The sequence below is a fragment of the Alosa pseudoharengus genome, unplaced genomic scaffold (genome assembly GCF_046254945.1).
Source record: "Alosa pseudoharengus isolate Yale_2024_CS ecotype anadromous, Long Island Sound unplaced genomic scaffold, YU_APseudo_1.1 YU_APseudo_1.1_scf_4, whole genome shotgun sequence".
Taxonomy (NCBI): Eukaryota; Metazoa; Chordata; class Actinopteri; order Clupeiformes; family Clupeidae; genus Alosa; species Alosa pseudoharengus.
The window spans coordinates 41,888,601-41,960,355 of NW_027468774.1; the positions used below are offsets into that span (position 1 = coordinate 41,888,601).

A 71,755-nucleotide genomic window follows, 5' to 3' on the forward strand; every position below is an offset into this window, starting at 1 on the left:
TTGCATCTTACTTGCCACAAGTTTATGAGAAAGAGAAAATAAAGAGCATGACCCCTGCTGTGTAAAAATGTGTCTTGTCTTGTATTAACAAGCCACTTCATTTTACAGCTGTGTGTGTATCAACATGCCTGGCATATTAACTTCATTAGCCTGGAAGAACATGATATGACAGAGTCCTGATATCCAACACGCCGTGGCTAATCTGAGTTGGTCTACACCTGGGGCCGAATGTGCAATGGTTAGACCCACAAATTCTCACCTAAAAGCTACTGCGTAGACACACAACTGAGTCAGCATTTCATCCAGACAACAAAGTTCAATGTGTGACTCACAAAAAGGTGGAACAATCCAGTCGAAGGCATATCCAAATTAGTAATAGGCCTACATTCAAAACAGAGCATGTAGCCACAGATTAAGGCTTGGGCATGATGTAACATGTTGACAGCCCATTAATCTAAGGCATTCTACTCAAATGTAGCCTATTGCAGGCTGGGCCATTTTGTAAATATAGGTTAAATGGTAGCTTAGGTATAGGGCTGTATTAACAATTTATGGATATCTGATAAATAGGCCATTTCTACCATTGCCTATAAGATAAAAAAAAAAAAAAAGAATTCATGAAGGCACCCATGTAGCCTATCTTAGAGATGCTCCAAGTGTGTCAATTCGTTAAACAGCTGTGCCCCTACGTTGAAGAAACCCCCAAAGGGACCAGTTCGCTGCTTAGTCGGACAGCCCTGGGGGAGCTGAGTTGAGAGGCATGAGAAGTACAAGCCTCTGCACAGAGTGAGGGAGGAAGTGAGGAGGTGGAACAAAAAAAAAAATGAAGAAAAACATCTGGAGTTCATTTGTACCCTGGAGGGAGAGAGATCCTAGCTACAATAAAAGAGTGATTTTAAACCCTATCGCTGACCTAAGTTTACAGAAAATATAGAATGAATTTCGCGAGGCGCTTTTGCCCCATCACATCCATTGTAAAAAAGTAACTTTCATGAGTCAATAGTGGTGTGTGCGAAGTGTGTGGGACTTGTGTAGTCCTGCAGTCGCCCCATACTGCTCGCACCGCCCTGACGTCTCAGATAGCATGTGGAGCTCTGTTGTGGAGGACAATCAGACGGCCAGAGTAGAATTATCTCAACAAAAGAGAAAGTGCTCTGTGCCGCACATTATCTTAATGCCGGTGGAGGAAGACGCGTTCAGCCTTTTCCTCTGAATTGTGCTTGGATTTACAATAGGAAACTTGGTCCAGCTATAGATTCAACAATGGACATATCCCTCGCAGCTCGGAAAAAGTTTTGATTAACGTTACCTTGTGCGGACTGTTCACAGAACTTTACATTTTGGGTAACGCAACGTTAGCTCGCCCTTTACCTGGAAATAGCCTAACGTTACTGAGCCTGATGTGAGGATTTCAGTCAAGTTTTACAAGGCTAGCACGTTTCGTTTGACTATCTTGTATCGCACATGGGGTAAGTAAGCATCTCATAAAATTCGACTTAACGTTTGTCATTCTAATGAACTTTGTAGCACACATTGGCCTAACATTATATTAAAGTAAGTCTCCTTCACAAAAGTAACAAACTAATTTGACAAAGCTCAACATTAACGTTTGTTTCTAATCAGTGCTCATTAACGTTACACGTTGAAAGGTCAATATTAGCGCGTCGACTTGACTATCGGTAGCTAACATTAAAGGAAACCTGTTTGTGAATCGAATGTCTTATCACATTTTATTGTTTGTAAGTTATTGTATAGACGTGTTAAAGGCAATTCATGACATTCCCCGTGTACGTTAACTCACTAACGTTATTTGCACGCCTTCAATGAACGTTGCCTCAGAACGAGCCACAGAAGTCAGTAACTTAGCCTAGATAACCTTATCTCTGATGTGTATCGGTCAGCAGTGAATGCTTATTCCAGTGCCCTTATCATGATTTAACTAACACAGTTAGTTTAACAGTTACAATTCCCGTCGGTAACATGGACGAATTATTAGAATAAAAGTAAAGCGACAGATGGTTCGTAATCTGTAGGTACCTTAATGTGAACCATGTTCTAATCATTAACCTCCAAGCAGTCATCGCTGCCGGGGCTGAAAACATAACGTAGCTAGGCTAGTCACTAGTTTGTCATTTACCAACCGCACTGTGCAGCTTTGGTTTGTGCTTCGCGGGGTGCTGCGCTATGGTTTTTTGACCGTTGCAAGACCCCCCCCCCCCCCCGGTGTTGTAGAGACTCGCTCATCCGTCTCTGTAAAGGTCGCATTGTTCTTTAAGGATGTATTAATCAGACAAAAGACTATTATACTATCAGTGCTGTTGCCAGTATCTGTTCAGTGGTCAGGAAAACTGGCAATTCCATTGCGCGTGGATAAACTCTATGCACTAAACAGCGGTTTCTTGTTTTAATATAGAACTACCTGTCCTAATATAGGCTACATTGTTAAATTAATCATTAAATTAATATAATATCTTAATCTCCCAGTGCGACCTAAATAAACTGTGGTGGATTTATGTTGCTTTATGGTTTTAACTGTGGCTTTGCATTTTATGTAGTTGTGGACAGACTGATTAATGCAAAATGCTGAAATTTAGGTCACTCCTTTATGTGCAGTTCTTTCACCTCTGCTGCTACTTTTAATCTTGCTTGGCAGCAACATGTGCTACATTGTAAAGAAACAGATTTTGGGTCACTATGGTCTCCGCTCTCTCTTGACATACTTATCATCCTTCGAAACAATGAAAAGGATATTTAAGTCTGGGGAGGACAGCAATGACACAGCGGGCAGAATTAGTATGTCTGTGAGTGTGGAGTGGAGGTGGGTATTTAGGGGGGAGGTAGAGAGGTGTGTCTAGCAAATTGCACATGTTGTGGTTACGGGACTCAGATGCCCTAGAACAAGCAATATAGTAATAAAAGCTGTGTGCCCCGATTCCATCTCACCCATATATGTAGAAAATCATGGAGCCACTCCCTTTAGCTTAAAATAGTTATCCCTGCAGAAAGCACCTCGATAAAGAAAAAGCCAAGCAGGCCCTTCAGACAAAACAAAGAAAGCGCACAGTGGGGGGATGGCCGATTGCCACATAAAGACTACAAATGATGCAGCATGATAACATCAGTTTTCATGGGCGTGGAGAAGAAGAGAGGGCAAACACAAGCAGGACAGCAGGAATATCAGGTGTTGAATGAGACTGTTGGCAGGTTCACTGATGGCTGTGATGATGGCGAGAGGAGGAGAGAGAGGTGTCGCCTAGGCTTATTTGTTGTGTGTGTGTGTGTGTGTGTGTGTGTGTGTGTGTGTGTGTGTGTGTGTGTGTGTGTGTGAGAGTGAGTTAGTGTTTGGGGTGGGGGTTAAACAATGAGGTAGTGCTGATCGGTGGGGTGGTGTTGTGTTCTCTGGTAAACACAGTACTTTCCCATTCCACTGGGGAGCTGGGCTCTGCAGATAGGAACCTGATACGGGCGGCCTACTGTCTGGGGTCATGTGACCCGACGCTTCATTTAACCAGAACAAAACTCGCCACACCGCCACTGCCCACCGCTGCCAACTCTCTTCATGATTTTACACACTTCAGTCCCCAACCAGCTAGCCCAAACCCCAGCTGTGCAGGCAGGCGGAGACTACACTACCCAGAATGCACCGCTGGCCAATTAACCTTGAATTACCCTGTATTGATCATGACCTCATTATGAGGTGAGAATGGTTGAGTGAGTTATCATAACATTTATTGAATTGGCCTCTGGAGACCTGGCTGATTTAGATGGCAAAGCCTTTGATATGCAGGCAGTCACAGAACACACTACCCATGATGTAGTGTTAGCCAATTAACCATGTTGACCATGACCTCAGTGACAGTGGCTTTCACACACAACACAGAATGCAAGCCACCACATTTACATGCAGCAGCCTATTCTGTTGGTGTGGTGAGAATTTGACTGATGAACACAGCTCAATAGCCATCCTTAAGGCCTCCGTAGCGACTAAACCTACTGAGAAGTTGCCTTCCTCCCCCCGTTTAAAACCGGATGATTCCTCGAGGGGTCACATATGTAACTGGACACGTTTGAGAGGTGAGCTGTGAAGGGTGCATGGGAAGCCTCCCTAAGTAAACAAGCGAATAAATAAACAGATGTATAAGTAACGGAAGGATAAATAAATGTGTGATGTAGCCAGCGGTGGGAACTGGAAGTGTGGGATTTTTGGGGGCTGGGTCACGTGATTGGTGTGTGTGTGTGTGTGTGTGTATGTGTGTAGGGGGACTCGGGGTGGGACCATGTCAAGCAAGCTGGGCGGGGCAGATGCTTCGCAGAGTTGATGTGTGTTGTGTGTATGCCGCTGGGTTTCGGCTGCAGAGGAAGGCCTCCTGAGGCCAGCTTGTGAAACAGAGCTGATCCTATGGGAAGGCCGGATCTGGAGTGTTTGTTGCGTCCACCCCCCCTCCATTTTAGGCCACATAAAAGATTCACATGGAACAAAGAGGCCTGAGCATGGGGACTAACTGACTGCGCCGAATCGGATGCTGATGGGATTTGCAGAGTTAACTGGATGTAATGGGAGGCTAGTGATTCCCCCCCACCCCACCCGACGCACCCCATGTTCCCCACTCTCTCTCCTGCTCCACAAATCAATATGTGCCATTTCTGAGAGCGTATGGGCACTGGTTAACCACCCCCCCCCCCTTTTTGGCCTTCACAGAGATATTAATGGTGCCATGTGGTACCAGAGGCAACAGGACTGCAGGCTGTGATCCCTCTCCCTCCCCCTTTCTCTCTTTTTCCTCTCTCTCTCTTCCCCCCCTCTCTCTTCCTCTCTGTCTCTTGGCCTTACCACCACCCACCTCTCCTCCATGCCTGAAAAACACTTTCTCAGGGTGTGGCAGCTGGAGCTAAATAAACGCCTTCTGTTTGAGGAGCTGCTTGGAGAGCAAGTTCCAACTCAGAGCCTCCGACTTGCAGCTTGGCTGTCTCCAAGCCAAGAACGGGGAGTGTTCCAAAGCTGAGGGGTACAGTGCCAGTGTGCCACAGTGACTCGATTACGCGGGCGCGCGTGCGTGCGTGCGTGCGTGCGTGCGTGCGTGCGTGCGTGCGTGCGTGCGTGCGTGTGTGTGTGTGTGAGAGAGAGAGAGAGGGAGAGAAAGAGAGGGAGGGAGGGAGTGTGTGTGCGGGTGTGTACAGTTTATGAGAGGTTTCTATGCTCAGTATGTGCACACAAACAAACCTTGTCTGTTGAACACATGTATGGGGCAAATGTGCATGCTTTGGTAACAGATGCTAACTTCCATATAGCCTCAATATGCAGTCAGCAGAATACAGTCACACACACACACACACACACAGAACACACTACTCTATCTCAGGACAATTTCTCTCTTTCTCTCTCTCTGTATCTCTCTCTCTCTCTCAGGCTCTCTCTCTTTTTTTCTCTCTTTCTCTCTCTGTATCTCTTTCTCTCTCTCTTAGGCCCCCTCTCTCTGTCTCTCTCCCTCGCTCTCTCTGTCTCTTTCTCTCTCTCGCTCTCTCTCTCTCGCTCTCTCTCTGTATCTCTCTCTGTCTCTCTCAGGCTCTTTCTCTCTATCTACTGTATCTCTCTCACACTCTCTGACACACTGCTGGTGCTCCCCAGGCAAACTTTATAAATATTTAGCGAACTGACAGTTAGTGGTGGGGGGGGGGGGGGGGGGAGGAATGAGAGGATTAAAGTTGGCCATTTTAGGACACATGATTTAAGGCCTCCGTAGCCAGGCCAACTCAGATTGCTTTAAAAGGTACTGTTCCTGTGGTCCCTCGTCTCATCTGCTCCTCTGCGCTGCTCCCAGGTACAAATTTGAGTCAGTCTAGTAAGTGAGTGACCGAGAGAAGAGCCCTCATTTCTGGTGGCAGGACCTCGGCTCAGGTTCTCTGCCCCTGGCCACATGTAAAGAGGCACGGCAGCTCGACAGCAGGGATGTGGTCAGATGTAATGTTTTATGGTGATGTTCAAGAAAGAGAGAAAAAAACATATCTGTGAGTCATGTGAACTTGAGGCTAAGCTTGATTTTTTTCTCTGTGTTTTGCTCTCTTTCTCTCTCTCTTTTTCTCAGTTTCTGTCTTGAGGAATTGAAAATTCTTTCACGTAGCCAGATAAGACGTGTGGGTGTTTGATGACAAGTTTTTGTTGTAAGCCCGCCACGGATGTTTGGCCAGCGGAAATCTCGTCTTTGCATCTGAAATGAAATAGGAGGGTTTGAGAGTATTTCTGGGGGATTTGCGGTGCGGTGTGGCGCAGCACTGTGCGGCGTAGGGTGGGTTGGGGATGAAGGGGGGCCTTGGGAGGACGCCTGATGGGATCGGGATGTGTGCCGTGCTGTGTGCTGCGCCGTTAATCAAAGCAGTCGTGTTGTGGTCGGACTCCCCTGCTGTCTGCTCCGGTCAGCAGCCCGGAGCTGCACTCTCCGTGTCCCAGAGCAGGTAGAGACCGACATGTGGACATGTCCACCACAGCCACATTCCAACACTGCCCTCCATCACCACCCCTTCTTCTTCTTCTTCTTCTTATTCCTCCTCTCCTCTTCAACTCTGGATTGATATCCTGCCCTGGCTTTGTTTGTGCAGCTGGATGGGCCTTCCAAGTCACTTTGGACCCCTCCACCCCGCAGCCCCCAGTCCAATTCAGCGAGAGCCAGAGAAGCAGTAGTGATACTTGGTGGGGTTCAGGGAGTTGTATGTGTGTTGGAGGGTGGGGGGGTCTTGCAGTCCTGAGGAAGTGGAAGCTCAAGAGGGCTCTCTGAGCTGTGTCAAGCCTGATTAGCCACCACGGGCTCTCTCCTCTGATAAGTCCAGGGCCCTCATCCTCATGCTAATGCACATTCATGAATGTCTAAAGAGCCCAGTGCTAAGATGGAGATCCTGCTCAGGCTACTGCCGCTTAGCATGAAAATAGCCAGATGTCTGGGTGCTCCACCATCTCGGAGAAACTCAGTAGGGGATCAGCAAAGAAAAAGACAAAAGCCTCTTGCTTTGCTGATTGGAAGTGAATGTGATGGAGGTGGTGGTGGTGGGGAGGAGGAGGAGGGGGGGGGGGGGTTGTCTGGACATGTAGACTACTCTCGCACTCATTCACTGGCCAGAGATGAGAGGACTTTACTGGAAAGAAAAAATGCTTTTTGTCCTCCATGAAGGCAGGTCAACTGATTTCACAACGAATGCAATTAAAATTACCCCTTTTTGAAGCAGTTTATTGAGCGGGCCAAACAAGAAGGTCTCTGGCCATGCTGGTGTTTTAAAGTTTTATTTCTTTATTGTCTATTTAAAAGACATTACTCAATGTATCACTTCTAGAATAGAATCTAGTTTGATGGATATTTTTAACCTTTTTAAAAAATCATTCATTCCACTAAATGTAGTTATGCAATGAATGAATATATCATGGCTGGGATGTGAGGGTTGTTTGTTTGTTGTTTATGGCAAGCCCTGTAAATTTTAATGAGTTTAATACTTGTGAGAGACTTGTGACTGCTCAGCTCTCTAATGTATTAGCACTTAAACAGTAAACAGACCACTGAGGTGTCCCATGACAACTGATAAGCTACATGGAATAGACCCACTCACTCACACAAGCATGTGGCTGACTGCATAAGACAGGACACGCAGCCCATCCAGTGCCGCAACATACACACGATACACACACACACACACACACACACACACACACACACACACACACACACAGGCCCAACACAAAAACCCAACTACTAGTGTAAACAGTTCGACTAGTAATGTGATTTTGGGTAAATGTGATTATCTCTTTGCTTCCTTCCATTTCGTGGCAGACTGACTGTAAGTGCATCCTGTCTCTCGCTGAATCAAATCTCCTCTTCTGTACATCAGCTTGCCCCAAACACGGAGCACTCTGCACCACCTCACCCGCCCAAATGAAAAGAACCTCCCCAATGGAGTATTGATATTCCACTGACTCCTGTGTCTGGATTTACACAGGAGCTATAGTGTACCAAAGCAGAACGCAATGGATCTGTTTGGGTTTCCATGAGTAAATTGACAGGTCTCTCCATTTAAGCTCCTATCTGGTGGAAGCTACTGGGAAAGTGACTCCTATAGATCGGACTCTCTCCCTCTGTGTCTGTGTCTGTGTGTGTGTGTGTGTGGTACAGAGTACGACCGTCCTCTGTCTCAGGAGGATTTGATGTTCTCATGTGTCCAGGGAGGTCTGGGGAGAACGTTGGGAAGAGCTCCGTCGTCCCCACGAGGGAATGGGGAGCTGGAATTTATATATTTACGTATAGGGATGATCCCTCATATACTGTTCCTTCTCACTCAGTGCTGCTTCGCCTCAATCGACCGGATCAGGGGTCGTTACGTGCTGAGGCAGACCCATTAAGCGGCCTTAAAACACCAGTTCAGACATTTTAATCTAATTTTGTATAGGGCCCCATATTTCTCTGTTGCGTTTGACCGGCTGCCAAGGGGAACTCAATGGAGGAGTGTAAATAGTGTGCATATCCTGCATTTTTATGTGAGGAGATGGAAAAAGCAGCGGCGGCGGCAGACTTAAGAAGCACAGAGGCTTTATTGTCTAGATGCCTCTTTGCCTCCATTCTCTTCACGACAGAGCTATATGAAATAACACCAATTTCAGAGAGAATAAAAGCACTTCACACTTTCAGCTGGACGTCTTTGGGTCCAGACGGGCTTGCATATGGGTGATTTTGTGTGTGTGTGTCTGATTCTCTGTGTGTGTGTGTGTGTGTGTGTGTGTTTGTGTGTGTGTGTCTCTCTGTGTGTGTGTGTGATTGATTCTGTGCATGTGTATGTGTAAATGAGTAAGTGTGTGTGTGTGCGTGTGCGAGAATGAGATGGGGCTGCATGAGATTAGGTGTCTCTCTTTAAGCCTCTGAGGGATGAACGTGGGGATGGAGGCCATTATCCGCCCATCTCCACGGCTCCCCACTGCCTCCATAGCTTATTTCCTATTTCTCTCCGTCTTTTCTTGGGTGTCTGTTGGAGACTGAGCCTGAGGAGATCTGCTTATCAGGGGCACCATGCAATCAGCATGGCTTTGTGTACCTATATGGGCACCCTTATAGATAGTATACTTCTCCCTTGTCTTCTACCATTTTATTGTTCTTCTTTCTTTTTCTCTTCACCTTTTTTCTTGTTTTCCTTGTCTTTTTGTTCTTTGAGTTTTATCTTCCATTCCCATCTCCTATGGCTGTCCCATGTGGTTCATGTACACTCTGCACGGACATCACTGGGGATTTATGATCTTGACTATATGCTACTTTTCATACAGCCTCTTTTACACACACACACACACACACTGAGTGCACTTACAGTACAGTCACACATTCTATCTCTTTCACGCACACAGAAGCTCGCACACGCACACACACACACCGACACACACACACACAATCAAAAACTGAGTGCACACACACATATTCTATCTCTCTTTCTCACACTCACACTCACACACACACAGAAGCTCACACACACACACACACACACACACACACAAACAAAAACTAAGTGCACACACAGTCACATATTCTATCTCTCTTTCACACACACATAAACACACACACACACACACGTGGACACATAACCCCAAAGCAGGGGATCCTGTGATAAAGCAGCAGAGAGCGGGCGAGGGCAGGGGTGGGGTGCAGCTCAACTTGGCTCAGCTCCTGGTGAAACGGCGTGTTATTGGAGCTCAGCAGTCGGACAAAAGGGGATCACAACGTGCATTCAGAGATGGCGCACAGAGGATATCCCCCTCCTGTGTCGACGAGAGGCCAGCCTGGCGAGAGAGAGAGAGAGGGAGGAACAGAAAGAGAGTAGGAGAGAGGGAGCGGCACAGTGAGGACAAGAGAGAGAAGGAGCTCAAGGACGGCTGAAATCTGAGGTGGCCTCTAAACTCCTTATCCAGATCTAGATCTCTGTTAGCCTGGTTTGGTAGACAAGAGAGGCCGGATCTCCCTCAGTTCCTCCCTCACGCCTGCCTGCGTGTCAACACTAGCATTAGGCAGGCCGGCAGGCAAATCAGAGCTCCCTCACAAGCTCCTGTGAATCCAATACGACCTGCCAGTGAGATTTTTTTTACATCCAATTTTTTTCTTCTTATCTGAAACACCTTTTTAATTAATCTTTCTGTCTGTCTGTGTGAAGTTGCCAGGTTTCTTAAAAATCCCCCTTTTCCTCCTTCAGACTTCTGCATATGTCTGTGGTAACTTGAGGCGATGGATTGCCCCCTGGATTGGGCCCTTTATTACTGATCTTAATGGGCACTGTAAACTAATAGAGCAGAGCCTGTCAGGGCCTAATAAGGAGTAAGTTTAACCCTTAAAGGACCAGTATGTAGAAAATAATGAAAAATATACTGTAACCATTCCAAAAATGATCACCATATGTTGTCAGAGAGTAAGGAAACACAATGAATTGAAGTAATGGCTTATTTGACAACATTACTCTAACCTGTAAAACCCCGTAAAACCCATGAAAAAAAAGAATCTCTTGGAATGTTTTGAACGATTAATTCTAGAATAGCGTATTAATAATGGGCTAGCGCGTCCTCCTATTTGGGTTGCCAAATTAGCAAAGGCCAACTGTCAACAGCTGTCAGTTGTAGTCATGAACGCCTACGAGAGGCAGGCAAATCTCCAAAATTAAAACAAGAAACAAATTAATTGGACATCGGAGGAGCTTCCTGAGATGGTGAAGTCTTCGTCAAACGAAGAATATCAAGTCCGACGCAGAGCTGGCCATATTTCTCCACAACAGGTAGCCTAGGCTAGACTTCATCTGCATCGCTAACTTCAGTTAAATATGTTATGTTGGTTAGAGAGGTATTTTTTGTTTTCACTGTTTCACTGTGTAGCTGGGTCATGGTCATGGTTGGAGAAACGTTAAAGCAGCTGCAGGTCAACTAACGTTAGCTAAGTCTTCATTAGCCTACATCTGGCAACCCAGAAGAGGCTCGCGTCTGGTAGTCTTGAGAACGTTCACCAGTGTTTTGATTTTGGCCTACAGAACGTTCGGTAACAATCCTACAAATCGCACCTTAAAAGGTGTAGGTTTTTGAACATTCTAACATAAGATTCCATTCCGCAACAATTGAAGGTTCTACAATTCTAGGTGTGACGGTACTCCTTTAAGGGTTTAGGGACGGGTCCGAGAGCCTAAGGATGAGTCCTCCTTGAGTCCCTCAGCAGGCAGCAGAGGAAAGAATGTGTCAGAAGAACTTACAGTAGTATAAAGAGCAGTGCAGAACGTGTCATCTCAGAGTGCTCCAAAATTAATCCTGCCCGATGAGTTTTTAATCACCTCTTTGTGGCGTTTTGGCTTTGATCTGTGCGGTGAGTTTTACATGTCTGTGGGGAGGGGGTTTGGGGTTCGGGGTGGGGACAGTGAGAGGGGGCGAGTAGAGAGGGGAGATGTGGTCGCGTAAATACAAACGCAGGATGAAAGAGAATGAGGAAGAGGCCACACAAAATTAGAGAGAGAGAAGAGAAGAGAGAGAGGAGAGAGAGAAGAGAGAGAGAATAGAGAGAGAGAGAGAGAAAGAGAAAGAATAGAGAGAGAAGAGAGAGAGAATAGTTCAGGCTAATTAGAAACTGCATGCCTGGGGGTGGGGGCTGACAGGAACGCCGGGAGGGTGAATGTATTACAGTAGCTGCCAGAAACCAGACCCAGGAGCCCCCACCCACCTACCTGTCACCTTTCCGTTAGCTTTTGCCCCCACCCCCCATGGGGCAGATTGGGTGAGCCGTCGATCACTGGGGTAGGTGCTCCTCGAGGCTCTGCGTTGCCCCTGTTTTCATCATTATTAGCATTTTCTGGGACCTCTTTCTGTGAGAGCCCATCCCCCAGCCCCTCCCTCCCCCTCTCCTCCTCCCCCTCTCCTCCTCCTCCTCCACGTCCCCAGCTCTCCGAGCCACACCAGCTAACAAGCACAGCCGTGAAAAAGCCACGGAGGCGGCTGCTACCGAGACAGCCAGACGGTCACGCGGAGGGGACAGACGGCGTAGAGCACCACCGCTGAGACGGTCGGTCGGCCGGTTGGTCAACTTCACCACGGCGCACCGTGCAGCCACCACCACCACCACTGCCACCACACAACCAGCCTGCTCCTCACCAGTCTCCCCACTGCAACACCATCAGGGACTGGTTTGGGAAGTCAGGAGTGGAGCGGCTTACATTCTCTTAATTACAAGGAAGCAGAAATAAACACAAGCCCCCTCTGCCTTCTCTCCTCCCTCAAATGGGCCCGTGCCGAAATTATAATGAATTTCCAAATACCGTAAATTAGCGTAACGGAGGGCTGTACTTGGCTCCCTCCTCCAGTCCTGCAGAGCAGTGATTAAAGTCCCCGCTGAAATAACATTTCAGACGCTCAACGCCCCGCATATCACAGTCATGTTTCCATGTTTTTGTAAGATACAAATCTCATTTTTAAGTCTAAAATGCAGAATTTTTTTTTTTTTTTTGAAAGACGGAATTTCTAAAGTGCCTCATGACTGAGCTTTAGTCATAGCTCTTGCAGTTACAATTTCATCATCGCTTTTCTATGTACAAACATTTGGTATGAATTGGTGGAGTTTTTGTCATTTGTTCTGAAGGTGGTTGCGGCTTTTAATCACTTTACATCTTGTCCCTCTAATCGCTGCCACCTTACTCGTGGTGGTAAGGTTACTGCTGCGTTGGTGATGATGGAGGCACATTTACGCCACCTTTGAAGTTGACACCAGCAGCACGACTAAAGACAGAAGCACTCACCACAAAAACCATGCAACCAAGTTACTTTCAATTCACTATCGTCTGAACCTTTCAGCTTGACATAGGCACAAATTTCCACTTTTGTGAGCAGAATTTTCCCCATTTCTGCTTTCTCTCCCACTCTTGTGATTTTGCTTTAGTGTGATAGCCTATGCCAAATCTCTTTCTTAAATGGTGCAATATGCCGTTTACTTTGAGACAAAACAAAAATGATGTCATTCGGAAGGCATGATAAAAAAAACACAATGTTGCATAATTTTAAGTCTCCTGTTTCTCTTGCACTGGCATTTTAGATGGAAGTTTATACACTGGTAAAAATGACCTTTTCATTCTTCCCTTTGAGTAGGAAGATCAGACAAGAGAAGCTCAAGCTACAGTGTTTTTTTTGCTCAGAAGATGTTTCATTGGATGTCCCCAGTTCTGTTTCCATTCAGTCAGACAATAGAGAAATAGTGTGTGTGTGTGTGTGTGTGTAGGCAGGCAGTGCGAGGCAAAGATGGGCTTAATGTTTTACCCAATACACAGATGCTCAGCCACCAGCCACAGCAAAGATTGAGCTGTCAGATAAAACTGATAATGCATAAGCCAAGCCTGCGAGTCTTGCATGCATGCAGAAGGAGATGGTGTTACAGCTGTGTGTGTCAGCTGTGTGTGTGTTTGTGTGTGTGTGTGTGTGTGTTTGTATTTGTATTTGTATGTGTTTGTGCGTGGGGTTTGTGCATGTGTATGTTTTAATTGTGTGGTATGTGTGTTTCTGACTTTGCAGGTGGCTCCATGTGTACTTGTATGTGGGAGGTGGGGGTTTGTTGGAAGGTTGTCAGTAAGTGTGTTTTTGTACCATCTCGAACATCACTATCAGCTGTCCCCTGTCAGACCTGAGATAACCCCAGCGAGGGGGCAGGAGAGGGAGGGAGGGAGGGAGGGGGCCATCTGGTCGTCATGACACCCCTCATGGAGACAGTCTCCAGCAGACAGCCAGGACACCAGCATGATCTGTTGCAGGCCTAACCTCTGCATTTATTACCAGCAAGGCTCAGTGCTGCCACTCCTCAGCATTATAGCAGAAGGTGTATTTTAAAAAAAGAAAAAGAAGTAGGTTGTAGGAGTAGAAGTAGGTTGTTTCCAGAGCTGCATATAGCCATCACCATCAACAGCAACCCCCCTTGACTGTGAACCCAGGCACTACCAAACTAACCTTTGTTACCATGGCCACGTAAACATGAGCAGCATCACTTTAACACCTCTAACCACAAGTCAAACCATGGAAACCTATATCTCACGGCAAGCACGAGCAGCAGCCGGGGTAGCAGCAGGCCTCTCTCCAGCCTTCTGCTTCTCTGTGTGGCTGCTGGTGAGGCGACGCCTGGCACAGCGCTGCTGCCACACTCCCTCCAGTCGCCTCACTCAGGCCCTCTGGGATCCTGGCTGGGAGTGCCGCCGTCCCTCCACACTGAAGGTCGGAAACTAAGCTGGAAAAGCCAGCCGCCATCAGCTCTGAGAACGTCAATGATCCAGCGAGGGAGTTTCCTAGAATGGTTACGTAGTGTGCTGGCGCCGATCGAACACGCCGTGCATGTGTATGTGTGTGGGGAGCGGGTTGACCTGAGGGCGCTTCAGGGGCAAAGATGTGCGTGTGTGTGTTGTGTGTGTGTGTGTGTGTGCGTGTGCATGTGTGTGGGGAGCGGGTTGGCCTGAGGGCGCGCGCGCGCGTGTGTGCGTGTGTGTGTGTGTGTGTGTGTGTGTGTGTGTGTGTGTGTGAAAGAGGTGATTGACAAAAGTGACAGAAAAAAAGTGTTAAAGAGTCATGTGAGAAAGAGAATGCAGACAGGAGTGAAAGGCAAGGAGGAGGGACGGAGGGAGGGACCACGAAAGTGTGGTAGGAGGAAGAGTGACAGAGAGACAGGGCTGTGAACAGAGTGGAGTAATCGGTCATGCCCCATGTGATTAAGAGTGACGAGAGTGAGTGGGAGAGACACTTTGAGTCAGTGGGAGTGAGTGAAAACGAGAAATTGAAAGAGAACAAGAGATTGACTCAGTCTGATAGACTAAAAAGTAGAGTGGTAGAGACCGACTGAAGGAGAGAGTGATAGAGAGGGGGGGGGGTGAAGAGAGGAGAGCAGTTGGGAGGTGTTGTCCCCCTGAGCCCCAGTGGCAGGTCCAGCATTAGCAGCTCAGTGTGAAGCAGCTGGGGCAAACAGGACGAGCTGCAACCTGCCCGCTCTCCCCCTCCCTCCCTCCCTCCCTCTTTCTCTCTACCTCCTTCTGTTTCTCTCGCTCTCCCTCACCCTTCTATTCTTTCTTTCCCTACCTCCCTCTTTCTTTCGATCTCCCTCTCCCTTTTGTTTCCTTTCCCTTCTGCTCTATCTCCTTTTCTTCCCCTCCTCTCTTCTTCGTTCTCTCTCTCTTTCTCTCTCGGCCTCACCTTCCTTGTCCCCCTCCTTATCACTCTCCTGCCTAATGACTTGTCAGATTGAGGGTGAGTCGGTGTGAACATCTGCTGCTGACGATGCTGCTCCCGGCGTCGGGCCTAATGTTACACACACACACACACACACACACACACACACACACACACACGTTGCATACATATGCACACACACACACACACGCAGACATACATGTGCACACACACGCAGACAAGGACGCTACATGTTCCCATGAGACTCACAGCCACAGGAGCCTGGCGGTCTAGACTCTAGACAGTCATCTAGTGAGTGGATGTGCGAAACAGAGGATGTGAAAGCAAACTGTTGTTTGTGTGATCTGTGGCTTTCTCTCCTCTGCAAAACGAGTGTTAGAAGATCGTTCAGAGTAGAAAGAGATAGAGTTCACGATTGCCTTGTAGAGAAACCTTTATGGGTGAATGCCGCAAACAGAGAGGGTTGAAGCAGAGCTTCAAGGATCTTTCCTGTTAGGCCACAGCCCCACTCGAGTCAGGCCTGGCAGCCTGGTCGAATCCTTCTCGACTCCAGCTCCAACTTTAACTTCTTCCACAGCCCCAGACTCACTTCCTCTAAATGCTGTGAATTATAAATAATAAAGACTGAATTATGAAGACTAGACCTATACCAGGGCTGTACAGTGCTACATGTAACAAAAAAATCAGTTTGTGCTATGAATTTACCAGCGGTGACACTTTATTTACGCCTGGTGACGCCTTATTTACCAGCGGTGACGCCTTATTTACCAGCGGTGACCCCTTGTTTTCCAGAGTGTAGCCTAAAGATGAGGTGTTTGTAACAACATGCCAATGCTATACTAGATAAATAGATAGGTAGATACTTCATTCATCATTCATCCAGAGGGACATTTAACAGACATAACAGACGGAGATGCTGAAAAGCACATCGGCACCTGCACAATATTACGTGAAGAGGAGCACCAGAGCAGTCCACTAAGAAGTGGTGCTGTTGACGAATAAATGTTACAGCGCTGTCGTATTCTCACGTCTGGTCTCGAAAGTGAGAGAAGTCGAAGCTGCTCTCTGAGACACGGTTTCTGTGGCGCCCACGCAGAAGTATGCTTCTCCTTCCTATTTGGTGCCTTTCTTACAGTCGCTTTTCTAATCTCTGCTGTGGTTGAGGTTTTAGCTAACCTCCTGCAGAGAGCGAGATGGACAGAGAGAAAGAGAGAGAGAGAAAGAGACTAGTAAGAGGGGCACATTCCCACTATGGAGAGGGGTGTTTGGGGGGTTGCTGGGGCTTAGGGGCATGAGAGGGAGCACTTACTGGCCCGTGCTAACACCCATTAAGCCAGAAATGGCTCAGAGGGCACCCAATCAGAGATAAAAGCAGCCGCAGAGGGCATCTCCTAGTACCCCACACCCCCTCTCACGCCCATCACACAGATCTAAAAGCCGGAAAGTGGAAGGGTATCCATCCATGGGAGTGGGGGGAGGAAGGTCACATTGGAAGGAGCGCTGGAGTGTGTGTGTGTGTGTGTGTGTGTGTGTGTGTGTGTGTGTGTGTGTGTGTGTGTGTGTGTGGAGTGGTTATCACGTCAATACTGCAGATGGAGTTAATGTAAATGTAGACAGCCTGAAAATAGATGGCCTGTAGAACATTACATGACGCATGTGTGGATCATGACAGAAACAGACAGGCAAAAGAGACCATTGAGAGAGAGAGAAAAGCAGTTCTCTCACCAACACTAGGCTAATAACTGGTGGTTAAACAAGATTGTAATTCGTAATTGAAGTGTCACAAATTAACATTTTATATAGCAAGACAGGATGTACATTTTGTTTTGTGTGTGGATGTGTTTATGGTTTGTTATGTGTGTTTTAAGAGTTTTTTTTTTTTTTTTGTGTGGATGTGTGTGTGTTGTGTATCGTGTGTGGGCATGTGGGTTTCAGTGTGAGGGTTTTGTGTGTACTGTTGGTGTGTGTTGTGGTTGAGTGGGTGTTGAGGAAATGCAAATAGCTTGTATGTTAGGAGTTGAAAGTGTAGGTTTGTGTGTGTGTGTGAGAAATCTGTTTGTGTGTATGAAATCTGTAGGTGTATGTGTGTGTGTGACATGTAGGTGTGTGTGAAATCTGTAGGTGTGTGTGGAACCCAGAGGATGTGGAACCCAGGGGAAAGTAGATATGGCCTGCAGACTTGTGTCCTGCGCCAGGTAACAGGTGTTGAGTGGAGCCCTGGTTGTCAGGCTGGCCCTGAGGAGCGCTAATTGGGGCTTATCAGGTGTTGTCGGGAAATACAAACAACACCTGGGGTCTTTGTGCTGCTGTCAGTCACGGAAAAGGTGGAAATGGACGGTGTCTGATGTAGGGGAGTGGGGGTTACAGTGTAGGGGAGTGGGGGTTACAGTGTCACTTGTTTAACCCGGGCCCAGATGAAGATATGTTTTAAAAATTAAATAAAATTTTTTTTAAGAATTATTAAGGCTTAATTTTTTTATCTGAAGATCCAGTACCATCCACAGTAACACCACCTCATACACACCAACACCAGCCAGGCCACCTTCTTCACATTACCACCATCAACGATTTCATCTCCTCCACACTACAAGACCAATACTTCATCCATAACAACGTTCTTTCCTCCTACACATCCAAAACGCCCTCCTACACATCCATACTGCACCACCTCATACACAACCACAGCAACAGCATACACACAATTTTTGGAAAGAGTGAAAAGGACGAAACTCAGAGCAGAGAAGAAAAAACAAGAACTGAGTGTTTCAGCACCCAAACTGAATGCATTGCATCATATAGAGTGGCACCAATAATAGCAGTTGACTGATACAAAACAACATGTGCATCTCAGGCGACTTCCTTCCAGTTGCACAAATAACAAGCCGTTCAGACCAGATCCCTAGATTTACTTTGTCATCAGGAATAATCATCTTATCTGCAAGATAAGATGCAGAGCATCAAGATGTAAAGCAAGTCATATATCTATCTCAAGCAGCTTGGCTTTGTGAAATGTGCTTGCATGAGCAAAAAAAAAAAAAAAAAAGCATTGCACAGAGTTGTTGTAGTTCTATATTGCAAAACACCCGAGCTTGTCTGATGTGATTTCCTGCTGTAGCAATGACACCTGTTGAATCCCCTTGCTGTGCTGTCTTTAGTTTTTATTCACCACTTCAGTCTGCTTGCTCTACCTCTCTTTCTTGTTTCATGCTTCCTCCCCATCTGTCTAGCTTCCTCTCGTCTCTCTCTCTCTCTCTCTCTCTCTCTCTCTCTCTCTCTCTCTCAATCTGATCTTGTCTCACTCTCTCTCTGATCTCGTCTCTCTTTCTCTCTCTCTCTCTCTCTCACCTCTCTTTAGCTCTTTGGTCTCTTTGGTGGGCTTTGAGGTCTGAACAGGATGTTGGTTCTGTCAGCACGGTCACTTCCTTTGGCCTTAAAATAGGCTGGCAGCACGCTCTGCATGTGGAACAATACAGCCCGACGTGTTTTCCCTTCCCGGCCGACCCGCAACCACCAGCTCCTCGTTCACACTTCTTAATCTCACTCTGTTATCTCAACACACATCCAGTGCTGCGGCGTGTGAGTGTGTGTGTACGTTTGTGAGCGTGTGTGTGAATGTGAGTGTGAGTGTGTGTGTATGTGTATTGAGTCTACAAGCAGACAAAAGCAGTTCCTTAACCACAGATACAAGCTATAGCAACTGCAAGGATGATAAGACAGGAAGCTTTTCTTTCTTTAGCGTTTTCTTGCTTTTTGCTTTCTCATGTTAGACACGTCAGAACTCATCCGGGCAATTGGCTACATGGTTGATGTTAGCTTGGGGGGGAAAAAAACTGTCTCCTGAACAGAAGTACACATTCAACGTCACTGTCTAGCTATGCTCGTGTTTGGATGCTGTGTGTGTGTGTGTGTGTGTGTGTGTGTGTGTGTCCAGAGGAGCAGGAATGCGTCGAGATGGCTTTCCATGCAAAACCAGCCCGTCAAGTTTCACGCGCTGTCAAATCCCCCGATGAAAGACGGCGAGGTCTCCGTGGTGACGGCGGGCCTCCGAGTGGCCTTACACAAACAAATTAGGAGCGCCTGACTCTAATGAATGTGGTGCGAAGTGGAACTGTGAGAACCTGAAAGAATGAGTTAGCGCACACGCATGCGGATCTGAAACAGGAGTCACATCACCATGGGAATGGTCGCTCTCGACTTAATCCTGGAGCCTCCGCAACCACAACAACGTGACAGACGTGTGCATAGCATCGACCATGCCACTCGATAAGAATACCTTATCGCAGTGTTTCTCAAGCTTTTTCAGACAATAAAAAAGAAACGCACGGACCACCTAGCTAAAAAAAAAAAAAGACTTACTTCAATAGTATATTAGCCTACACTATAGGCCTACTCACTGAACCACCTTGCTTATTGTCTTTGCACTTTGCTTATTGTGTCAGAGAATTCATATGATTTAAACTGGCATATCTTATAGTATTGTAGAACTGTTTGGATTTACATACAAGTTGGTTTAATATTGCAAACAACTCATCTATATTATATTTTACCACGTCTGTTCCCGGATCACTTGGAATAGCTTGCGGACCACACTTTGAGAAACACTTCCTTATCGTAATGACGGATTGTATCCAAACTCTACACATACTCATAACCTCTGCCGTCCATACTGACTCATTTCAGTCACACTGACTCTTCTTGATTCAGTCGCTAGACGTGTCACCTTGCTCTTTGGCGCCTTGGTCGTTTCTTATGTTTCCCTTCAAAGGCCTACACATCAGACAGGGAAAAAAACCGTGAGGTTTCTTTAGCAATTTCCTGCATCTGTTGAAATCTATACTCTTTCTGTCTTTGTCAATCACAAATTGGCAGAAGTTGGTTTCTCTGTACAAACAAAGCCAAAATCTGTGATTGTTTGTGCATTGCCTGCAGCAGAAGCCGTGTATAAAGCTCTCTGTGTGGTTCTCTTTTGCATCAGCTTTGCAAGGCAATGAACGCCTGTTGCACCCTACTCTACCTGCATACAATATGGCACGGGTAGTCTTACAGTGGTGGTTAAACGCTGCCTTTGTCTCAGTTAATGATGCGGTTTCGACAGATTAACGTGTGATCAGGTAGCCCCTCACACTCTCTCTATCTATCTATCTCTCTCTCTCTCTATCTATCTATCTATCTCTCTCTCTCTTTTTCTCACTGTACTGTGTGTGACAGGACTGAGGTTGATGCAGGTTGAAGGGCAGCGCTTGGTTGTGAAGAGGCCATTGTTCTTTGTCCCCATGTGAGGAAACAGTCTGCAGCTTGTTATTGGCACAAGAGAAGCAGCTGTGTCTAGGACCTGTCAGTGTGTGCAACTGCATGTCTTTGTAAAGTGTGTGTGTGTGTGTGTGTTTGTGTGAGTGTGTGTGGTACAGGGTGTTTGAAGAGGTGTATTTTTAGTGATTTGTTGATTTGTGTGTAGTTTGTGAAGAGGTGTGTGTGTGTGTGTGTGTGTGTGTGTATGCGACAGAGAGAGAGAGAGAGACAGAGAGTGTGTGTGTGTGCGTCATGCAGATGTCTGAGATTCCTGCCTTTGTCTCCAGATGCCATTCCACATGGGTGCGCTCTCTCGGCTGTCTCTCGGACGGCGCGGGATTTGTCCAATGTTGTCAGGAGCTTTTCACAGCTTTGCGGGCCGAGACCTGGCGTGTTTGGATGACAGAGCAGAACGGGCAGGGGGTGATGAATAGGCGAGTGGGAGGAGAGGAGAGAGTGGAGATGGATGGGCGTGATCAGTGAAGCTCAGCTACCCTTGAGTTTCACTACCATAGACATTTAGGCCAACGGCTATGTGCTATCCAATTCTGCCAGTGCATGAGGACCTTTGTGAATAGTGGGAGTCCTATGTGCTGAAATACTGTCGTGTCTTAAAACTCGCCACTGCGGAGTCTGGTCTGAAAAGTGGACATGATTGACAACATTGTTTTAGGCCACAGGTTCTCAAACTTTTTTATGTTCTTTTATACTTTTTTAAATCCGAAATAATAAGGAATGTGAGGAGGTTGCTATTAACTTTAAAGACTACATCTACAATTAAAACTATTTACAGCCTATGACGCAAATTGAATAGCCATGTCCGGTATATGGATGTCTGCTTTAGTAACTAGATTTTAATCGCAATTGCAAAAAAGCTGATTCATGCCCCTTGCATTTTGCAACTGTGAGGTCCATGGCAGGCGCCCCACAGAAATGTTTCATGATGTCCACGCTGTCCACTCTGCGAGGTGTTCGCCTCCCAGTTTCAGAGCTATTCTAAATGCAAAATTGTACAGAGGGCCGTGACTGTGGTAGTTAACAAACTAAATCCTAATAGAAAACTGTTAACTTTACTGGCTAAATGGTATAAGTTAGGCCTATTACACAACATAAATTGTGCTGGCGACCCAAATAAAATCTCCTCTGCGTCGTGACCCAGTCTTTGGGAACCAATCTGGCCTAGCCTATGCACTGGATTCTGTCAGATTTGAACAAACTTAAACAGCTACTGAACTTTGAACAAACTTGGCTTATTATGGGACTTCCTACTGAATCTATGACTGATTTCAGTGCTGAATTCACTTGGCATATGGAGTGTGTTTACTTGGCAAGTGTATCTGCAAAATGACCATTAGTGCGCTAAGTCTGGCCACAGTATCAGTGTCTTTCTCAGCAGAAATTTTCTCAGTTCATATAGTCTGATGAGACAACAGCAGCTTTTGATTTCCTGTGTTTCTTTTTTGTCTGGCTGTAATGAAGAGGTCAGGAAATGAGTAACCGGTTCATTATCGAGAGACCTTGAGTTAAGAGTGGGAGCTAAGAGTCCGGGAAAAAAAGACAATGCCTAACCCACCCCCACCACCACCACCACCACCACCGCGCACACACACACACACCAAAGTGGAGTTCCTTCAGCTGATGGAGAAAAGGGAAGATACCGGGAAACCTCAGAGAAACATGTTGACATACAGTTAAGGACTTAGTGTAACCACATGCAGAGAGAGTGGTTAGTGATTCCTTAAAGGTACAGTCCTCAAACCTGGAGAAAGATTGTTTATATTTGATGAAATGTACCCTTTTCTTTAGAGCTCTGGAAGCAACATGGTAGATGGACTAGAGTAGTAGTGGTGGTGGTGGTGGTGGTAGTAGTGGTGATGGTGGTAGTAATAGTAGTAGTAGTAGTGGTGGTAGTAGTGGTGGTGGTGGTAGTAATAGTAGTAGTGGTGGTAGTGGTAGTAGTGGTGATGGTGGTAGTAGTAGTAGTGGTAATAGTAGTGGTGGTAGTAATAGTAGTGGTGATGGTGGTGGTAGTAGAAGTAGTGTAGTAATTGAGGACCTATAATTTTGAAGGCCATTTTACTCGTGGTATTTAGTAGAATTTTTGTGTAATTCAGCATAGTTTGATAAGAACCGTTACGTTTGAAAGATCACTAGTCTTTATAGTTGTTTTTGTAGAAGAGGGTTTTGTTTGTCACTGTGTGAAAACTGGCACTGACAAGGCTTAACTTTACAACTAGGCCATGAAAAGCTAATTTTGGTTACATTCTAAAGATGATGATGATGGGACATGGCTGGAAATTGTCAGTGGGCTGGGGTCGTGTTCGTCGCATCCTAGAGTTTTGTATTTTCTATTGTTTTCAATTACAGTCTAGTTTTCTCATCTGCTGTCTCTAAAAAAGCCACTGAATGTGTGAGTGTGGGGATGTGAAATAGGAACCAGTCACACACTCACACTCACACACAATACTGGATGTCCAGCCTTGCACAAATCTCAATAGATTATCACGGACGTGTGTGAATAAAGTCTGGGATTGCTCGGTGAATTCCAGACAGCTCTCTGGTAAAACACTCTTACTCAACACTGGCCCTGACGAGGCCTATGAGAACAGAGCAGCCTCCTACTCCCCTGTCAGTCCAGCAGGGAGTTAAATGTGGCCTTGACTCATCAGAGACAAGAGTCTGCAGGGAGAAACATGCAAGTCCTCATGCTGAGTGAGTGGGAAATGATGCATTTCCTGCAAACGGATGTTTAAAGGTTATGTGTTAGGTGCTCTTGTCTTTTTTTGAACTGTGTCACTCCAGTTTCTCACCTGCACGTACACACTGCATGAACATTTGCGTTGAGCAGACATGCATTCTGTACAGTTCAAACAATGACAAACGTTTGTGGTGAACATGTTTTCTCTGAACAGTTGAGTTTAAACGATTTGGTGTTAAGATTCCATTGTAACGGTAATTGCATTGTTGCCTTTGCAAAGCTCACGTCCAGCTCCGCTGAATGTTCGCGGAGAACTACCTCCTCAGACTGTTTGCGAGTGTTTGCAAACGTTCGCCAAAAACTCAAGGCAAACAGTAACTTGTTTGTAAACGTTCGCCTATGTCTGCGAATTTGAATGCACATCAGATGTTTGCATTTATTGTGACTAACTACAGTGGAGCGCAGGGAATACGTTTTCATTGTAGTCCTCACCCGTGTCCTCTTTTGTCTTTTACCTACAGGTGACCCGCTAGAGCTTTCTGGGCCTTTGAAGACGTGCCGCTGGGAGAGACCTCCTCCCGTGTCCTTTCGTCCATTGTGCCCCCACCCCCACCAACACCACCCTCGCGCTTCACCCAAGCCGGGGTGAAAGCATGACCACTGGCTCCGAGGCGTCCTTCCAGAACCAGGCCGCGTGTAAATGACTAGTGCAGGACACGCCAACGTGGTCTGCCACGCCGTCGCCATGAGGGGCAAGTATTCGCAGTACTACAACAAGACCCTGATCCAGGTGCACTACCTGGTGGCCAAGCACATGAACCAGAGCGAGCTGGATGAGCGCATGCGGAAGAAGGACAGCCTCAACTCGCTCAGCATCTTCTTCGTGGTCATCTGCAGCATCATCATCCTGGAGAACCTGCTGGTGCTCGTGGCCGTCTTCCGCAACAAGAAGTTCCACTCAGCCATGTTCTTCTTCATCGGCAACCTGGCCTTCTCCGACCTGCTGGCCGGCTCGGCGTACATCGCCAACATCTGCCTGTCGGGCCCGCGGACATTCGAACTGGTGCCCGTGCAGTGGTTCATCCGCGAGGGCACGGCTTTCATCGCGCTGGCCGCCTCGGTCTTCAGCCTGTTGGCCATCGCCATCGAGCGATACATTGCCATCACCAAGGTCAAGGTGTACGGCTCCAACAAGACGTGCCGCATGTTCCTGCTCATCTCCGCCTGCTGGGTCACGTCCATCCTGCTGGGCGGCCTGCCCATCATCGGCTGGAACTGCATCAACGACCTGGAAGAGTGCTCGGCCGTGCTGCCGCTCAACTCCAAGCGTTACATCCTCTTTGTGGTGGCCATCTTCAGCATCATCCTGCTCTCCATCGTCATCCTCTACGTGCGCATCTACCTGATAGTGCGCCACAGCCACCAGGAGACGGCCGCCAACTCGCAGGCGTACTCGCTGCTCAAGACGGTCACCATCGTGCTGGGCGTCTTCATCGTCTGCTGGCTGCCTGCCTTCACCGTCCTCCTGCTGGACACGTCCTGCCCCATGAAATCGTGCCCCATCCTGCAGAAGGCCGACATCTTTTTCGGCTTCGCCACGCTCAACTCGGCGCTTAACCCAGTCATCTACACGCTGCGGAGCAAGGACATGCGTAAGGAGTTCCTGCGCGTGCTGTGCTGCTGGGGCCTGCTGCGGTCCACTGACCACTGTGTGCCGCTCAAGAGCTCCAGCTCGCTGGACCACTGCACCAACAAACATGAACACCAGAGCATGCCCATCATGCAGGAGTGCACCACCTGCGTCTGACTCTGCCCTTTCGTGCCCCCAATGAGGCCTGACTTGGGTGTGTGTGTGTTAGTATGTGTGTGTTAGAGTGTGTGCGTGTGTGAGTGAGTGAGAGTCATTTTGTGTGTGTGTGTGAATGTGTGTAAGCATGAGTCAGTATAAGAGTTCTGATCAAGACTGAGGGTTCATGGAGGAAGGGGAGGGGGGCTCAATGAGATGAGGGGACTCCAGGGATTGGGTGGGTAAGCGGGTGGTAGTGGGGGGGTGTGGGGGGGGGGGGGGGTTAATATGAAAGGCCGTCCAGAACCTGGACCATGATATAATGAGCCTCCCCACAAAGCTGGGCATGAAGACTTCGCCTTCACAACAGTTACACCTGTGGTGTGAGTTCACCACCAGTCTATGGGTTCGCTGTTTGTACATGATGTGTGGTAGGATCATAACATTAGTCATCCCTGGAGCAAAGTCCAAGTTCCATTATGGACTTGCTGAAGGCTATACCTGCTTGTGTTTTCTCACCCAACTTTACAGATCATTCATTGTCTCCTGAAGTGACATTCTTTGCCTGAGGAGTTGTGAACAAATGTAAGCCAACTCTTACATTAATGCTTTATTATTATTATTATTATTATTATTATTATTATTATTATTTGTTTTTCATAGCCAAAAAATTAAAAATGTGGTGAGACACCAAGCATCGCAAAGCCAAATGTCTCCACATTGCAAGGCAATGATAAACACAAAGCTTCAAAAGTATTGCACTTTGTAGACTTGCAAGTGTGGTAATTTTCCCCTGGTGACTGTCAACAAGTCATCCTCCTTAGAACTGTAGTTGCAGAAGTGTGTGTGTGTAAGCAGATGAGTGAAAGATTCTGAGAAAGCAGATGGGCTCAGCTCAACACATGTGAGACCAGACCTTCACGAATACCCTCAGACAACATGGCTATATATTCACTTATATACAAGTGCATAGTTCTAATTTACTACCCAATACAAAAGTACTCTGCTTCCATGTATTGCATGAATTTCTAACCTTTGTAATAAAAAAAAAACTAACTTGTATGACATTACAATTACAATTTCAGCCTTAACGCTTGTCTCTCTCCTCTGCCCTCTTGCGCTCTGTCCTTCTGTATGTCTCTCTCTCTCTCTCTCTCTCGCTCTCTTTTACTGTGTTCCTTCTCATCCAAACGTTTCCTGAGAGGAAGTAAGTACATTTCCTCGAGTGAGCTGGCACTGATAAATTTCACTTAATGACAGCTGTCCAGCTCTCCGACCACTGGACTGTTGCCTTGACAATGTTGTAGCGTCGCAGCGGCAGCGCGTGCCTCCTTTAGTTGTTGTTGTTGTTGTTGTTGTTGTTGTTGTTGTGCCATCTCGGTAAGCGGAGTTGAATGTAAGCATGAAGTGTTTAGAGCAGTTCTGCTCTACCCATTGACAGTATTACAGATCGCTGATCCTGTTAAATTGTGTAAGTCTGACATTGAAATCCATAGAATGGGTTTTAGCGCTCAAACACGCGCGCGCACACACACACACACACACACACACACACACACTGTGTCTTAAAAGTCATTATAGTATGCTACAATCAAACTAGTGTCCATTTCAAAATGATGAACTACACACACCGAGAGAACATAGGAGGAGCTGAAGATGAGGTTATAGACATCTTCCCTTGTGAAGGTTCCTACTCCCACCCCATCCTACCCCACTGCCTTAAATCCGGTGTCAAATCCAGCATGTCCTCTGAAAAGGCCCTCAACTTCCTGTAGACGCAGGAAGTCCTGTGCTTCCGAGGGCAGTTCCTGTTGTTCAGGATGACTGACCTCATCCCTCGCTCCCTTGAAACATACAATAGACAGTGTAAACACAAAACCACTGAACGTATGGTGTGAGGACTCACCATTTTATACAAACTTAAAGCAAAAAAAAATGTCAGTATGTCAGTCAGGACCAGAGAAAGCACTTTGGCAGCTCCCCTGAAAGCCTGTCTTCTGCGCTGTTCTATGTTTATTTTTATTTTTTAAAATGAAGACTTCTTTTAAGTCAACAAATTCACACCCATCTGTCTCAAACTTCATTCAATGAAAAACGTTGCCTAACCCTGTGGAACAATGTATTATTTCTTATTATAAATATATGAATATGTATGTTTGTATGTATGTATGTATCTATATGTACAGTATGTAAGTATGTATGAGTTGTGTATTCGTATGAAATGTCTTGTGCAATAGCCATGTGTGTCTAGTAGCACGCTGTGTTGACTTGGTACAATTTTAAACACTAATAGAGGTACATAAACATTTTTTGTCCTTTTTTATAAAATAAATGGAATTTAAAAACATGCATTGCCTTATTTGTTTTCTACTAGGTAATACATTCACATGTAATAGTGGGGATGAGGACAATATTTTATTCTATCACCAGTACTCATGTGACTTTTTTTTTTAGTATGATTTAAAGAATCATTCAATCAAGTAGAAACACAGCAAAGGACCCAACTCGCCTCAACATGAAAGCTATATGCAAAGCAGTCTTGGCCGGCTCCCTCTAGGCCTTGAATTCTGACAAACAGCCGTTCCTTTGCCAGACGCGGGGGAGCGTAGGAGTGCAGATGTGTAGGGGGCAAGTGTGTGGGTGGGGTAGGAGGAAAGGGTCTCTGACGGGGTGATGAATAGGAGTGGCAGTGTGGGAAAGGCGTGTTTTTTGGAGGCTGAGTGGAGCTGGATGACCACAGGTCTTGGCCTAAGGAGAGATTCGGGGCCAAGGAGAAAAGCGAGGAAGAGGGCCTTGGGAGTCTGGCCTGGTTGCTGTCAGATGTCCAGGATTCCTGGGTGGGAACGCTGACTGGAACGGCCCTGGGAGACAGTGCTCCTGGGAATCCTGCCAAAATTTTCTCGGCAGGAAGTGACATCAGCCCCACAGCAACCTGCCACAGACTAAAGCCACGCAAGAACAGCTGCGCTGTCTGTACAGCAGAGGCATGCGCTCACACACACACACACACACACACAAGGAACAAGAGGAAGAGAGGACTTAAACCAGTTAAAGTCCAGCATAGTTTGTTGTCTGGCTGACATTTGGAATGTAAGGAACTTTAATCAAAGACTGCCATCTTGTGGTCAAACTGAGTAACTAATCATTAGCCTACTGACAAGGTGTAGGCCTATCTGTATGGAAATACCATGCATTTGATGTTCAGCCACTTGAGAGATTTATACACTACTACTGTAATAATGTAGACTCCCTCTGAATTGTTTCCCACTTAATAAATACATATAACTGTTTCATACTGCTTTGAGTCAGTTATATAAATGTTAAGGAAATACTCCGAATGATGTTCTAGTAAGTGTATAGTAAGTGCTATCCGGGAAATTTGGTCTCTGCATTTATCCCAATCTGTGAAACACACTCAGCACACAGTGAACACACACTAATCCCGGCGCAGTGAGCTGCCTGCAACAACAGCGGCGCTTGGGGAGCAGTGAGGGGTTAGGTGCCTTCCTCAAGGGCACTTCAGCCATGCCTACTGGTCGGGGTTCAAACCGGCAACCCTCCGGTTACAAGTCTGAGGCGCTAACCAGTAGGCCATGGCTGTTCTCATAGCATAGTAGATAATTGGAACAGAACTGCAAGAACTGTATCATCCATATCTATATTTTGGGTTGCCATTTTGATTCTGTTGTTTATTTTGGTGTATCACTGAAAAGAGAAAGAGAAACATTTTGTACAAAAGTAAATTTGTCAGCCTAGCCTACACGTCAGATAGCAGTCTTTGGGGCAGCCGTGGCCTACTGGTTAGGGCTTCGGTCTTGTAACCGAAGGGTTGCCTGTTCGATCCCTGACCAGTAGAAAAAATGTGGGTGGGGAAAGTGGTTGAACACTGCTCTTCCACATCCACAACTAAAGTGGCCTTGAGCAAGACACCTCACTGCTCCCCGAGCACCGCTGTAGCAGTTCACTGCTCTGGGTTAGTGTGTTCTTCACCTCACTGTGTGTTCACTGTGAGTCTCACTAATTCACGGATGGGATAAATGCAGAGACCAAATTCCTTGACTTGGCCTAGAAACCTCATTTACATTTACATTTTGGTGTAGAACGTTGTTAAAACCTACTTTGCATAATCATCATCGTCCTACTCTACTCTTTCTGGCTATTCTTTGATATCCTACTAACAGGGGTGGACAGTAACTCAGTAAATTTACATGATTACCGTACTTAGGTATATTTTTGAGTACACTTTGAGTGCACTTTACTTGAGTATTGATATTTTTGGAAACTTTTAGTCCAATACATTTTTCAGACAGATATTGTACTTTTGACTCCGCATGAAATACTCATTATTAAAGCACATTAGAAGTGATTATTTAAATGCGATAATGTAATAGACCTTAAAAATACTTTTTGAAATAGTTAAATTTGAACTTGGCTGTAGTAATGATGGTGACAGCAGATTCCTGATCATATCATCCTCCATGATCATGGAGAAGTTGGAATGAAATTAAATCACCTGACCTGACATAGCTAGACCTTTACATCATTAGATGGTACATAAACTAGCCTACTCATAATTGAGTTGTCCTGGTTTGTATTTGGCAGAGAAAATGATTTGTGAACACAAAATAAATCATAATATAAAGTCTATTATATTGCATCCATTTCTTAACAGTTGCAAAGTTATGAAAATAGGAAAAATGTTGTTGTTGTATGTAAGGAACTAAAGGCCTGTTCAAGTCTTAGTGACCAAAGAATGTACACGCTATTATTGACAAAATAAAATACTTGGCCTATAAGTATTTTAAAAACAACTTCTGTAGTCTACTTTAGCTCAAGTAGCCTTAAACTTTGACTTGACTTGATTTGAGCAAATTTTAATAAAGTCATTTTTAACAAGGTGTGTCTATAGCCTACTTTGACTTAAGTAAAGGAATTGTGTATGTGTAGGCCTACTTTGTCCACCTCTGCCTACTAAACAAACACATTTACATGAAGCAACTTTTCATGATACCCTGCTATCTATTTATTCATTTATCTTCACTGACAGCGTTTGACGACACTTCAGTTCTCCACACGACGTAACTCCAAATGTAACTAAGTACCATCGTCTGACTAATTGCTGTAAAGATGTTGACAACAAAGATAATTTACTCCCTCGTAATTAGCATAATAGGTCAGAAAATACATAGGGGCAATCAAATCAAAAACAGTTGGTATGCAAGGCCTGCTCCAAAGTAATATGGTAGACCAATATATGTTTTCTTATTCTGCAGTGTTCTTGTTAGGTTTCTTCTCTGTCCTCAACTACAAAATGCTAATACAAATAATTTTGCTTTCTACAAAACCGTTGTTTCCCCCTCTGTGTCTGAGGTTTTGGTAAAATCCTTTGCATGTTTTCCTGGGTCTCAAAATCTTTAACAACCAAGGCAGTTGCTGATAAATAGTATGGGCTGTCTACCAAAAATTCCTTAAATATATCCTCACTGTCTTTTTAAAACACGATTTTATTTAAAGCTGTCGTTCGTGATTGGTCTTGGTATATTAAGATGAATTATTAAATGGAAATATAAACAGTGTTTGACATGTAGCACCCCTATGCGTCAAGTGAGTAGTACAGTCCATCGTACCTGGGTTTCCGCGCGAAAAAAGGGCCCGCGCGTTGCAGCTGCGAACCCATAAAAACCCTATCTTCCCCCCTCTGCAGTGATATTGCAGTTGGTGCCATCCTGGTTTTAACGGCGTCTTTTAATTTCTGATTTTAACCCGCTCTTATTTTTATTATCATAGTAGTTCTCCTTCGACTTGAAATGCCTACCAAGACCTCATTGCATCTACCAGAGGATGTCAGGGAACGGTATGTTTTGTGCTAGCCATAACGTTAGCTATATTTTTCCCCTTTGAAAAGGGATTGTCGACATTTAGGCTAGTTTTCTTGTTGGCAAGTTATTTTGCTGTGGATTGGTAAAATTGTCACTCCCTTACAACGATCCTGCAACTTAGTAGCCCTTGTGTCATTACGTCAATGTTTTTCGCTAATGCTACCTACATTATCAACTCATTTGGTCGTGATGCTACCTGTGTATTTGTCTGTCATGTAAAATGTGATTTCGTGTCATCTTCGTTCGTGACGTTAGTGTGATGTTGACCATCATTAGTCCCATTCCATGTTTGGGTTTCTGGTTAGGTCACACTGTCTGAATTTGGCGCCAAATATGTTCTAGCCAAACATGATTGATCCCCTAACGTTGGCTAACAAGATAGCTGGCTAGATGGCGTGCTGCGTCTCAACTGCAACAAAACTGTCTAACGTGCAAATCTAAACTAAGTTCATCGGTTCACTCTGCTATCTGACGTTTTGTTAACATTAGCTACAAAACGGGCAACCGGTGCACCTTAAAAGATGGCTGGGTTCCATGACTTGGAGCTTGGCTTGCTGCCGTTATACGTATCCTGCAGCATCCGCCTAGCAAAGCATGTAGGCTAACACGTTAACTGTTTGCTACTTCAAGAGAAGTGAACTCGCATCTTTAAGTTAGCCAGTATGCTAGCAAATGTTTATTCACGTTTAAACTCTCCCTAGTTTATTGGTCAGTCCCTTGAGTAGGACAGAACTCTAAAGAGCCACGCTTTTATTATCAGCTTTAGACACCTAAGCTCTAAGACTTTCTAAGTTAATGTTACATGGGAAGTGTAAATTAATCAGTTGAACATGTCCAAGTAATAATGATAGTGCATGTGTGTGTTGTCCTTATCACGTTACAGGCTACAGGTATTGGATAAAGATGGGGATAATTTGTCAGATGAGGTAAGTGAGACCCCCCCCCCCCCCCCTCCCTTTGTGTCCCTCATGTTATCAATATCTATAACCATGTAATTAATAAACTGACTTGACTATTTTGGACAAGTGTTAGCCTCTCTAACATCACATCACAGAATATGCACTCATCAAACTTGGATATTAATGTCAATCTTGTATATTCGTCATGATTAAGTCTGTGATTTTGGTGTTACCTGGTTCTTTGTTTTGAGTGAGTGTTTGTATTTTCCCCTTAGGAGTGTGTTAAAGAGAAGCTCAGGTTATTGCAGGAGTTTCTGCTCACTGACACTCAGGACCAACTGAAAACCCTTGAGTCTCAGCTGAAGAGCAAGGAGCTGTCTGTTGTGAGTCCTCACTTTCCATGGAGATGTGTCCATTTCATTATAGTGATGGAGATGCGCAATAAACTCCCTGTGCATATACTTACAAGGCCACACAAACTAGTTCTATACCTCAGCGGGTTAATTATATACTTGGGAAAGGGCTTCCCTCTTTAAACCCAGCACAAACTTTACTGTGGTATACCAGGGTGGGGGGAGAACATGGTACGACCTGTTTTTGTGAGCGAAATGGGCTCTTCGGCTGACTGAATTTTCCTCTACTCTCACCAGGAGGGCTACATTTCTGCTGTTAAAGCAGTGTTGAAGCAGGTGGAGTGTTTGGACAATGGAGGTCAGGGAGATGGTGTGGAGACGAATGGCCAGACCAATGGCTTCGCTGAGAATGGCAACGGCAACCACAAAGACAACGCGGAAGTAGAGGCTTCCATGGACACTCAGGAGGAGGGAGACTCCATGAAGTCTCCAAGTGCTCCCAAGGGCAGAGGCCGTCGGAGCAAGTCTGACTCTGAACCCAAGAGTGAGTCAAACCCCATGCATTGCATGAGTGTTGTTTCTGGGCTCTTGTCTGCTAGAGTACTCTAGAATAGGATTTGAGGCCTGTGCCAGTTGGAGTAGCACGCTGTGTGGTTCCATTTTCACTATCTGACGTTTTTCCTCTCTTTAGAATCTCCAGCTGGGTCAAGAGTCACCCGAAACTCTGGAAAGCAGCCAACCATCTTATCGATGTTCTCAAGAGTGTAAGTGCCTCATTTCTCAACTCTGCTTGCAAGATTTATATTGAGCAACTTCTCTTGAAGTTATGACTGGACTTGAAGGTATTTTTCCGTTCTCCTTCCTAGACCAAAGCGGAAATCTGATGAGATGGAGAATGGTGATTCTACAAATGACACTGCAGAGGAGAAGAGTCCGGAAGGTGATTCTGAAGAGGTAAGACACTTACCTTTTTCACCAATTCTGACTGCAGTATTAAAAAGGAAGCAACAGTGAGCGATATAATAATAAATGGAATGTTCTATTGCAGGTCCATGAAGAGAAGCGCCTTAAATTGGAAACTGATGAAAAGTAGGTTTAAGATGCATTATGTTTGCCTGCTACATGCCAGTCAACTGAAACGTTATGTGTGCTTTTTAACAACCCTGGCTTGACTGTCTTGGCTTCTGTCTCCACAGGCCAGTCACAAGGGAGTCCACCACTGAGAACAAACCTGTGGCTCCAGCCAAGGTAATATCAGCTGCGGCAGCCCCCTCCCTCCCGGAATTCCTCCTGTGGCTCTCAGCCTGTTAACCTGACTCTCGCCAGATGAATTTCGTTCCGCCTAGCTCCACTCATCCATCTGGGATCGATCCATTGGAGTGGTGCTTCAGAAGGCTGGGCCTTATTAAAAAATCCTTGCATAAGATTGGATAAGCCACTTGTCCGTCATCTATTGACGTGCTACTTCAACCACTCACTTCGAAGCCAACCCATGACGATGAGAACAGTCTCGCAGTCGCTTCTACGCTACGTCACATCTATGAAACTCCCGCCCTGCGTCCTGATTGGCTCTACCATACAATCTTGTGCTGAAATCACACTCAACGGAACTGATCCCAGATGGATGTGAGTGGAGCTAGGCGGAGCTAGGCGGAACGAAATTCATCTGGCGAGTGTCAGGTTATCAGCCTGTAGCATCTAGGCTAAAATCTTTTCGAAGACAAAATTTCCTAGCCACATTTCCTGTGTGCGTGGGGTTGCTGATAGTTCATACTTCCTTGTGTTCATGTGTGTAGACGCCACCACCTAAGTGTCCTGACTGCAGGCAGTACCTGGATGATGCCGACCTCAAGTTTTTCCAGGGAGACCCTGATGATGCTGTGAGTTTTGCTCCTCACACATGAAGCTGAACATGGCTGCATTCTGCAAATGCAATTGTTCTGTCAAGTCATTAGAATTAATCTGATGTTTGGGATGAGTACTCCTTGTATAATAAGTATTTCAGAAACTGTGAATAAGCAGTTGGCAGTGAGTCCATCTCAGTTGCATATCTCCTTGAAGACTGTTGTATTTAGTTTGCGGAATAAAACTGGGTGTCCACACCCATGTTTTGACAGCTGGATGAACCGGAGATGCTTACAGATGAGCGCCTCTCCCTCTTCGACTCAAATGAGGATGGATTTGAGAGCTATGAAGAACTGCCTCAACACAAAATCACCAACTTCAGGTGGATTTTTTTACTAAATACAACATGTAAACTTGTTCAATCAAAATCTGATTATTGTTATTCTGTTGTATTTAAATATATTTCTTTGTTTTATGTGTATTTATTATTTGTTTTGTATTTGCTGTTTTATTGAATTTGCTGCTCATTGAATTATCTAGCCATCCTAACTTTCCCCACATGTACACCAGAATGTATTTTTAGCCACCTCTATATTAACTTGATCTTTATATTTTCTGACTAGTGTCTATGACAAGCGTGGTCACCTGTGTCCTTTTGACGCCGGCCTCATTGAGAAGAATGTGGAGCTGTACTTTAGCTGTGGTGTCAAGCCCATTTATGATGACAACCCTTGCATGGATGGTACGGCATGTAGCTCAGCTTCCACGTGCGTGTGTGCATCTATAGGCCTTACTTTCAGCTTCAATGTCTAAGCATTTGCTTTTTCTTCTCTCAAAGGTGGTGTGCCTGCTAAGAAGCTGGGACCCATTAATGCTTGGTGGATCACTGGCTTTGATGGTGGAGAGAAGGCTCTTATTGGATTCACTACAGGTAATGTCATTCAGAAGTTATGAAGTTACATGATGTAAGTGGCTGACTGCCTACCTAGTATTGCGTGTGTAATGTGCAAAACCTGCTCCATAGCAGGGGTCCCCAACCCACAGGACCTGACCAGTCTGCCGGGAGGAAAAAAAAAAAAATGCTATAGGAAGCAACTGCATAGGCTTTGATCGGAGTTTCTCAAACTATGAGCCTCCTTGACAAATAGATTGCTGGTCCATGGAGCCATGAATTTAGGCTAGATTATGCCTGATGCTTCTCTTAATTTGCGGCACAATTGCATGATGTTATGGAACCGCAGACCGAAAGGAAAAGAAAAAAAAAGGTTCCCCGATCAAGAAATACTTCTTAATTTGGTGTCATCAAATATAGAGGCGTACAATTAGGGGTAGTGGTGCCCATTCAATGTGTATGTGTGTCTGCAAGTGAAACTGACAAACTAAACCAATGGTGGGCAGGCTAGTAGCAATGATATTTAAAACGGTGAATGAAGTGGATTACTGTAACTGTCCTTGAAAACAGGATGGCCTAATTCACTGCAGGAAAAAAAAAAAATCGCGACTTGTTGAGACATAACAGAGGTAAATATCGTAGCAAATGGCCTATGCGATGACTGCTTTAAACATGAAGGGAACGCATAATGTGGACTTGCGGACATCTCCATTAACCAAAAACTAGTTTTGCTAACATCTTAATTATTAACGTAAAATATCTCCATGCAGGGTAGTGTCAAGCAGTGAGGTGGTAATAACCTTATGCAGGCAGCCAATGGTCACGTCACTGAAGTTGGATAGAAAATGTGGCCCTGCTTGCTCTGTTATGGCGTATTTAAAATTCTCAGATAGAGACCCCCATTAATATGATCCGCACCACCTCTCAAAATACTACCATGTCCCTGCCACCGGTCTGTGTAATGAAAAAGGTTGTGAACCCCTGCACTATAGTACCCATTTCACAGTAGTTCTGAGTACTGTCTGACATGGTTGTGTGGTGTTTGTCTCCAGCCTTTGCTGACTACATCCTCATGGACCCCAGCGAGGAGTACTCTCCCATCTTTGCACTCATGCAGGAGAAGATCTACATGAGCAAGATTGTAGTGGAGTTCCTGCAGAAGAACCAAGATTGCACTTATGAAGACCTTCTCAACAGAATAGAGGTATGTGTTTATAAGTCATGGTTGTCATTGGTGTAGACCTCTGAAGGTGGCCTCCAAAAACGACCCAAAGCTGCCATCTTTGCGCACATATGGAGATCTGGACTTGTGCTTAATTGTTTGTCTCCCCAGACCACAGTGCCCCCTGCTGGCCTTAACTTCAACCGCTTCACGGAGGACACGCTCTTGCGCCATGCTCAGTTTGTGGTGGAACAGGTGGAGAGCTATGACGAGGCCGGCGACACTGATGAGCAGCCCATCATAGTCACGCCCTGCATGAGGGACCTCATCAAGCTGGCTGGTGTCACCCTCGGCAAGAGGTGGGTCTAGAGTGCCCCCCCCCCCCCCCCCCCCACAGCAACCACATGCACATGTTCCCCTCACACACTCCCCAACCCCTGAAACTGTCTGCTGATGCTGACCAAGGCATAGGTGCAGAGGATCTTGGTTGCTACATGCTGTAATCGGTTGTAGCAGTCAAGTTCAATGTTCAAAGACCTGAAATTCACTCATGTAATGGAAAATTCAAAGGTGTCACCCTGCCCCCACCCAACACCCCTTAATCACATACTTTACAGTCTTGAGGAATAGCTTATCCTTGCCCTAGTTTAGAAGTTGCAATATCAAACCTTTCCTCAGTTTGACTGCACATTTAAAAACCATCCCAAATTACACCACTTGAGATTCCCTCTGCCTTGCCCTATTGGTTCAGCAGAAGTTTAATGTCCCCACACAGTTTGATGTGGTTACTGCATCTGGGCTGTGTTAGCATTTCATTTATGTAACGAGCCGCCGGTTAGCCGGGGACATTTTGTTTTTCTCCTGCTGCTGCTTCTTTAGCTGTGCTTCCCCCCTCGTGTCTAACCACCCCTCTAATGTTCTTTAACGCAGCATGCTGTTGCACTGGTAGGTACCACTCTTGTTCTTGAAGTCCGTCCACCGAGCATTGTGGAGTGACTGGTCATGAGTGGGTGCATTGTTGTGGCCAGTTGTCCATGACTGTTGGTGATTGCATTAAGGCTTGTTGAACATTTAAAAGTTTGTTTTAAAATAGATACATTTTTATTCACCATGAGCAGTGTGACTGGCATCTTAAAGAGGTGCAACAAATTTGGCTCAATGTCTCGCCTACAGTGTTTCTGTGCTGTTTTCAGAGATCATATACAGGGGTCCAAGCACTGCAATTCCCTCTGCCCTTTTAATCCTATAGTCACTGAATGATTGGAGATGGTGTGCCAATTACACAGCCTTTAAAACTTCCACGTGTGTGTGGCCCATATTTTATTGACCAAACTGATAAAACTCAAAAGTAGGCTAATCGGTGTCTTGTATAGGTCAACAACTATGGAAACTTCTTTCCAGAGGGCGATTCTGTTTTCCAAAAGTGCTTGGACCCAGCTTGTTCTCTGTTGGGTACTTGTCTCCCATTACCGTAAGGGCTCCTGTGCTTCATTGTGGCCTGGTGATGTCATCTCTACCTGCATGGCTCCCTGTTCCTCTTCAACTAGACGTTTGTGTTTTCATTGGACGCTATGTGGTGCTGTGTGGGTACTGAATACTGATACCGAAGCCTTGCCCTTCCTCTTTCTAGGAGAGCTGCCAGAAGACAGGCCATCCGCCACCCCACCAAGATCGAAAAGGACCTCAAGGGCCCCACCAAAGCCACCACCACCAAGCTGGTCTACCAGATCTTCGACACCTTCTTCTCGGACCAGATCGACCAGAACGATAAAGAGGGCGGCGGGGTGAAGAGGCAGCGCTGTGGCGTGTGTGAGGTGTGTTGCTTTGCCTCAAATCCACCTGCATGTTCTTAAAGCCCCATCAGAGTGTTTTTAAAAAAAAAAAAAAAAAAAAAATTAACCAGTAACTCAGTAATTGCTGTGTTTGCAGGCTCTTATGAGCGAGAAGCTAACAAGGCCTACATTTAGCTTTTGGCTAGTATTATAAATGCTACAGAGCAAAGTATTTACATGAAGGCACACATTTTGGGTTATACAGCACTGGAAAAAAAATAAGTGATTTCCTTTAAACGTGTTCTTTGCATGCACCCATGCAGGTGTGCCAGTCCCCAGACTGTGGAAAGTGCTCTGCCTGTAAAGACATGCTCAAGTTTGGGGGCAGTGGCCGCAGCAAGCAGGCCTGTCAGAAGAGAAGGTGAGCATAGTCTTTCCTCTGCCTCTTCGTGTGTGTGTGTTGGCCTGCCCCTGCATGTGTGCGTGGGCCCTGGCTGTGAGGTTTGCTAGCTCAGAGTGCACTAATGAGCTCAGACTGGCCAGTGGGGCGTGTTTGCGAAGTGAGTAATGGAATGACGTCCACTCACTCCCCCAGCAGCTTGTCTCCATCTGGACTGCAGTTCTGCCTTGCAAAACTGCTTTCCAAGTTACTTTTTTTTTCTTTTTTTTTTTTTTTCTTTTTCTATTTGATGTGTCCTACACCCGGGTGAGTTTGGTGTGTGTGTGTGTGTGTGTGTGGTTTAAATGTGTTTCTGTGTGTGTAGATGTCCCAATCTAGCTGTGAAGGAGGCGGAGGAGGATGAGAACATCGAGGAGGAGGATGTTCTGCCCCTGCTGAAGCCCGCCGCCAAGGTCACGTCTCAGTGCAAGAAGAAGAAAAAGAGCCAGAGCAAGAAGTCCTGGGTCGGAGAGCCAGTCAAGGTAAACACACACGCGTCGCGCGCTTGGCTTTCACCTTGGCATACACCCTGTGCCAACTGTAACACTTCCCATTGGCCAATAGAGATACGGACCTGTGTGCTGTGTTTTTTGGCAGGTGGAGGGTAAGAAGAAATACTACATGAAGGTGTGTGTGGATGATGAGGTGCTGGAGGTGGGAGACTGTGTGTCTGTCAGTCCTGATGACCCGTCCAGGCCTCTCTTCCTGGCCAGGTATGACCTCGGACCCCAGCTCGAGCCACTTAGTTCATTAAATGTTATTTTTCAAGTATGTCCTCAGTTAATGTACCAGTCATAGATTACCTCCCTTTATTTATGCAATTTATTTAAAATTGCTGTTAAATACAATAACCATTTACTTATCTACGGTGTTGGGCATCAATAAGCCTGCACTGAATTATATTTTGGCTTGTAGACTTTCTAACAGCGATGGAAAATTTAGACCTTGTGCCAAGTTAATGCCAAAGTGGTAATCCATGTTTAAAGAAAGTGCAAAGTCTTGGTATATGTACAGTCGTTTCCTGTGGTCAAGGCTTATAACGCTTGATTTAATGCTGCCAGGATCACAGCCATGTGGGAGGCGGACGAGAAGATGTTCCACGCTCACTGGTTCTCCCGTGGTACTGAGACCATTCTGGGCGAGACCTCAGACCCCCTGGAACTCTTCCTGGTGGATGAGTGTGAGGACATGAACCTGAGCTACATTCACGGAAAGGTCAATGTGACCTATAAAGCGCCTTCCGACAACTGGTTCATGGAGGTAGGTCCAATCCGCAGCCGCAAGCGTAACTTCTGTTCCTAAACAACCCTGACAATTTAATACGCTCGCATTGCGCTTTGAAAGTTCAACGCTCAGCTTCTTCAACGCTGCTAAACCATAGAGAACAAGTACAGTTTGGGCTGAGGAAGGCAGTCTCCGTTTGAATAGCTGAGCTTGACCGCCTGTACTGAGCAGCACTTAGAGGTTCCTTATGCCATATTGTGATCAATTGCTGCACGCAGGGTGGTGTGGAGGAGGTGGAGAATGCAAAGTTCATCGAGGATGATGGCGTGAGCTTCTTCTACCAGCTGTGGTACGAGCATGACTTTGCCCGTTTCGAGACCCCTCCCAAGGTTACCCCATCAGAGGACTCTAAATACAAGTGAGTGCTTATGGAACTTAGTTCCCTTACTAAGTTGGTTGTACTATTGTTCTTGAGCAGCATGTATGACCCCAGTGGTTCTCGTCTGTAGGTTCTGCGTCAGCTGCACACGGAACGCTGAGCATGTGGAGCGGCAGACTCCTCATGCCTTGGAGCCCCTGGACGATCAGACAAGCGACAACAAAACCTTATATGCCATGGCCTGCCTGAAAGGAGACCAGTTCAGACTGGGAGATGGTGTCTACCTGCTGCCAGATTCCTTTGACTTCAGGTGAGGCATTTTGGTGTGTGTGTGTCCAACTTGATAGATATGCATTTGAGTAGTTATCGAAAATGTTAACATTGTTTTATGGTATGACCTTTCTCTTTCTAAGTATCCACCTGCCTTTACTGTGTGTTTGCCGCTGATAGCATGTGTCGTTTGTCCTTCCTCAGTGTCAAGGCGGCGAGCCCAGTGAAGCGCCCACACAGGAAGGAGGATGTGGACGAGGATCTGTACCCCGAGTACTACAGGAAGTCCTCCGACTACATCAAGGGCTCCAACCTGGACGCACCGGAGCCCTTCCGCATCGGCCGCATCAAGGAGATCTTTTGCACCAAGCGCAGCAACAAGACCAACACTGCAGAGGTCAAGCTGCGCCTGTACAAATTCTACAGGTGGGGTTAGCTTTGTCCACTACCACAGGCTTTTACCATAGTCCAGGGATGTCAAACTCAGGCCCGCGGGCTGCTTATTTGTGGCCCGCGAGGTCATTATTCAATCTGTATTAGAAGTGGCCCGCCGCGTAGTTTATACAGCGCATCCATATCTGAGCTGGCCCGACAGTATTCTCTTCAGCGCATCCGCGTTAGAGCTGGCCCAGCACGCTATTCTATTCAGCGCATGAGCGCAGCCCATCAAGTTGCTACATACTGTACATCGATAAAACTTCAAATCCCAAAATGCGTTGCATCGTTAATGTTGCCTTTTCTGTTCATAAACAAAACGCGTATCCATGCAACCAGACACACTATCAACGAAAATGGCGAAGCGAAAGATTGATAATCGGAGCTTTCAAGATAGGTGGGAAAACGATTATACGTTCATATTATTCAAGGACAAACCCGTTTGCTTGGTATGTGGATTCACCGTAGCTGTCACTAAAGAGTAAAACATAAAACGGCACTACGAAACTAAACATGAAGACAAATACAAAGATCTGGATGCGAAGCTTAAGCTACAGAAGGTGGGAGAATTGAAAGCAAGTCTGCTTTCAAGGCAGACTACCCAAGCCAAGTTACAAGTGATGATGCTGCAAAAGTGAGTTTTACTGTTGCACAGGATATCGCGCAAACAGCACGGCCATTCTCAGAGGGAGTTTGTTAACTGTTAATAGTTACAATTTTGATAATTGTTAAATGTTATTTACAATTTTTATAGTTCACCTGCAAAAAATAGGCCTATATATATATATATTTTTTTTTTTCAGATATTCAATATATTTTTTCTATTAGGCTATATTCAGAAATGCCTGCATTCTATTTTTTTCTTGTGTGTATATAGTTTTAATTCAATAAAAACATCGGTTATTCAATAAATGTTGCGCTTGGCCGGCGACACTCCCAGTTCTTAATTTTGGCCCCCTGTGAATTTGAGTTTGACACCCCTGCCATAGTCATTAAAAAAAAGAAGAAGAAAAAAAACTGGTTGGTCACAGGTGGAGTGTATTCTGTAGCCACACCACCTACAGTAATGACAATGTGTCATTTGATTCCTTGGGAGCAAAAACTCAGTGTATTGGTTGCTGAGCTAAATGCATGTAAAATGTTATGCTAATGGCACCTTCACATGATTTTACGAAGCAGAATTACAACATTTCATTTAGAAGACAATTGCCACGTTTTAAATGCAAAATCCTTTCGTCCCAGGCCAGAGAACACTCACAAGGGAGCCAAGGCTGGCTACCACACGGACATCAACCAGTTGTACTGGAGCGATGAGGAGGTGACCGTGGACATGTCCGAGGTGCAGGGCCGCTGTCGGGTGGAGTACGGAGAGGACCTGGTTGAGAACCTGCAGGACTACTCCAATGGAGGTCCTGACCGCTTCTACTTCATGGAGGTGTGTACTTTTGACTGCCATGATACTTAACCCTTCAGCAGGAAGTTTTGAACATTTTAATAGAAGATTCTGCTCTGCAACAATGTAAGGTTCTAAAATTCCATCTTGAATTCAATGAACCCGGATTCTTTAGAACGATCAATTTCCAACTTTCTAGTCATGCCGGTCTGACTGTACCAGTTTAAGGATTAATTTCAGTCTATGTATTGGAGGGTCATGTAGTAATATGTTGCGATGTAGCACCGTTTTGTTACACGAATGCAATTGTGAATTTTTTAACACTACTATTCTGTTGTCAGGCCTACAATGCAAAGACCAAGAACTTTGAAGATCCACCCAACCATGCTCGCTCAGTTGTTAACAAGGGCAAGGGAAAAGGCAAGGGCAAAGGTATGACTTCATTCTCTGCCCAATCACAAAAAAAAGTCCCTTGTACCTTAAGTTCTTGTACCTTGGATGATGTCAGAGCCGGATCACTCCCTATTAACTTCATTGTACCTGCAATCTGTTGCAGTTCCGCTAGGGGCGATCACGAATAAGTGCAAAAACAATGGGGGTCTATGGAGCTAGACAGCTAAATTTGTCTTTCACCTGTTTGCCGTTGAGAAATCAAAGATTTGATTGTGGTTTCTGCAAGCTCAATATGGATTATAGGTCATAAGTTGAATGAACGAGTAGTCACGTCCTTTTGATTTCTTACAGGTTGGGTTATTGTTGCCCACAACACTAGCTTTCTGCTAATGAATGATGTCATTTACACATTTGAAAGGCTTTTTACAGCAACATTCAAATGTCTACACAAAAAAATTATATCCTGAGAAAAGTGGATTTTGAGGGTACAGCTCCATAGACCTCCATTCATTCTGCACTTATTCGTCAGCGCTCACATGGAACCAGAACGGGAAATACAACCAGTTCAGAAACTGGAAGTTTCCCGAGAGTGGCGGTTCTCCCCTTATTAGACATTCTCTGATCTTCGCTAAAATTTGCAATTTCCAGGGAAGGGCAAAGGGAAGGCTGTCGCTGCCCAGGAGGCTGCAGACCAGGAGTCTCAGGAGCAGAAGGTCCCCAAGCTGCGCACGCTGGACGTGTTCTCTGGCTGTGGGGGTCTGTCCGAGGGATTCCACCAGGCCGGTGAGCACCAACTCCGCTCTGCTCTCCAACTCAGAACTAGGGAGCTTGAGCACCTTTTTTTTTTTTTTTTATTAATTAATTAATTAATTTATTTTTTTAAACACCCACCCACACAGGCCTCCTCATTTGTTAAACATGTTTACAGGCTTTTGCCTCTGAACAATTTTGAACAAATCTTGACTCTAAAAGCAGTCATTACATTTTCTACACATTTCTTGCTATTGCCACCATCTTTAATTGCAAAAATGTTCACGGTCGATGGAAATCAGTAGTTCTAAATGCAAGTCCCTGTCTCCCTACAGGTATCGCTGAGACTGAGTGGGCCATTGAGATGTGGGACCCGGCAGCCCAGGCCTTCCGCCTCAACAACCCGGGCACCACTGTGTTCACGGAGGACTGCAACGTGCTGCTCAAGCTGGTCATGTCCGGGGAGAAGACCAACTCTCTGGGCCAGAAGCTGCCCCAGAAGGGGGACGTGGAGATGCTGTGCGGGGGGCCTCCGTGCCAAGGCTTCAGCGGGATGAACCGCTTCAACTCACGCACATACTCCAAGTTCAAGAACTCCCTGGTGGTGTCCTATCTGAGGTGTGTTTGTGTTTGTAATGGGTTTCCTGATATGAATCAGGAATGAATTCAATGACTTTGTTTTGTTAAACTATTACATATAATCTTAAATGCCTGCTTCATCCAGAGTGTGTTGTCCCCACTTGTAGTTACTGTGATTACTACCGGCCCAAGTTCTTCCTGCTAGAGAACGTCAGGAACTTTGTGTCCTTCAAGCGCTCCATGGTCCTGAAGCTGACACTGCGCTGCCTTGTGGAGATGGGCTACCAGTGCACATTTGGAGTACTGCAGGCAAGTCCTCCCCTTGTTCAGTGGCCATGTGGAAATATGAGTCTTTGGTCTTGTATTGTAAACATATATTTGAAGTAGTGTCCATATGTTGGTCTTTCTCTGCTGGCAGGATCCAGTACCATAATATAATTTGCCCTATACGTAGTTTGAAATATTGTGATATTTTGTCCATATTGCCAAACGATAGTTGTATTACTTGGGGGCACCTGTGCTGTTTGAAGAGTTAAGACTTGAGGTAAGGTAGCTTTTGGGCTAACCGCTCATCTCTAGAAACAATAGCTGCTCAATGCAGTAGTGTTTTAGAAGTGACCTGGTGATTGGAGCTCAGTGGTTACTCCTGAAGTTACCTGGTTGAGCCAGTGACGCTTGGTAATATACCCCTCTGCTTGGAGATGGTTACCTGTGTCCTAAGTATTCTCTTGCCCCCTGCACATCCAGGCAGGGCAGTACGGTGTAGCCCAGACGAGGCGTAGGGCCATCATCCTGGCTGCTGCCCCAGGGCAGAAGCTTCCTCGCTACCCTGAGCCCTTACACGTTTTTGCCCCACGTGCCTGCTCCCTCAACGTGGTCGTGGGTGAGAAGAAGTTTGTGTCCAACGTCACCAGGTAAGAGTCCTGTAGCTGCTTGAGTTGTAACCTACCTCGCTTTTACCTTGTAAATGTAAATCTGGTTTCTAGGCCAAGTATACTTGCCTATACAAGGAATTTGGTCTCTGCATTTATCCCATCCGTGAATTGGTGAACACACATAGCACACAGTGAGGTAAAGCACTCACTAACCCAGAGCAGTGAGCTGCCTTGCTACAGCGGTGCTCGTGGAGTAGTGAGGGGTTAGGTACCTTGCTCAAGGGCACTTCAGCCATTACCACTGGTCGGGGATTGAACAGACAACCTTTCGGTTCCAAGCCCGAAGCCCTAACCAGTAGGCCACGACTGCTCCCTGACCGTTTATAACGCATCTGAAATAAGGGTGTAAAGGTACACTTATTTGTACCGAACCATTTAGGTGCAGGACGTTGGGTTCAATACAGATGTGTATGGAATGCAGTCTTTATTAGATTAGTCAGCCAGTTTATTGCAGCCTCTTCATTTAACATCATAAACATTTGACCCCTTTTCAAAATACTATTCCCGTTGCAAATCAGCGATTTTTAGGGTGAATTTTAGGCTAGCAGTACCCACAGGTAGAGCAGCTGAAATGTAATCATATTTGCCTGGCTAGTTCCATCATTTCTCAATGGAAATGCAATTCCTTTGCAGGGGTAATGGCGGCATCTACCGCACAATCACTGTGCGGGACACCATGTCGGACCTCCCAGAGATCCGTAACGGCGCCTCAGCCCTGGAGATCTCCTACAACGGCGAACCGCAGTCCTGGTTCCAGAGGCAAATCCGAGGCTCCCAGTACCAGCCCATCCTCAGGGACCACATATGCAAGGTAGGAGCCATACACTCCTGCTGCCACTGCTGCCCAGGGCTCCTCTGGGGAGGGAAGTGTCACAGCAATGCTAAAGGGGAATTCTGGCCATTTCACATTTGAACATGATCAACCGACAGTACTCGGTGACCTCGACACAGATCTATGTGAAAAATGGCTGGAATTCTCCTTTAATGGTTTGGCCAATGGGGTATGTTAAGTTAGAAGACCATGCAAGACAAAAAAAACAAAATGAGATGAGCCTCCTGCAGCTGTTTTAATACATTATCCAGGCTTTAGGCTTATTGCATTATGCATGTTTATCTGTGTAGTGAAGAGGTTTTAGATGAGATGCTAGGCAACTGACTAGGTATCCCCCATCCCCAGAAAACTGTGACTGGGTGCAGCAGTGGGTTGTGTTTTTAGTCAAGTCTGCACCCTTCACTTGTCACCACTAGATGGGGTTAGTCACATGGCAGGAGGTTCAGCTGGTTTGAGGGTTCTTGTAGTGAGCTCGGTTACACTTTACTTAACAGTATCGATGTCATGAACGTGTCATAAATGTTTGACATAACGCTTCTGTCATTAAGTGTCATTTTTTGTCATAAGTTAGGTTTAATGTGTCATGACAGTATTGACATAAGAGTGACATGAGACTCAAGTAAAGTATTACTGTGAGCTCTCTATGTGTGTTGCTATAGGACATGAGTGCGCTGGTGGCAGCCCGCATGCGCCACATCCCCCTGGCCCCAGGCTCGGACTGGAGGGACCTACCCAACAAGGAAGTGCGTCTGACCGATGGGACCACCACCAAGAAGCTGCGCTACTCTCACTCGGACAAGAAGAACGGCAGGAGCAGCACGGGCGCGCTGAGGGGAGTGTGCAGCTGTTCTGGAGGTAGGAGGAGGGCCGCGATCAGAGGGGCTCTAAGCGATGTCATGTTTTTTGGGCTAAAACAGTTTTTTATCACTTACAGCAAACATCACCTCACCATCTGCTAGAGGCCTGTGTTCTGAATACACTGTAAAAAAAAACAAAAAAAAAACACATGATCTCTGGACAGCCCAGGCTTCAAAAATGGCAAGAAAGACAACCTGGACCCAGCAAATCACCAACAAGATGTGTTTAGAAGAATTTTGCACGGGAGGGGGAGGGAGTAGCGAGCTAGCTCTCTGTTCATGTCTTAACGTTCAAACGAAGTTACCCGGCATTGCTTAGGGTGGCCTTTAAAAAAAAAAACGTGTGTGTGGTCCCTTTTCCATATCATTGGTCTTTCTGCAGAACTCTGCTTTTTACCACTCCTTTTGCTGCATGCAGGTGTTGCTCACTGCAAGAGCTGTGAAGTTTGCAAGAATTCAGCACGTACATACACTTCCGCTTCTCTGCACAGGGCCTGATGTATGCGTGCCTCTCTCTGTGACCATACAGGAACATGGTTCTGATGTACATCCTCCTTATTGGTCTGATCCCTTAAAAGTAGATGGGATGTAAGAAAATGTGGGTAGGGTTCATTTCCGAGGGGAGTGTTTTGTGTAAACCTCCAAGTTGGCGTTCCTGCCTTGGAAAGGCAAAGTTCAAAGCAGCAACCCTAGTTCAACCAGTGGTTGTGTTGTCGGAAGGGGTTATAAAAAAAATCCATCAATAGCTATTTTTATCATTAGCCTACTTGTCGTTTTTCCTTATAACACCAGCGGTTGTAAGTCAAGTCGGCGCCACTCTTCTGCACAGTCATTCAACACTCGGCCTGGTATGTTGTCTGGGCCTGCTGCTTTGCGTGGGTTAATGGTGGCTAGTGTCCTCTTCACACTGGCAGAGGACCGGTACAGGGGTTGGTTGTGGGGGGGAGGTGGGGTTTTCTGTGGGTGAGTCATTTTGTGCTTCAAAACGGGCGAAAACTGTTCAGGTCATTGAGCAGAGAGGTGGTGTTCTCACAGCTCCGTGGCGCAGGCTTGTAGTCAGTGATGGCCTGTATGCCCTGCCACAGGCTCTGTGCGTCTGCTGTCTTTGAAGTATGTTGTTATTTTGTCTGTAATCCTTTTTTGCCTTCCTGATGCCCTGGGACAGGTTAGCCCTCGCTGTTCTTAGGCCAGCTACATCTCCAGCTCTGAAGGCTTTGTCTCTGGCCCTCAGCAGTCTGTGGACGTCTCCTGTCAGCCATGGCTTCTGGTTGGCCCGAGTGGTGAAGTGTTTTATTTCTGTAACATCATCGATGCATTTGGAGATATAGCAGGGTCACAGTGTCTGTGTATTCCTCAATGTCAATGTGGTTGTTGTGGGTGGCAGCTGTTTTGAAAATATCCCAGTCTGTTGTTTCAAAGCAGTCCTGAAGTTGTGAGACGGCCCCCTCCGGCCACACTCTCACCTCCTTCAGAACTGGTTTGGTGACTTTTGCTCTTTGTCTGTATCGGGGCAGCAGCAGGATGCTAATGTGGTCTGACTGTCCGATGTTGGGGAGGGGTTTGGCTTTGTAGGCTTCTTTCTGTGGGGTGTAAACAAGGTCCAGGGTGTTTTGTCCTCTTGTTCAGGGTTCCCGCAGATCCTTAAGTCTTAAATACAACTTTTGGGTTTTAAGGCCTAAAAAAAAAGTCTTAAATTATCTGGGATGTCTTGAATTTTCGAAAGGGAGGTATTCAATTTGCGTATGGGACCGCCAGTGAGTGCAAGAGAGCGTGAAATGTCTCCATCAGGTTTCGTGTATTTAAAACCCAATTGTATAAGTGACTATAAGGCTACGGGAGAAAGTGTAGTGTTTGCAGAGTGAGGTGTGGTTAAAGGTGTGAAAACGGTATTACAGTAGCCTGAGAGATACGCAGGTAGTCTACGTGAGCGGTAGAATGAGAGAGTTGGTAAGCCAGAGTTAGCGATAGGTTGGCCATACGTTCGAATTTAGGCCAGACATATGGATTTTAAAAGCCCTGTCTGGCGCAGCCTCAAGCCGGACGCTCATTTGTCCTCCTTTTTGGAGTTGCGCTGGGCATCTAGAATCTTTGCTCGGACGAAGCATCGTTTCACAAACTATCGACCCGAAGACTGCTGGTCAAATTATGCGCAGTGCTTCGGTCACTCGTCTGATCATTTGCTGCGCAATTTATAAAGGAACCACGGACTGACAGAAAAAGAAAAGACGTTTTCGCAATCAGGAGGAAATAGGCTACTGTACATGTTAAAGTTGATCTGTTTGCATCTTTCCAGCGTGTGTTGCTGGCCTAGCCTATCGGGAAGAAAATATCTGTCTAGGTTATAATGTAACATCTGTCAGCAGCTTGCTTGCCAGCGTTTCCCAGTAGGCCTACTTCGCAAAAGTTTTGAAATATAACAACATTTTTTGAATGTCGGCGACTGGCTACATAAAAAAAAATAAAATAAAAAAAAACGTGCGTTCATAATACGTGCATGCTAAACTCATTGAATGCCAAGCTGTTTTTGGAAGCTTTGTCCTAGAGTGCCAGCAATCTAGACCATTGATTTTTGTACAGCCACAGCATATTCTGTGTTATAGCTATGAACACATACAATGGCTCGTTTGAAAGGTGAGACTTTAAGCTCTCAGTGGGTGCAAACTGTGCATTTCTACACACCTCTGTTCCTGAGAAATCCCAAGCTAAACAGTGGGTAGTTTTTTCATCAAAATTGCTTTTTTTTTTCTTTTTTTTTTTTTTCTTTTTTCTAGAAATGGAGATATAACAACGTCTTTCAGGAAATATGAAGTGTTGCCTGTAAAGTTTCCTGGAAGTGACCTGGCGAGACTGCCACCTAGTGATAGACCCACAAAAATGGCCTGGTTTTGAGCTGACGTGCATGCGTCACTGATTCAACCCAAAGCGGCAACAGGGTTATGATAAAATGTCCAGATTGTGCGTTTTCATAAGTTTTCGATCGTCATATTTCATTTCCATTCATCAGAGTTCCCAAAATCACATATAACGCATGGGAAGGAAAAACGTAATATTACGTTTTTGGCACTCAATGAGAACATGAAATCAGCAGTTTTCAGCAGGATCATGTGAGGAGGTTTTACAATGTTTCAGTCAAGCTTTGGTTGGTTTAGATACAACTGGTATGCAAAATGTAAAGTAGTGGATTAACTTTAATTTGCTGTGCTGCATATGGGACAATAGATGCACATAGTAAATTATATAAAGTAGGCCTATTTAAATAGCTTAGTCTAATTTTGAAGAAAAAATTGAAGGGAATCCATGTCTTTGGCAAGTAGCCTAGGCTACTACAGACACAGGTGAAGAACAGTCAGCCTTAATCAGTAAGCACAACCAATTACATACAGCCAGCTTCAAAAGAAAGCAGCCCAGACCCTAAAATTGGGCATTTATAGCTGTGAAGGTAATTCACGTACACAATTATTTTTCTTTCAGCAAAATATATTTGGTAACTTCTGTAGACATCCAAAATGGGGTGGGGGGTGAAATTAGTAGAAAAAAAACTATTGCATAAAACTGTTAAGTTGTCATATGTATCTTTTTGCTGTGGTATAGTCTTAATTTTTTCATTTAGAGGTCTTGAAAAGGTCTTAAAAATTTGAACTTGGAAAATGTGCAGATACCCTGTTGGGAAGTTTACATGTTGGTGAAATTTTGGTAGTACAGTTTTGAGAGTGGCGTGATTGAAATCTCCAGCGACGATTGTGAAGGCATCCGGATGTTCACTTTGTTGTTCACTGATGGCCCGATACAGCTCATTCAGTGCCATGCTCCTGTCACTGTTTTTATTGCTGGGGGGGGGGGGGGTGTACACCACGACCAGCAGAATCACAGAGAATTCCCTGGGGAGGTAGAAGGGTCGGCACTTGATCATTAACTCCGCCAGTGGAAAGCAGTGTCTGTGTACTACCGTAGCGTCTCGGCACCAAGCATCATGTGTGTAAACACAAACTCCACCACGTTTTGTCTGCTAGGGCTCTGTCCGCTCGAGCACGTTAGCTGCTCCAGGTGTATAGCAGAGTCGGGGATGTTATCGTTGAGCCATGATTCAGTAAAAACAGTCACGCAGCAGTTACTCACTGTCTTGTTTGCTGATCTTAGCAACCGAATGTCGTCCATCTTATTGTCCAGTGATCTTACGTTCGCCAGGAATATGGATGGTATTGCTGGGCGAGTTGGGTTGGCTGCTAGCCTTGTTCCGACGCCAGCTCGCTTGCCTCTCTTCCTTGTCCTGGCACACCGCTTGCGGTGACGCCGGCCAGGTGAAGCAGACGGGTCCGAATTTGTGGTAGGCAGGCGAAGTATTCCCAGTTCTGCCAGCGTCTGTTTTTATGTCCAAAACATCGATACTTCTGTTTTCCTTCCGTATCTGCAACAGTTGCTGTCGGCTGTACATGCGATAAACATTCTGAAAAACACATTTTAACAAAAAAAAAAACACTGCACGTTCAGGAGAAGCAAGGAGTCGCTGCATCTACATGCGTAAAGCTACACAATCAGTCAAAAGCTACATGCTCACGATTTAACAAAATTGCAAACGGCAAACAATTGTTTCACAATGTTTCAGTTAACCAACAAACTTTAGCTTAGTAACCAGCTGGCTAAACGGTGCTGTTGTAAGCTGTCCCCGCTGCAGCTGCAATCTTTGGCCTGAGCTTTGGTAATCGGGGTTCCAATGTGTGTAAGTGAGTTATCAGTCACATTTCTCCGTCATTGTTTCTTAATTTCCTTCAATGACGGAAGATATTTGGTTGACGCAACCTCTGCCACTTTTCAGGTTGAGCCCAAAGGCATTTGGGAGTCAATCCCCAGCCTCTGCGGCACTCTATGAACAACCAGGAAACCTGTTCAAAAGTATTGTCTGTTTGGCTTCGCGTAGCCAGCGGCCACTTGCTGACTTATCTGATCTGTTTGCTGTTTCTCTTCCTCCGTCTTCATCAGGAAAGCCATGTGACCCAGCCGACAGACAGTTCAACACCCTGATCCCCTGGTGCCTGCCGCACACGGGCAACCGCCACAACCACTGGGCCGGTCTCTACGGCAGGCTGGAGTGGGACGGCTTCTTCAGCACCACGGTCACCAACCCCGAGCCCATGGGCAAGCAGGTGGGCACCGGAGAATGTTTGTTAATACTATATAATTGCTGGTCTACTGAGTCACGAATTGGGCTATATTATGCCCGGTGCTTCTGTCTGACTTGCGGCACAATTGAATAGTGTTATGGAACCACGGACTGAAGGAAAAATAAACTAAATTCCTTGTTTCCTCGATCAAGAAATACTTAATTTGGTGTCCTCAAATAGAGGCGTACAATATAAGGGGTAGGCCTACAGGCATGCCCATGTAGGCTATTAGTGCAACGTCCATGAAAACAGCATAGTGATTAGATGGCCTAATTAAAAAAAATGAAAATCGCAACTTGTAGGCCTAACAGAAGTACATATTGTAGCAAATGGCCAATGGCAATGAACAGTTAAAAAAAGAGAAAAAAAAACACTTGTCTCGCTGACGTGAGTGCATAATGTGGGCTGTGAAATGAATTGGAGATCTGCATAGCCGATATAGTTTTGGTAACATCTCCATTGTTAACGCAGGGCTTAGTGTTCAGGCACCATGCCTGAATTCAGGTGTGAGCTGGTATGTTTGGCCATTTTCAAATCTTAATCACACTACAGCATATGATGTCCTCATAAATGTCTAACTTCAGGCACAGACATTTTTATTGCTTTAAGCCCTGTTAACATGAAAGTCTCCATGCAGGGTAGTTTCAAGCAGTGAAGAGATTATGCAGGTAGCCAATGTTCACGTCACCTCAGTCAGACAGAAGACTGACTCTGCTTGCTCTGTAGAGGTATTTTTGCCCCTCCCAAACCATGTTAAAATGGTGTATTTAACAACCAGTGTTTTAAAAAAAATTCCTGAGGAGAAATTCAAATATCAGAAATTCCCAGACCCCAGCTAATATCAGCGCCCCCTCTCTCAAAATACTACCAATGACTCTGCCACCAGTCCGTCAGAAATATGACTAATGTTGTCCGGTCCTTGTAATGGAAAAAGGTTGGGAACTCCCAGTAGAGTTGAAGTTTTGAGTTTTGTCTAGGGTAGGGAAAGGGTTGACTTAATGTGAGAAAGTGGATTCTGGGTTCTGTTCTGATCAACCTAGCTATGAGCACCAGTTGAGCTAATTTGTTGGAATGTTTCAACCTCAGGGCCGGGTCCTGCATCCTGAGCAGCACCGTGTTGTAAGTGTGCGGGAATGCGCTCGCTCTCAAGGATTCCCAGATACCTACCGGTTCTTCGGCAATGTTCTTGACAAACACCGACAAGTAGGTCACCTTAAAAATAAACAATTCTTTGCTGTTAAGGCTTCAGTCTGCTTGTGACTTGTCTGAGCATCTCCACCTGTCCCTTTTTAGGTTGGAAATGCTGTGCCTCCTCCACTATCCAAAGCCATCGGCCTGGAGGTCAAGAAATGTGTCTTGGATACGATAAAGGAGAATGCAACAGGTGAGATCAGAACATCTCAATTTATTTTTCTCATATTGGCTTAACTTTGCTACTCTGAATAACTTTAATTTTCATGGCATGATTACCTGTCTAGCGGTTATTTAAACATTTATTTTATATATATATATATATATATATATATATATATATATATATATATATATAATTTTTTATTATTATTATTTTTTTTATTATTTTTTTTTTTTTTTGTGTGTGTCTGTGTTCTATGGTGATATTTGAATTTATTTGCCCTCGGTTCCCACTAGAACCTGTGAAACAGGAGAAGATGGAGATGGAGGTCTCTGAATGAAGCTTCTACGCCACACCAGGAATTGTACCATAATCAGCTGGACACTGTGGCCTGTAGCCTGGCCGTGCTGCTGCTGGCTCCCCTGTCCCTTTGTGCAGTGCCATCAAGTGATGTTTTATTATTTTTGTTTTTTAATGTGATTTTAAAAAAACGTGTATTTACAATTTGTCCACTCCATGCCAGTGTGATTAACTCTATGTAGTTTTGTTTTTGTATGTTGAAATATTTCAAATTAAAGCCCTTATTAAATGTTTCAATTGAAAATGAGTGCTTGTCTCTTCTTACTCTTGATCCCTGCAGAAGTCTGTCTTTTGAAGGCTTTGCAAAATGAGCAAATTACTCCTTCTGAATCTTTTTTAAGATGGACGATAATAAATTTCAAGATACACCCCAATTCTTTGAACTTGCCCTTTTACCTCAGAATCGAGCCCCATATCCACCCTTGAACTGACCCCACCTCAATATCTGCGTGCCCCTTCCATTGCTTGCAAAAAAGGCATGTGCTTGGTAGTCATATAGTGTCCCACTGAAAACAATTATTTGATCGGTTTTGTAAAGGGGCAAATACAGAACAGTACTCAATGTAAAAGTACACACTTTAGTAGGTACACTATAACTTCCCTGAAGTCTATTTGTAGTGCTAAGCCTCAGACTGGTGCAGAAAGAACAGTGGTGTTCAGTTTTCTCAGGGTAGACCAGATCCTAGGTTCTTGGCTGGGTGGGGAGGCTGTCGGTGATGGGAGAGTGGGTAGAGTGTTCAGCATCCTGATTGCTTGGTGGATGAAGCTACTTGCAAGTCTGGTGGTGCGGGAGCGGAGGCTCCTATACCTCTTTCCAGAGGGCAGGAGGCTGAACAGTTCGTGTGCAGGGTGGGTTGTGTCCTTGACAATCATTAGTGCTTTGCGGGTGGTGTAAATGTCCTGCAGGGAGGTGAGTGGTGCTCCAATGGTCCTCTTAACTGTGTTAACAATGCGCTGGAGGCTCTTCCTGTTCTGATCTGTGCAGCTTCCACCCCACACTGTGATGCAGCTGGACACGATGCTCTCGATGGTCCCTCTGTAGAATGTGGTCATGACAGGAGGCGTGGCACTTGCCTTCTTCAATTCGCGCAAGAAGTAGAGGCGCTGCTGGGCTTTCTTCGCCAGTGATGCTGTGTTGGTGGTCCAGGAGAGGTCGTCGCTGATGTGCACCTCCAGGAATTTTGTGCTGCTCACTCTCTCCACAGCATCTCTGTCGATGGACAGTGGTGGCAGTTGTTTGTGGCCTCTCTGAAAGTTGACAACAATCTCCTTGGTCTTGCTGACATTCATCAGGAGGTTGTTGTCTTTGCACCATTTAGCCAGCAGGTCTACTTCTCTGTAGTGAGCCTCATCGCCCTTAGTGATGAGGCCCACCAGTGTTGTGTCGTCCGCAAACTTCACCAGATGGTTGGAGCTGTGAGTGGTTGTACAGTCATGTGTTAGCAGTGTGAAGAGCAGGGGGCTGAGCACAACCCTTTTTACAACCACAGTGCACAAGCTCATAGCATGCCTGTGATGCCTCAGGGATTGTTGTCCAACGTGGCTGCCAGCCTGCATCTGTATCAATCCATCCCCAGTCTGAAGTCAAAGTCAAAGTCTGCTTTATTGTCAATTTCTTCACATGTCAAGACATACAAAGAGATCGAAATTACGTTTCCCACTATCCCACGGTGGAGACAAGACATATTTTACCAATTAGGTCTACAGACAAACATAACATTCCATCGATGGACAGTGGTGGCAGTTTATGGCCTCTGAAAGTTGAAAACAATCTCCTTGGTCTTGCTGACATTCATCAGGAGGTTGTTGTCTTTGCACCATTTATCCAGCAGGTCTACTTCTCTGTAGTGAGCCTCATCGCCCTTAGTGATGAGGCCCACCAGTGGTGTGTTGTCCGCAAACTTCACCAGATGGTTGGAGCTGTGAGTGGTTGTACAGTCATGTGTTAGCAGTGTGAAGAGCAGGGGGCTGAGCACACACCCTTGCGGGGCCCCCGTGCTCAGGGTCAGAGTGCTTGAGGTGTTGTTCCCGACACTTACTGCTTATGGTCTCTGCAACAGGAAGTCCAGCAGCCAGTTGCAGAGGGAGGTGCTGAATCCTAGCTTGTCCAGTTTGCTGATGAGTTGTTGTGGTATTATGGTATTGAATGCTGAACTGAAGTCTATGAACAGCATTCTCACATATGAGTCTTCATTGTCCAAGTGGGTGAGGGCTGGATGGAGGGCAGAGCAGATTGCATCCTCCGTGGCTCGGTATGCAAACTGGAAGGGGTCCAGGGTGGGGAGTAGGGTGGCTTTGATGTGTGACATGACTAGCCGTTCGAAGCACTTCATGATTATGGGCGTGAGTGCTACAGGACGGTAGTCATTGAAGCATGATGGTGATGATTTCTTTGGCACGGGTATGATGGTGGCAGCTTTGAAAAGTGATGGGATGACTGCTTGCTCCAGAGAGGTGTTGAAAATGTCTGTAAAAACATCCTTCAGCTCTTCTGCACAGTCCTTCAACACTCGGCCTGGTATGTTGTCTGGGCCTGCTGCTTTGCGTAGGTTAATGGAGGCTAGTGTCCTCTTCACGCTGGCAGAGGACAGGTACAGGGGTTGGTCGTGGGGGGGGGGGGGGGGGGGGGGGGGGGGGGGGGTTTCTGTGGGTGAGTGTCATTTTGTGCTTCAAAACGGGCGGAAAAACTGTTCAGGTCATTGAGCAGAGAGGTGTTGTTCTCACAGCTCCGTGGCGCAGGCTTGTAGTCAGTGAGGGCCTGTATGCCCTGCCACAGGCTCTGTGCGTCTCTGCTGTCTTTGAAGTATGTTGTTATTTTGTCTGTGTAATCCTTTTTTGCCTTCCTGATGGCCTGGGACAGGTTAGCCCTCGCTGTTCTTAGGCCAGCTACATCTCCAGCTCTGAAGGCTCTGGCCCTCAGCAGTCTGTGGACGTCTCCTGTCAGCCATGGCTTCTGGTTGGCCCGAGTGGTGATGTGTTTTATTTCTGTAACATCATCGATGCATTTGGTGATGTAGGAGGTCACAGTGTCTGTGTATTCCTCAATGTCAATGTGGTTGTTGTGGGTGGCAGCTGTTTTGAAAATATCCCAGTCTGTTGTTTCAAAGCAGTCCTGAAGTTGTGAGACGGCCCCCTCCGGCCACACTCTCACCTCCTTCAGAACTGGTTTGGTGACTTTTGCTCTTTGTCTGTATCGGGGCAGTATTGGGGCTGTTAAGCTCAACAATCTTGCTTTTTATGAAAGAAGCATGAAACTTTCAGGGTTTGTTCTTTATGACCCAAGCTTTAATTTTAGATCTGAAGGCATTCTCAGTTTGACCTCTGAGGTCAGATAGAGGTCATTGACCTCTGTAATATGTTGTGACGCTACAGGTGAATAGGGTAAAAAAAAATAAAATAGATATCACCATGAAACTTTCTCAGTTGATTACTCATGTCAAACTAAGAAAAAAAATGTATTGAAAGTTTTTATATTTTAATGTTTCAATATGCAAATTAGGCCTTATCTCATTAAAAATGCGCTAATTTGCATACATTTTAAAAAACAAAATCAGATTGTCTGATAGCCAGGCTCAAAATATTTTTTTCATTTTTTTGTCATATGAGATGGGGAAAGAATTACTGAGGGGTTTATGGACATCTACTTCTATTATCCTGTAATTCGCCTGTACCATTGTGATATGAAATTTCAAGGCCTGAAATTAGAAATGGGTGTATCTTAGGATCTAAATGTGATAGAAATATAAACTAAATATGTTTTTCCATGTTTCTGGGCATGAGAAACTTATCTATAGCATTGATAGCACTCTAAGAGGTCAACATCATTACGTGCAGTGAAGATCACTGGCAAAAGATCCAATGATTGGGCAAATCCAAGTACAAAATGTATAATTTCACCAAACAATTCTATATAAATATGTACATGACAAAAATGTAGCCCTACTTGAACTTGAGTTCCTATCAAAAAGTCACAACTTGAACTCCTATCACAAATCCCCAATGTAACATTGAACAGGTAACATATCAGCATTCTAAAAAGTACAGTGAAAGTTGTTGTAGAGGCCTTAGCTTTTGGGGGTAAGAAAAAGGCCTACAAAACAGCTGTGCAGCTTGTGCACATTAATGCTGCCTTTTTGCATTTACAGTGCCCGGTACAACCCTTTTTACAACCACAGTGCACAAGCTCATAGCATGCCTGTGATGCCTCAGGGATTGTTGTCCAACGTGGCTGCCAGCCTGCATCTGTATCAATCCATCCCCAGTCTGAAGTCAAAGTCTGCTTTATTGTCAATTTCTTCACATGTCAAGACATACAAAGAGATCGAAATTACGTTTCCCACTATCCCACGGTGGAGGCAAGACATATTTTACCAATTAGGTCCACAGACAAACATAACATTCAAGTAAACAATATAAAAAGTAAAAATAAGAAGGCACATACAATGAAGAAAATAAGAGCAGCAAAATTTGAGTTGAAAATGTGCAATTGTGCGTACAGTAGACAGTCAATATAATAGTGCAAAAGTCAGGCCAATAAATGGCTGAGGTAGTTCTGTTTGACCTAAGTATGCAAGTGGCATAGTGGTGCAAGTTATGTAAGAGCAGCAGAAGTGTGTTCAGAAGTGTTTTCAGGACAACAGGACAACAACAAGTTGCAAAGTGTGCAAGTGTACAAGTGGAGTAGTGCAAGGCAGCCATTGTGGGTCCAAAGTCCAGGATATTATGTAGCTGAGGGGGGAGAGAGTTCAGCATCCTAACATGTGAATGAAGCTGTTGGTGAGTCTGGTGGTGCGGGAGCGCAGGCTTCTGTACCTCTTCCCAGAGGGCAGTTGATCAAACAAATTGTGAGCGGGGTGACTTGCATCACTCACAATTGTGGTCGCCTTGCGGGTGAGGTGGGAGGTGTAAATGTCCTTCAGGGAGGGGAGTGAAGCACCAATAATCCTTCCAGCTGTGTTCACTATGCGCTGCAGGGCTTTCCTGTTGTATTCAGTGCAGCTTCCGCCCCACACAGCGATACAGCTGGAGAGGATGCTCTCAGTGGTGCCTCGGTAGAATGTGGTCATGATGGCTGGTGGAGCACTTGCTCGCCTGAGTTTCCGCAGGAAGTACAGGCGGCGATGAGCTTTCTTCGCCAGTGATGCAGTGTTGGTGGTCCAGGAGAGGTCTTCACTGATGTGCACCCCCAGGAATTTGGTGCTGCTCACTCTCTCCACCACAGTACCGTCGATGGTCAATGGCAGGTGTTGGGTGTGACCTCTCCGGAAGTCAACAACAATCTCCTTGGTCTTGCTGACGTTCAGCAGGAGGTTGTTGTCCCTGCACCACGTGGTCAGAAGGTCGACCTCCAACCTGTATTGAGTCTCGTCGCCCTTGGTGATGAGACCCACCAGAGTTGTCGTCAGCAAATTTCACTATGTGGTTGTTGCTGTAGGTTGCAGTGCAGTCATGCGTCAGCAGGGTGAAGAGCAGCGGACTGAGCACGCAGCCTTGAGGGGCCCCCGTGCTCAGTGTGATGCTGCTTGAGATATTATTGCCAACACGTACTACTTGAGGCCTCTGACAGTGGAAGTCCAGTAGGCAGTTGCAGAGGTAGGTACTGAGTCCCAGTTTGTCAAGTTTGCAGATGAGTTGTTGTGGTATTATGGTGTTGAATGCAGAACTGAAGTCTATAAACAGCAATCTCACATACCGGTATGAGTCTCTTTTTTCCAGGTGGGTGAGGGCTGGGTGGAGGGCAGAGCAGATTGCATCCTCTGTGGATGCAATGTGGATGAAGGACTTGGTAACTGTGGGCTAGGAACCAAGGCAAGGTTCCATATTATGTTAGCCTGGTGCATTGCTCTTTTGATGTGTTGCCTCAAAGCAGCTTGTGTAGGGGGGATGTTTTCCAGGGATCTTGACCTCTGGATAAAAAGTTGTTTCCTTGCTTCATTGACCCTTTAAGCATGCACTTGTTCTGTCATAGAGTGGGAACCCTGGATCTAAGTCAAATGTAAAATTCCATGACACTTCTCTGACTTTCCCTGACAAAAAAACTGAATTTCCATGACTTACTATATAATGAATAGTACAATATAGCGACCAATGATTTCAGAGTACCCGCATAGAGGTCAAAAATCTTTTTTAGAGCGGGAGATGAGGCAATGAATAAACACAGTTGGGCTACTTAAGGAAGCCATACAGCTAATAACCAGATATACACCAATTCTGTGTGGAAATGTATTTATATTAATGCTGCCCTACAAAGCCAAAGAGCAGTATCTGCAAAAATGCCAAACTGAGAAAAACAGCTTTTTGTGTTTTTCTTACACCAAGTATAAGCATCAAATTAATTCAACAAGGGGTATAATTAGATAGATCAAAGTGAGGTGAATATTAAACATTTTGTTTTTTGACATTTAGGCAAAATTTGGTAGTTTTATTGGCTATACTGCGCTTTGCCTTTGCATTACTGCTTATACTTACGTGGCCATACAATAACATTTTGCAGTAAGTATAAGTGATCATAATCACTCAGTTTTTATATTAATTGAGGAGGTACTTACTACATTTTTAGTGAAGATATGCTGCTTGATGCCTTAACAATGGCAACTCTGTAATTTATGAACATTTATGTTAAAATGGAACAAAATCAATCAGGTATTCTTGTAGACTTTCATGTCAAGCAATATTGCATTGCTGCACACCATTAGAAAGTTTGTAAGTGCACCTGAAGTTTAGTAAAATAACACTTGCCTGATGGCTTCTACTCTCAGCTACCACCGCTATTGCTGCGTCGACGTCACTTTCGTGATTTTGGAAAAGCCCGTAAAAGTCCTTTTCAAAACGCAAAAGTGTAAGGGGAAAGGTAGTGAATTCAACACTCCAACATATCCAACGAATTACGAAGTGTTTACAACCTAGTGTTAACTAATAATTGTTGCAAACTGGTTCTACTCAAAAAATATTGTTAGTCCTGAAAGTTGGCGTCTTCAACTACATCCTTATGTATTGCTTTCTGCCAGGACTTTTACGGGCTTTTCCAAAATCACGGAAGTGACGTCGACGCAGCAATAGCAGTCTGCTGTTTATCGCTGCTGTTGGACAGTCAAAGGAGAAAGTGAGAGAGAAAGCAGCACACAACCATTTAGGTTCCCAAGTGAAACCACACCCAGGCCACACCCATTGCCCCACCCTGTACCCCAGAACTGTGGGAAAATAAGATCCTGTTTACACGAAGGGAAAACGCAGATATTTCAACGTGGTTTGGCCTCTCATTTACACGAAAATCACAAAAACTATTTGGAAAACTCCAGTTTCGCAGTTGCATGTAAATAGGGAAACCGGCGTTTTTGCATTGTGACATGTTGGTCTCTCGTTTGTTTTGAATCTCTGATTGGCCACCTGTTTGCTCGAAGTGTTCATGTCACCCTTCCCCTGCTGTTTTTATCATTATTGACCCCCCCCCCCCCCCCCCCGAATAAATACCCTGCTATATATATGCAGGATAACAGAAGTAGATGTTTTGCCAGTGATCTTCACTGCACTTAATGATGTTGACCTCTTAGAGTGCTATCAATGCTATAGATGAGTTCCTCATGCCAAGAAACATGGAGAAACATATTTAGTTTACATTTCTATCACATTTAGATCCTAAGATACACCCATTTCTAATTTCGGGCCTAGAAATTTCATATCACAGTGGTACAGGTGAAATACAGGATAATAGAAGTAGATGTCCATAAACCCCTCAGTAATTCTTTTCCCATCTCATATGACAACAAAATGAAAAAAATATTTTGAGCCTGGCTTTATCAGACAATCTGATTTTGTTTTTAAAAATGTATGCAAATTAGCGCATTTTTAATGAGATAAGGGCTAATTTGCATATTTAAACATTAAAATATAAAAAACTTTCAATACATTTTTTTCCTTAGCTTAACATGAGTAATCAACTGAGAAAGTTTCATGGTGATATCTATTACTTCATTTCTTTACCCCATTCACCTGTAGTGTCACAACATATTACAGAGGTCAGTGACCTCTATCTGACCTCAGAGGTCAAACTGAGAATGCCTCCAGATCTTAAATTAAAGCTTAGGTCATCAAGAACAAACCCTGAAAGTGTCATGCTTCTTTCACAAAAAGCAAGATCGTCCCTATTTTAAGAGCTAACTGCCCCACTCAGGGGGTCAAGAGCGTGCAGATTAGCTTCGGCATGTTAGCATACGCCATTTTCAAATATGGCGCTGCATGGAGCATTTGGAACCAGCTCCATGCACGAAAATCCATGTTGGGCACGAGCTCTCATGCGCGTACATGTTGGTGGGCGGGTACCTATCCGGCGGCTACAGCCAAACGTTATTCAGTGCGTATTTCTTGAGGATCCTATGAGAAGACGTGCATATTATGGTTGTTTATCCATCATATGACAAATAAACAAATAAAGAAAATTGTATTGATCTTGTTTCGTTGTTGTTTGTCCCGAACAAACGTAGCCTAAACATGATTAAAGACAATAAATTACACAACAGCGGCATAAAGACCTTGTCTCGTTACACCATGGGTCTCCAACACGTTGCTCTCAACCTATAGCCGCCCCCTTTGGAGCTTGCCAGAGGCTGAATCACTAGGCTACTACATTTAAACACAATTTTGCCGCGAGGCATTCCAGCCTACGAATTTAATAAAAAGTAAACCATGCATAATTAAAAAAAAACTCAATTTAGGCTACTTCGCTATGCAATAAGGATTCCATTAGAGCACAGTGCACGTTCAATGAATGAAAAAGGCCTTGTCTCGCAATAAACAGCTGGAAATTCCAACACTTTTTCAACTACACGAAACTTTACAGTGATCATCAAATACCCTCTAGATTTAAATGCCCATCAGCCTCAACATTTAACTATATAATACAAGTCAAAAAGTAAATTAAATCCCATACCAAAACCAAAAATCGTCTGCGTTTGATAGCTGGTATGCCGCTCCAAACAAAACGCATGTCTCACAATAACGTACAATGTAAGAAATAAAGGTCTGCCTCGAATAAGCATAGGCTACCTCAAATAAATACCTGTGCTTTGCAGCCTAAGTAAATAGCAGACCCTGGACATAATTTAGGATTTACGGAAATGCAATCATACGATGTTGGACGCCTGGCGATGCTCTGGCCGTCTACTGTGCCTCTGACACCGCTGCCTCATTTGGATGGTAACTCCACAGGTGAGCGCGAAGATTGGACGTCGTGGATGCGTAAGTAAACTGTTTTTTGCTGAGTTCGCAGACAACATTCTCTTTAACCGTTACTTTACCATCTGCGGTGTACAACTCAAAGTAAAGACACCACATTTTAGATGAGTTGGGGACGTAATTGTCCGCTCAGGCTGACCGTTCTGTGCGTTATCTTCAATACTATCTTCAATAATATTGAATATCTTCAATATAATTTTCAAAACAGGGTGGCTATTGAGGGCTCTGGCTCCAGTCATTATTGTGGCTACTAGCTATTATTGGCTTGATTTGGTCATGGGCCAACGCTAGAATACGTTTAGAGCACCCGCTATGAGATGGCAAACAATAAAATAAAAAACAAACTAATCATAGACTGTAAAAATGCGCTACACTTGGCACTAAAAACCGAATAGTTTATTTATAGTTCGACTACGGATATTTCACGTCAAGTTCGAATGCATATTTGCAGCAGGACAGCAAGCAGACCGCTCTTAGTTAGAGCCGCTGTGTTATCCAATGAAATTAAGTTGCGCTTCAGGGCGACTCCACTCGGACTCCATGCGCGTTCCCGAGCAACTTTTTCTTCTTCTTGTTACGTGGCAAGCAAAGTATGTGCATTATCGCCACCCTCTTACTGGAGGACAACTCTCTTTTTACAGAATATCCAATAAAAATCGACGTGGTTCATGCGTCATTTCCAGCTTTAGAACTTGGCGCATGGTCAGAGCCGACTGGCGCTGGATCCGAGCCCCAGTGTTCAATATGGCGTTGACTATGAATTGGCCGGATTTACTAGCCTAGCCTCCACCATTCATTTGTATGGAGGGCGGGACTTAAGTCACTCTCTCCAGTTATATATAATACCTCCATGGCCCCACTACAGCAGCAGGATGCTAATGTGGTCTGACTGTCCGATGTTGGGGAGGGGTTTGGCTTTGTAGGCTTCTTTCTGTGGGGTGTAAACAAGGTCCAGGGTGTTTTGTCCTCTTGTTGGGAAGTTTACATGTTGGTGAAATTTTGATAGTACAGTTTTGAGATTGGCGTGATTGAAATCTCCAGCGATGATTGTGAAGGCATCCGGGTGTTCAGTTTGTTGTTCACTGACGGGTCCGTGTACCTTCTGTTCATTTGATTTTCAAATTCGAAAAAAAAATTGAAAATTGAAAAACGACCTTATATCTGTATTTTTAAAAAACAAAATATGAAATTCCCTCATGTTTTTTTTTTGGATATTAAACTTTGTATCCCCACGACCGAAATCCAAAATCCGCACAACAATAATGTGAAATTGGCACTTTCCTCAATTTTTCATTTGGCCTATCCCCGCTAGGCTGTCCTACATTGAAACCTATGACATTTTAATTACAGACATGTTTTTAAACAAGCTAACTTACGCAGAAATGACAGCTACGTTACAACTAGGAGCAAGGGGAGTGGAAGCCATACGCAGAGCTGGAAAAAAATCTAACAATTCACTGGCCTAGTACGAGGCACGAAAATATGCATTTGGGCTCCTCTGTTGTTCTGTATGCGCGACTATAGCCTATCGTTGCCTGTATTATGTTGGTAAAGGAGAATAGTAATGGAGAAAGAATCGAGAATGAGCTGTCCTCAGTGTTGCCAACTCTCGCGAGACAAATAAGCAACTCTCACCTCAAAAAGAAGCCCAAAAGAAGCCCAATGCCGCTTTAACCTCACAGCCTTAACAGCGCCTATTTGTATAATGAGTGAAACAATTACTTTCCAAAGCCAAAACTATCATTTATTTCACTTTGTATTAAAACATTTGCCCCCCAAAAATTAGGCTAAATTAAACTCATTGCAAATTAAACTCATTGCAAACAACTAGGCTACACATTCGCACACGTGTGTGTGTGAGAGAGAGGTGTGTATTCCTTCCTGTGTGGTTTATTACGAATATGAATCAAACCATAACAATAAAAAAAAATCAACAATAAAAAAGTGGACCAATAGGCCTAGCCCACATGCCAATTATTACCCTGGCCTTTATTTGTTCGAATAAACGATGCCCCTGGCTATTATCAGAGGCTATATAATCTCGGCCATAATTTGAGGATTTACTGTATGGCCATAGGATCTGCTGAGTATTCAGGGTATAACCTACATTGAAGACAGGTATTTTCTACTCCTGCATTTGTGAAAATAATTCCGTTCACACTGATGATGAAAACAGCCATAGACCTGAACTCATTGATCAGACAGGTGACCAAATGCCAAACCAACAAGGGAACAGCGTGAAGCAATGCAAAACGCCGCAAAAGCCTTGGACAGCTGTAGCGATAGTCTGGAAAAAGAATAATAATTTTAGATGTGCAAACTGTTACACGGGAAGTATATAGGCCTACGCAAATTTTCATTCAGATTTGCGCAAGAAAGGCTGGTGAAACACGGAGTCGCATTTTCTCAGGTCTCGCCTGTTTTCTCGCATTGTCCTGACCCTTGTTCTGACTTAGACCTACCCTTAAATTGATTATTGTGACTTAATTTGAGCAAAGTAAGAGTCTGCAAATGGCACCCTCAAATATCATGCTAGAAAAGTTCCATCAGCGCTGGCGCTCGTTTGGCATGGTTGATGCGCAAAGGTTTGGCCCGACCGGCATTTCAGAATGTCATTTCAAGACAGCTCGTTTACCTGGAAAAGTCGGAATACTATGACGTCTTTTGCCGGGATGGAGAACAACTCCAGTCCACGCAGAGCAGAACAAGGATGTGCCTACATATATGTGTAATAAGAACTCTTATTAGCCCGCGCTGCCATTCTTAGACTGACCGGCTGTGCGCAATTTATAGCCAATTGCATGGGCAGCCCCTTTGACAGCACGTCAGTCCATAATTCTTTGAATTCGCCTTACTGTCGCTTAATGTCACGATGTAGGCAAACGACCATGCATGGAAATAAATAGGTTAGACAGTCCAACAGGTTGTTCAAATGAAAGGCCTATGCGCAAAACGGAATAGCTGTTAATTTAACCTATGAAGCGTTTTACCAATAAAAAATAAAACATCCAGAAACAGATTTTCTATTAACTCTGCGCTCATGATGAGTATGATAGAAATTTCATACAAACTAAATTGGAGTCGTTTAAGCAAAGTTATTGCAGAGTTAAGGACATCATTGGCAGTGAAGCACAACACGATGATGAAACGTCTCGAAAATCGCCTCTGATTATCACACACATCACAGTCTACCCTGATAGCATAGGCCATATAGGCAAAATCTTAGGTGAATGAGGGATATAGTCGGCGCAGCAGGCTACATTGTCTCACTGGATTCGCTCACACAGGCTCAGACGAAACATGCGTCGTCCTCTCCCGACCCATCAGTTCGCGCGTTGTAGGCCTATGTGCAATCTGGAAGTCAGGGAGACCAAGCAAACAGCTTCGAAAACCTCACAAACAAACTATGCCTGGAATTAAAGGAGAATTCCGGTGTGATTTTGACCTAAAGTGTTTTGAAACATGATACCGAGTGTGAACGTATGTCTCATAGCCCATCTCGGCTTGTCCCCTGCACTCCGAAATCTGGCGCTAGTTAGCCGATGCTACCAACAAGGCGGTCAATGGTGGTGCCTCGGCATCGGCATAGCCATGCAAATAAATCACTGTTTTACACCATTTACGAGGCTCAATGTATCTCCACACTTAATTGGTAGACTTCCAAGGGCCCTGACATTTAAAACGAGACATTGAGAACTTTGAAAAAGCACTGGTAGTTTACTTACAAGACGATTTATACAGACAGTATCTTCTCGAAGTTTAGCGTTTGCAGCCATCTTGAATTTAGTCACGATAAGTCCGTGGAAATGCATGGATTCCAGTTGCTGCTACTGGAGGAAACTGTAATCCATGCATTTCCACAGAATTATTTTTGGAATCTGATCCCTTATCATACCTGTTCATTCTTACTCGTCGCTCGACTTATCGTGACTAAATTCAAGATGGCTGCAAACGCTAAACTTCGAGAAGATACTGTCTGTATAAATCGTCTTGTAAGTAAACTACCAGTGCTTTTTCAAAGTTCTCAATGTCTCGTTTTAAATGTCAGGGCCCTTGGAAGTCTACCAATGAAGTGTGGAGATACATTGAGCCTCGTAAATGGTGTAAAACAGTGATTTATTTGCATGGCTATGCCGATGCCGAGGCACCACCATTGACCGCCTTGTTGGTAGCATCGGCTAACTAGCGCCAGATTTCGGAGTGCAGGGGACAAGCCGAGATGGGCTATGAGACATACGTTCACACTCGGTATCATGTTTCAAAACACTTTAGGTCAAAATCACACCGGAATTCTCCTTTAATGTTCCAGTCAATTGAAATGTAAAAAAACCGAGTCGCGTATTATTTTTATTTTTAAGCAACCACGTTTTCAAAAGCAAGCCCAAAAAACCGCAACCCGCGACTCCACATTTTTCCAAGCGACTTTCTGTAAAAACAAGCCCAAAGTCGCGTATTATAAGCGGACTTGGCAACTATGGCTGTCCTTGCATTGGGGCGGGGGTGTAGGGGGGTGTAGGGGGGTGGGGGGATGCACGTGATAAGGCCTAAGGAAGCATAGGCTAGTAGCCAGCAAGGACGTATTTGGTTATGGTTATGATAATGGTATTTCGCAGATCCTTCTGTTCAAAGTGACATACAACTAATTTATATTTATATTCATATTGTAACAACTGAGGCAACAAGGTTCAGTACATTTATTGGGTCAGGAGCGGGGAACACAGACAGGTCAAAACATCATTATAGAACACACAAGGCTATCACTAACACATGCACAATACACGAACGGGTCACACACATGAATAAACACATGAGGTACAACCATGGTACAACCAAGGAAAGACTACACATGCTAACACACCACAAGGTAAATGCAAATACAACTAGGCCTATAAAACCGATATATCACATTCCCACATGCACATATGGGAGTCCGATACAACGAGTCAAACGCACCAACGTTACAATTTTTTTTTTTTTTGCAGTTTAAACTGTTAAACTAAGCCTATACCTACAAAACGTAGGCAAATAAATGCATGATGTCGATTGTCTTTTCAGTGATATTTCCCCTCTTTCTTAGAAGGGTGCACGCAACCTTAATCCCATCCCTAGCACACCTGGGACATAAATTAGGCCTACATATCGATCAAAATGAGAAGCTTGGAATGTTCTGGCTATTTTTTTTTTCTATGTGCAGATCACTGTCCTTCAACATCACCATCTTGCTCCCTTTGATGAACATATAGGCTAGCAATTATCCATTCGGGCAGTGGCAAAAAAATGCTGTCAGCATGCAGTGAGTGCCTGGGTTTTCATTTTTAACTTGAATAATGACTAATTGAAATTACAATATTGAAATTCAAACCCTCATTGTATATTTGATTATTTTTTCCACAAAATGCTTCAATATTTGTGTTTTATTTTTCTCTGGGAAGTACTGTTTTAGGTAAAGGTCTTCAAATCCGTTTTTTGATCACTGTTTCAACCTTGAAAATCAAATGAACAGAAGGTACACGGACCCTGACGGCCCGATACAGCTCATTCAGTGCCATGCTCCTATCACTGTTTTTGTTGCAAACAACAATACTGATTAAAATAGACGATAGATCCAATTACGGTGACAAATCCCATTTGTACTCTCCTCCACTATTTGCTAGATATCCAGAGCTTGATTCAAACCCAAAATCGCTGCACAAAGTTTTCAGGAAATACTTATTACACGCGAGAAACACGAAGACGTGCATTGGTAATGACGCGGAAGCACATAGTTTTGCACAAATTGAAGCAGAAATAGGCCTAGGCTACACCAAATGTTGAAAAACGTTCACGTGTGATGAAGTCTAGTAGTCTAGTCGTGATCCCCATAGGCCCAATAGTAAACCCAGAAATGTTGAGTACCCTAAAGTTTTATTGCAGAAATGTCATCTATAGGCCTAGTGGGTGCAAGTCAACTTGGTTGCCTAAAGTTGCACTTTGGGCAATTTGCATAATTAGCATAAATAGGCAATTAAGGCGAGGCAGTACAGGTGAATAGGGTAAAAAATTCAAATAATAGATATCACCATGAAACTTTCTGAGTTGATTACTTATGTTAAGATGAGAAAAAAATGTATTGCATGTTTTTTATATTTTAATGTTTACATATGCAAATGAGGTGCTATCTCATTAAAAATGCTCTAATTTGCATACACACAAAAGCAGATAGTGGGGGGGGGGGGGGGGTGAGTTGGTGAAAACCTTTAAGAAACTTGGTAAGGAGGCAGTGTTGACCTATGGACAGACATATTAAGAAATGAAGTGTGCCATGTGAAACTAGAAAAGCACTCCGAGAGTGCAGACCTCCGCCAATAACTATATACAGCATGCACATACACACAAACCACAAGAACTATATAGGCCTACAATATGCAAAATAACTATATCCAGCATGCACACATACACAAATGCACAATAACTATAAAAGAACTATATACAGAGAGTGCAGACCTCCGCCAAGCGAAAACATAACAGCCTCCTGGATCCAGACGGTGATCCGGATTACTCCCAAACTTTTTGAGTTATCTTGCGAACAAACAGATGAACAGACACACAGACAAACAAACAAACAGACAAACAAACCCCGATGAAAACATAACCTCCTTGGTGGATGTAATAACTATATAACAGTATGCACACACACAAACCCATAAGAACTATATACAATATGCAAAATAACTATATCCAGCATGCACACGTACACAAATGCACAATAACTATATACAAGAACTATATACAACATGCAACGCGCGCACGCACGCACACACACACACACACACACTGTAAACTATATAACTATATACAGTATGCACACACCCGCGCACACACACACACACACATACAGCAGGGAAAATAAATATTGAACACGTCAACATTTTTTTCAGTAAGTATACTCCCAATGAGGCTATTTGCATGAAATTTTCACCAGACATTAGTATTAACTCAGATAATCCACCCATATAAAAAAATCCAAACATTAAAGTCCATAGGTAAAGTTATGTGTAATAAAGTGGAATGATACAGGAAAAACGTATTGAACACGCCTGCTGAAATTTCTGAAATATTTTGTGGAAAAGCCTTTATTCGTAATGACAGCTTCAAGGCATTTCCTGTTTGACGAAACTAATCACATTATTCTGGTGTGTGTTTGGCCCATTATTTTAAACAGATAGTCATTTAATATTGAAGATTCCAGGGGTCCCTCTTGTGAATCCTGAACTTCCAAAACTGTTCAATTGGATTGAAGTCAGGGCCTCGATTTCCTTTCTCTGAAAACAATTGAGAGTTTCCTTTGCTGAATGGTTTGGATACTTGTCCTGCTGAAGGTCTAGCCATGTCTCATCCTCATCATCCTGGTGGATGTAAAGATTCTCCTGGAACAAAATGACTCCATGCATCATTCCTTCAACTGTATGAAGTCTGTTAGTACCATGAGATGAAAAACAGTCCACACCATGATGCCACCACCTCCAAACCCCACTGTTGATAGGATATTTTTAGGGTGTTGCACAGTGCCATTTCTCCTCCAAATATGGTGTGTAGTATGACATCCAAAAAGATCAATATTTGCTCTTGCCTGACCAGAATACATTCTCTCAGCATTTCATAGGGTTGTCCAAATGTTGTGTAGCAAACTTTCAACAAGCTTTGACATGTTTTTCTTCAGCAATAGAGTAATGCGGGATGAGCGTGCATAGAGGCCATGGCGGTGGAGTGCATTACCTATGATTTTCTCTGTAACAATTGTATCTGCTGCCGCCAAGTCTTTCTGGAGCGCGCACATTGTATATAGTTGTTGTGGGTTTGTGTGTGTGCATACTGTTATATAGTTATTACCTCCGCCAAGGAGGTTATGTTTTCATCGGGGTTTGTTTGTCTGTTTGTTTGGTAACACTTTATTTGAAGGGGTTTACATAAGGGTGACATGTAACCGTCATAAGAATGACATGACACATGTCATGTACATTAATGACACATTATTGATGTTTATGACTGTTGTCATAATGTGTCATTCGGTTTTTGGAATGTCAAGTTGACATTGTTTGGGTGTCATCATTATGACAACTTGACATTAGCCAAGATGACATTATTTGACAGTGTCTTTGTCATGACAACTTGACATCAGCCAAGAAAATGTAACCCGTTTACAATATTGTCATGACGACTTGACATTAGCCAAGAAAGAAATGCAAGGTGTTTGGCCTGACTTATCTTCTAGGTTTCTGAAGGGATGGGCCTGAACAATTGACTGTCATGACACCATTATAATTGTGTCATGAACACTTTCCTTGGCATGATATTGTCATGACAACTTGACATAATTGTTTAATTATTACATTATCATTCACTACATACAGTACATGAAACTTCAGCACTAGCATACCACTCGGTGAGTTGCACAGTTTTGAAAACGAACGTTAAGGGTTGTTTTAGGACATGTTTGAGTATGCCTGTTGGCAGCCACTCTGAGTAGTCAAAGGCGATTCAAAACGAGTCAGAAAAGTCGAGACAGGACCAATCGTCAAAATTTCAGTGTCCACCACTCTAGTTCATCCAAAACAAACCAGAAAAGGGACTCAAAGTGCTAAAACCACTGCCACCTACTGGACAAATACGGTGTGCAGGGAAAACATAACTAAAAGTAATCAAGAAATTAGATATAATGTAATCCTATTAGTAGGCTATTTTCGAGTGGGTTACATCTACAATGTACGTTCAATATTGTAATGAACTGAGTCTAGCTGGTTTATGACTGTGCTCCCATGATGCTGTGCAGTGTGATGTGTTATGTTGTATGTCATGTCTGTCGTGTTTATGTTTTACAGTGAGTTGGAGTGTTAAGAGCCAGGTTTGGCTGGTGTGTGTTTGCATGCAGCCTAGGGCAGATGTTCAGTGCTGGGGCATAAGGGCCGGGTCTGGCCCGGCATTACTGTTTGTGTGTTAAAGTGTCTTAAGCCAATAAAAAACATTCTGAGACAACATTGCAGTTTGCTACAATATGTTGAGTATATCTAATTTAAAATGGTGTCATGACAGCCAATTGTTCAGGCTCATCACTTCATAAACCTAGAAGATAAGTCAGGCCAAACACAGTTATATGTCAAGTTGTCATGACAATATCATGCCAAGGAAAGTATTCATGACACAATTATAATAGTGTCATGACAATCAATTATTCCGGCCCACCACTTCACAAACCTAGAAGATGAGTCAGGCCAAATACAGTTATATGTCAATTTTGCATTTCTTTCTTGGCTAATGTCAAGTTGTCATGACAATATTGTAAACAGTTTACATTTTCTTGGCTAATGTCAAGTTGTCATGACAGAGACATCCTCAAATAATGTCACCTTGGCTAATGTCAAGT

General features: G+C 44.7%; 2 protein-coding genes across 2 annotated transcripts; both read left to right on the plus strand.

Annotated features, from left to right (window-relative positions):
* Positions 1-861: 861 nt before the first annotated feature.
* On the plus strand, positions 862-25,175 carry s1pr2 (sphingosine-1-phosphate receptor 2). Its single transcript, XM_076266369.1, has 2 exons — positions 862-1,469; positions 23,699-25,175. The coding sequence occupies exon 2, from the start codon at positions 23,878-23,880 to the stop codon at positions 24,982-24,984; it is 1,107 nt and encodes a 368-aa protein (XP_076122484.1). The 5' UTR covers positions 862-1,469; positions 23,699-23,877; the 3' UTR covers positions 24,985-25,175.
* Positions 25,176-30,608: 5,433 nt separating this feature from the next.
* dnmt1 (DNA (cytosine-5-)-methyltransferase 1) lies at positions 30,609-53,357 on the plus strand. The gene is made up of 34 exons (XM_076266370.1): positions 30,609-30,817; positions 31,726-31,768; positions 32,017-32,124; positions 32,392-32,638; positions 32,786-32,858; positions 32,961-33,048; positions 33,143-33,183; positions 33,291-33,342; positions 33,891-33,974; positions 34,212-34,321; positions 34,563-34,681; positions 34,778-34,870; positions 35,884-36,035; positions 36,165-36,352; positions 37,624-37,807; positions 38,089-38,186; positions 38,530-38,686; positions 38,802-38,917; positions 39,266-39,464; positions 39,707-39,846; positions 39,938-40,117; positions 40,282-40,503; positions 41,755-41,947; positions 42,247-42,337; positions 42,947-43,081; positions 43,384-43,666; positions 43,795-43,940; positions 44,379-44,541; positions 45,196-45,373; positions 46,054-46,249; positions 51,229-51,392; positions 52,497-52,613; positions 52,704-52,794; positions 53,061-53,357. The coding sequence occupies exons 1-34, from the start codon at positions 30,771-30,773 to the stop codon at positions 53,102-53,104; spliced, it is 4,542 nt and encodes a 1,513-aa protein (XP_076122485.1). The 5' UTR covers positions 30,609-30,770; the 3' UTR covers positions 53,105-53,357.
* The last annotated feature ends 18,398 nt before the right edge of the window (positions 53,358-71,755 follow it).

What these genes read in the sequence shown, in the direction of transcription:
- s1pr2 (XM_076266369.1), top strand. Translation starts at nt 23,878, where the DNA reads ATGACTAGTGCAGGACACGCCAACGTGGTCTGCCACGCCGTCGCCATG.
- dnmt1 (XM_076266370.1), top strand. Translation starts at nt 30,771, where the DNA reads ATGCCTACCAAGACCTCATTGCATCTACCAGAGGATGTCAGGGAACG. An exon ending in AACCTGTGGCTCCAGCCAAG is followed by an intron (nt 33,343 to 33,890) that starts GTAATATCAGCT and finishes TCATGTGTGTAG; the next exon opens with ACGCCACCACCTAAGTGTCC. An exon ending in CCGACAACTGGTTCATGGAG is followed by an intron (nt 39,465 to 39,706) that starts GTAGGTCCAATC and finishes TGCTGCACGCAG; the next exon opens with GGTGGTGTGGAGGAGGTGGA.